The 72,089-nt window shown below is 46.2% G+C and overlaps 2 protein-coding genes across 2 annotated transcripts; both read left to right on the forward strand.

Moving 5' to 3' along the window:
* The first annotated feature begins 19,119 nt into the window (after nt 1-19,119).
* LOC126484701 (uncharacterized) lies at nt 19,120-34,851 on the forward strand. Its single transcript, XM_050108296.1, has 2 exons — nt 19,120-19,245; nt 33,988-34,851. The coding sequence occupies exons 1-2, from the start codon at nt 19,120-19,122 to the stop codon at nt 34,849-34,851; spliced, it is 990 nt and encodes a 329-aa protein (XP_049964253.1).
* Nucleotides 34,852-34,973: 122 nt separating this feature from the next.
* Nucleotides 34,974-36,794, forward strand: LOC126484702 (uncharacterized). The gene has a single exon (XM_050108297.1). The coding sequence runs from the start codon at nt 34,974-34,976 to the stop codon at nt 36,792-36,794; it is 1,821 nt and encodes a 606-aa protein (XP_049964254.1).
* Nucleotides 36,795-72,089: the final 35,295 nt, after the last annotated feature.

The raw sequence follows: 72,089 nt of genomic DNA on the forward strand, positions 1-72,089 counted from the left end.
GAACAGCGTAAAGCTCCGCAGTGTAAACCGAACACTGGTCGGGAAGCCGAAAGTGATTTGGGGTGTCACCAACAATATAGGCACTCCCTACACCTAACGATGTTTTCGAGCCGTCGGTGTAAGTAAATGTGGCTTCCGTCATTTGTGCACATAGAGCAGCAAATGCCCGACAGTAAACAAGTGTAGGGGTACCATCCTTGGGAAATTGACATAGGTCACGGAGCAAGTAGATCTGGGGACGGAGCCAAGGCGGTGCTGTACCCCAAGTTGTCAAGGTTTTAGGAAAGCGGAAGGAAAGAGAATGGAGCAGTTGACGGAAGCGGACTCCCGGGGGTAGTAGGGAGAAGGAGCGGCCTGCATACCCTACATCAAAGGATGCGTCGAAAAAAAAGGTCATGGGCTGGATTAGCAGGCATGGAAGACAGATGGCTAGCATAACGACTCAGAAGGACTGCCCGCCGATTGGACAGCGGAGGTTGAGCAGTCTCAGCATAAAGGCTGTCCACAGGGCTGGTGTAAAAAGCTCCAGACACTAAACGTAATCCACGGTGGTGGATAGAGTCGAGACGCCGAAGAATAGACGGCCGAGCAGAGGAGTAGACTATGCTTCCATAATCCAATTTCGAGCGCACTAAGGTGCGATAGAGGCGGAGAAGGACCACTCGGTCTGCTCCCCAGGAGGTACCATTCAGGACACGGAGTGTGTTAAGGGAACGCAGACAGCGAGCCGAAAGATAGGAAACGTGGGAGGACCAGCACAGTTTTCTGTCAAACATAAGACCCAAGAATTTAGCGGCGTCTGAAAACGGAAGGTTGACAGGACCTAGATGTAAGGAGGGCGGAAGAAACTCCTTACGTCGCCAAAAATTAACACAAACGGTCTTACTGGGAGAGAAACGGAAGCCGGTTTCGATGCTCCACGAGTGGAGGCGATCGAGACATCCTTGAAGACGTCGTTCAAGAAGGGTGGTCCGTTGAGAGCTGTAGTAGATCGCAAAATCGTCCACAAAGAGGGAGCCCGAGACATCAGGAAGGAGACAATCCATAATTGGATTTATGGCGATGGCAAAAAGTACAACACTTAGCACGGAGCCCTGGGGTACCCCGTTTTCTTGGGAGAAAGTACGGGAGAGAGTAGTGTTCACCCGCACTTTAAATGTGCGCTCTGCCATAAATTCGCGAAGAAAAAGGGGCAGCCGACCGCGAAAGCCCCAAGAGAACAGTGTGCGGAGGATGCCTGTCCTCCAACAGGTATTGTATGCTCTCTCCAGATCAGAAAATGTTGCTACTGTTTGGCGTCTCCGGAGAAAATCGTTCATGATGTAAGTGGAGAGAGCAACAAGATGGTCAACTGCAGAACGATGCTTTCGATATCCGCATTGGGCAGGTGTTAAAAGACTGCGGGACTCCAGGCACCAAGCTAAACGGCAATTCACCATACGCTCAAAAAACCTTACACACACTACTCGTGAGAGAAATGGGGCAATAGCTAGAGGGGAGATGTCTGTCCTTTCCAGGTTTTGGAACAGGAACGACGACAGCTTTCCACAATCGTCTAGTAAGATTACTGTCGGTCCAAATTCGATTATAAAGGCGAAGGAGGTAACGTAGACTATGGTATGATAAATGCAGCAACATTTGGATGTGGATACCATCCGGTCCTGGGGCGGAGGAGCGAGAAGATGAGAGTGCATGTTGGAGTTCCCGCATGGAGAGAACAGCATTGTAGGTTTCGCGATTTTGAGAGGAGAAAGCAAGATGTCGCACTTCCGCTGCACGTTTCTTCGGGAGAAACGCTGGCGGGTAATTTGAAGAGCTCAAAATCTCAGCAAAGTGTTGACCCAATGAGTTAGAAATTGCGACGGGGTCCACTAATGTATCATGCGCGACAGTGAGCCCAGAGACCAGGGAGAAACTAGGCGCGCCTGAGAACCATCGAATCCGACTCCAAACTTTCGAGGAGAGGCTGAAGGTGTTACATGAGCTAGTAAAGAAGTCCGAGCTTGCCTTCTTGCTATCGCGGATGACACGACGGCACCGCGCACGAAACTGCTTATAGCGGATACGGTTGGCCAAAGTAGGATGGTGGCGGAAAACGCGGAGAGCAAGCCGCCGCTCACGTATTGCGTCACGGCATGCCGCGTTCCACCAAGGAACAGGGGGGCGCCGGGGCAATTCGGAGGTGCGTGGTATTGAACGATCCGCAGCTATAAGAATAACGTCGGTAATGTGTGTGACCTCATCGTCGACGCTAGGAAAGTGACGGTCATCGAATGTCGCTACAGACGAGAAGTGTCCAATCGGCTTGGCAAACTTCCAGCCTCGCGGGCGCATATAGGGCAGTTGAGACTGCAGTCTAAGGACACATGGAAAGTGGTCACTCGAGTGTGTATCATCAAGGGCGAACCATTCGAAGCGCCGAGTTAGCGGAACAGTACCGACCGCAAGGTCCAAATGAGAGAAATTTGTCGTGGAGGCAGACAGAAATGTAGGGACCCCAATGTTGAGGCAAACTAGATCCGTTTGGTGGAAGACGTCTAGCAATAGTCAGCCACGTGAACAAGGATGTGGAGATCCCCAAAGCGGGTGGTGGGCATTGAAGTCCCCAACCAGCAAATATGGGGGTGGAAGCTGACCAAGAAGATGAAGGAGATCAGCTCGTGCCATTGGTGTGGACGATGGAATGTATACATTACAAAGAGAGAATGTGTATCCGGAAAGGAAAAGACGGACAGCGACTGCTTGGAAGGAAGTGTTTAAGGGGATTGGGTGATGCTTTAGAGTATTATGGAGAAGAATCGTGAGTCCATGTGCTGGAGTGCCTTCAACAGAGGGCAGATCAAATCGGACTGACTGAAAATGTGGGAAAAAGCGGTCGTGCGGACGCTGCTTTGTTTCCTGAAGACAGAACATGACCGGCGAGTAGGATCGTAGGAGGATCGTCAATTCATCCCGATTGGCTCGAATGCCGCGGATATTCCAATGGATAATTGACATAGGGTGGACAGAAAATGGAAGAATGTGACCAAGGTTGCCGTCAACTCAACGACTGCTCAGAGCTTGCGACCGACAGCATGGATCGGCACTCAGCCGAAGGCAGAAGATCCTGATCCACAGGTCGTTCAGGAGCAGCTCCTGCCATCAGCGATCGGCCGGTTGATCGGCAGCCAGCAGTGTGCCTCTGCGACACAGAAGAAAGCCGAGGGCGGTTACCGACAGGTGGTTCTGTAGGGTTTTTTGTGGTTTTAGGGCGCACAACAACAGTCATTAGCGCCCAGACTACGTTAGGAATGCACCGCGAGGCGCAAGTTTAAAACAGCAACTAAAAGGGAAAACACGATAAAAGACAGATTGACAGGCATAGGATTAAAAAAACAGCACAATCAAATGTCCTTAGACTTGTTTGTGAAGTTGATAAAACGAAGAACGCGAGCAGCTGCTCCTGGGTCATCCGCTAAAATGGCATCGAGAGTACATGGCAGGCCAAGATCAAGACGCAGTGTAGTAAAATCCGGACAGGACGTTAAAATGTGGCGGACCGTCAGCAATTGCCCTCATGGGCAGAACGGCGCCGGCGCAGCCGTCAGCAGATGGCGATGGCTGAACTGGCAGTGTCCAATTCGTAACCGGGCCAAAAAGACCTCCTCCCGCTGAGAAGGGCGGGAGGACGACGTCCAAGCCGCGCGAAGAGGTTTCAATGCCGCAAGCTTGTTGCCCGTAAGTGCAGCCCCATCGGCATGCCACAGCGATAAAATGCGCCGACAAATTACCCTGCTACAATCTGATGAAGGGGTACAACAAGAAGCTGTCCGAGGCTGGAGGACCGCAGCCTTGGCCGCGGCATCTGCAGCTTCATTCCCAGGGATACCGACATGGCCAGGAACCCACATATAGCTAACCGGAGAACCGTCGTCCACCAGCTGCTGAAGAGAGCGTTGGATCCGGTGTACGAAAGGGTGAACCGGGTACGGATCACTGAGGCTCTGGATGGCGCTCAGGGAATCGGAGTAGATGACATAAGCAGAATGTCGGTGGCGGCAGATGTAAAGAACAGCCTGGCAGAGGGCAAAGAGCTCAGCTGTGAAGACCGAACAATGGCCATGGAGCCGGTATTTGAAACTTTGTGCCCCGACAATAAAAGAACACCCGACCCCGTCATTGGTCTTAGAGCCATCTGTATAAATGAAGGTCATATTAATGAACTTCGAACGAAGTTCGACAAAACGGGAGCGGTATACCGAACTGGGGGTAACCTCCTTTGGTGAACGCGAACCTGAGCCTGGAGCCAAGGTGGCGTGTGGCTCTCGCCCACTCGAAAGGTTGCAGGGAGTGAAAAATCAAGGTGTTGAAGGAGGCGACGAAAGCTAACTCCAGGGGGTAGCAGGGCAGAGACATACAACCCGTATTGACGGACGAGAGAGTCGTCAAAAAAGGAACGATAAGACGGGTGGTTGGGCATTGACAATAGCCAACAGGCATACCGACAAAGCAGAAAGCAGTATCTCGCGCCGGTAGGTGAGTGGGGACTAGTATAACATGCTCCAATTGCAAGACGTAAACCCCGATGTTGTATGGAGTTGAAACGGCGTAAGATGGACGGCCGTGCAGAGGAGTATACGAAGCTTTGAGCGGACGATCGACCAATATAGGCAAAGGAAGACGGTTCGATCCGCTCCCCACGACATACCACTGGGAACACGGAGGACATTTAGAGAACGGGTACAACGGGCAGACAAATAAGACATGTGGAGACCAGCTAAGTTTCCTGTTAAACGTAAGATCTAAAAATTTTGTTGTCTCCACGAATGGGAGAGCAACGGGACCGAGTCGTAAGGACGGTGGGAGAAACTCTTTGTAGCGCCAGAAGTTAATACAGACCGTCTTCTCGGCAGAAAAACGGAAGCCATTGGCGACATTCCAGGAGTAAAGATGGTCAAGAGAACGCTGAAGACAGCGCTCCAGGACACGTGTACACTGCGTGCAGCATGCGGGAACATGTCCCTCAATCCAGATGCGATTGTAAGTACGAAGAAGGAAACCTTTACCCACAGGAGAAAGGTTCTTCAGCATCTGAATATGAATAGAATCAGTGCCTGGAGCGGAGGACCGTGACCGGGCAAGTGCGTATTCGAGTTCCCGCATGGTGAAAGGGGCATTATAACTTTCACGATTCGAGGGGCGGAAGTTAGGTGGCCTAGCCTCCTCTGCCTGTTTGCGGGGGAGGAAGGCAGGGTGGTAATGAGCGAAGCTCGAAACCTCTGCGAAAAAGCGGCCGAAGGCATTGGAGACATCCTCAGGGGCCACAAGGACGTCATTCGCGACCGTCAAGCCAGAAACTGGTGAGTGGACCTTAGTGCCAGATAGCCGGCGCAGGCTACCACAGACAACAGAAGGAGTAAAACTGTTGAAGGTGCTTGTGAAAGCAGCCCAGCTGGCTTTCTTGCTTTCTTTAACAATACGACGGCACTGCGCACGTAATCGTTTATAAGTGATACAATTCGCCACTGTAGGGTGGCGTTTAAAGGTGCTTAAAGCACGTCGACGAGCACGTAAAGCGTCTCTACATGCTGCGGTCCACCAGGGGACCGGTACGCGACGTGGAGAAGAAGTAGGGTGAGGGATGGAATACTCAGCAGCAGTGAGAATGACTTCCGTGAGGTGTGCGACCTGACGATCGCAGCTTGTGAAGGTTTGATCCTGAAAGGTCGCCCTGGAAGAGAAGAGCCCCCAGTCTGCCTTGGAGATGGTCCAACTAGAGGAGCATGGAGAGGGGGTATGCTGCAGGAGATGGAAAATGCACGGGAAGTGGTCGCTCGAATATGTATCAGAAAGTGCATACCACTCAAACCGGCGTGCAAGTTGGGTAGTACATATAGAGAGGTCTAAATGGGAATAGGTGTGATGTGTCCGAAAGAAAAGTAGGAGCGCCAGTATTGAGGCAGACAAGATTGAGCTGGTTGAAAAGGACTGCTAACAGGGAGCCCCTCGGACAGGATGCCGGAGAGCCCCAAAGGGGATGGTGGGCATTGAAGTCTCCAGTTAACAAAAATGGTGCAGGTAGCTGAGCAATAAGTTGCATCATGTCTGCTCTGGTAACGGCAGACGACGATGGAGTGTAAACGGTACAAATGGAAAGTGTAGAAGTGGGGAGAGTAATTTGGATGGCAACTGCCTGCAGGCCGGTGTGCAATGTGATGGGATCGTAGTATCATCCCGGACCAGCAACATAACCCCCTCCATGAGCCGGAATACCTACCACAGGGGGTAGGTCAAAACGCACAGAGGTGTAGTGTGCCAAGGCAATGTGATCGCATGGACGTAGCTTCGTTTCCTTGAGGGCTACGACGAGCGGACGGTGCAAGCGGAGCAGCAACTTCAAGTCCTCTCGGTTGGAGCGAATGCTGCGAATATTCCAGTAAGTGCCATCGTGAGAAGAAAAGGAAGATGAAAGAAGGGATCACCTCGAAGGCCGCTGAGGGCCTGGCTTCGAGCGAGCACTGCCGCCGTTATCAGTACGCGGACAGTCATCGTCGATTGGTTCTATAGGTTCATCGGCCATCTTGTTAAGATGGCCGGGAGGGGGATCTTCCTCCGCCGGTGGACGGCCAGATGTTCGGCTACCAGCGGTGCGGCCAGGCGAAACGGATGACGGCCTGGGGCGGCAACCGCTGGGTGGCGCAGGAGAAGAAATGCGCCGTGACGGAGAAGGAGAACTGTGCTTCCTATGAGCCTTCTTGGAAGGTCTTTTAGTAGATGTACTGGTCGACGACTGGGAGTTCGAGGTACGTAGGCCGTCTGCACGGAACGGTTCCTTCTTGAAGGCCCGTGCATCTGATTTCTGGGTCTTAGTCTTGGCAGAAGCTGATGAAGGTGCTTGTGTTGGAGAGGTGACGAGAGGATGAGGAGACGTCGACCGCGAGATCTTAGCACTGGCCGAACGGATGACCGTGGTGCCGAAGGTCAGATCGCATGTCTGCGTCGCCACCTCCCTGGTAGTCCGTGGAGAGGCGAGGACAGTATTGTATTTTCACGCTGGGAGCAGCGTGGGCTTCCTACTAGCAAATAGCTTGCGAGCAGCCGAGGTGGACACTTTCTCTTTGACCCGAGTTTCTTGGATACAGAGTTCTTCCATGTAGATGGGACAGTCGCGGGAGGACGCTGAATGGTCACCCTGACAGTTCACACAAAGAGGAGATGGAGGTGGATAGTCACCCTCATGGGCATCCCTGCCACAAGTGACACATTTAGCCCCATTGGAACAAGACTGGCGAGTGTGATTAAAACGCTGACACTGGTAGCAGCGCGTACGTGTCGGGACATAGGGGCGAACAGAAATAACCTCGTAGCCCACTTTGATACGCGACGGCAGCTGTACACTGTCAAGGGTCAAGAAAAGTGTTCGGGTCGGTACAAGGTCATTGTTGACCTTTTTCATGACCCTATGGACAGCCGTCACGCCCTGCTCAGCGAGGAATGATTGAATCTCCTCGTCAGTCAATCCGTCGAGGGAGCTAGTATAGACCACACCACGAGACGAATTCGAAGTTCGGTGAGCCTCCACCCGGACAGGGAATGTGTACCGGAGGGTGGCCCGAAGCAGTTTCTGTGCCTGAAAGGCGCTCTCAGTTTCTAGTAACAAGGTACCGTTACGCAACCTGGTACAAGATTTGACAGATCCGGCTATGGCATCTACGCCCTTCTGGATAACGAAAGGGTTGTGGGCGGAAGTCGAGAGAGAAGAAGAGAAATCCATTGCGGAGGAATCCCCCATGATTGCCAGCGTCTCCGATGGCGCGCTCCTTCCTTGTGGGGACCCTCTCAGAGGGCACTCCCGCCTTAGGTGAATGTTTACACCTCAGGTCACACCTCCCGAGAAACAGACGGAGGGACCAATCGGCATGGTCAGAAGGTATCAGCTCAGGCAATCACCCCTCCCTGGGCCTGGCATTTACCAGGGGGTACGTGCGTGCCTTGCTTGTCTACCCAGGGCGGGGACCGATAAGGTTGTAGGTCCCACCTTTAAATAAAGCGACAGAAACCCCCATCACGAAGAAATCGTAAAACTAGATCAGCCATTCAGGCATTGTCAGCTAACGCTAGGGGTAGCGAGTCAGGAAAGCTAGAAGTCGGTCGCATTGCGGCTAAGTTGGGGCAGTCCAGTAAGAGGTGAACCACAGTCAACGTTGTTCCACAACGACAGAGAGGGGGGTACTCACGACGGAGGAGATAACCGTGAGCTAGCCAAGTATGGCCATTGCAGAACTGGCAAGAGATGACAGAAGCCTTACAAGAGGCCCGTAAGGAGGACCGCCACTTAGTTTCAGAATCCTTTATCGCCCTGAGCTTGTTCCACGAAGAGTGTGCCATTATGCATTCCAAAGTCCCAAAACCTGACGACGTAATGCCGAGCAAACATTTATTTCCGGAATGTCAATAGCAAGGTATGGCCCGTTGGTAGCCAATTTATCCAGTCGATCGTCAAGTTAATTAGCAGTGATCCCAATATGGCCTGTGATCCAAATGAAAACCACTGAGCAGATGAATGCTGTCTGCGTACCAGAGTAGCCACTCGGTCGGCTGCAACAGAGTTTATAGTGCCTCGACTGTGTTTAGCTGCTTATTATCAAGACGGCAAGTGTGGACGAAGTGACGAGTTTGTCAACTACATAACGGCGCGCTCGAAATCCACACTGAGCAGTAAATTCCGATACTCGAACCACCATACCAGCCAGGAATGACTCATACGTCGTTTGGTGATGATCGTGTGCTCAGCCGCCACTTTCGTCATGCTTGGCCTCCCAGGTCCCCAGGTCCGTGCGATTATTGGCTTTCGGGGTTACCTGATGTCCCAAATGTATCGTGATCGACCGACATCTTCGTCCTGGAGGATATATTCGGTTGTCATTCCGTTGGGTGGGTGGAAGGGAACTGATTAGGTTGTTGGTTGGTTCTTCGGTGGTCCCTAGGTCGTGCCGCCACCCGATTATTTAGTGTTCCGCTTTGCTGCCTGTCTCGCCTAAACTTTCGTTAGAGTCACTTCCCGAGGCCGACCCTTGCAACATTTCTTAGTACCGCTGTTCCGCTGTTTATGATTTTCTTTTGTCGCAAGTACTGTGCCAGGCCTTTAGCCGCGTTTGTTTTAAAATCTGCTGCTTTTAGCCGTAATATGTAAATTCCTTTCTGTAAGGTTTCTCTTGAATTCTTAAAATGGCCTTCAGCCGTACTGTGTATATGCTGATCTTAAGGTTTGTCTTTATTTTGAATAATTTTTTGGGGCTTCAGGTGTCAAGGTATTTCAAATTTTCTTAAGATGGTTTTCTGTTGTACTGTGCAAATGCTTGTCATTAAAGGTTCCCTCTTATGTGGAAATAATATTGGGCTTTCAGCCGAGGAATTAATTTAAATTTTCCTTAATACGTCTTTTAGCCGAAATTTGTAAATGCTTGCCTTTTAAGAATTTCCTTTGCAGATCTGAAATAGTATTTGGGCGTTTAGCGGAGTAGATGTTTTAATTTCATTTAAATAAGGCCTTCAGCCGTTTTTCTAAATCCTTGTGTTTTAAAAGAAAGTATTTAATCTTATTGACAAGTTTATTGGGACCTCAGCTGAGAACTGATCCTTGTTGTTTTAAAGAGAAAACTGTGCAATGGTTTTCGTGGAATGAAGTAGTTGTGTAACTAACAGTAACTGATATTGGTCCCTTTCCACAATCTGATCCGCTCTCTCCTGCGGAACCAGATTCCAACTGGTAGCAGCGCGTAGTTACGATCCACCGACTTGTGGGTAATGGGCCCAGCACGCTTCCACGGTGGAAAGTTTGAAGTCTCTGCATTTCTTCCGTTTCGTTCTGTTTAACGTCTGGTTTGCAGAACACTTGTAGCTGCACATCTTCTATCGGGGACTACTCATACCGCTAGTAAACCATGGAAGCTTCTAACGAGGGAGTCTTCATCGGACGTGCGCAGGTTGAATCTTCTGAGAAGGGCTGTGCTGTCTGCGGAGGATAGCCGGAGCATATCGCTTCCAGCGAAAACACTGCCCAGGTCCTTGGAGTTGAGAATCAGAATTCGGAGGAAACGTGAAATTTATGGGCAGTTGTCGGTGGACTCACTCGTTCGTAAGTATAAGGGAAGGCTTTCGAAAGACGATTATAGGGCTGATCTACAGGCTATTAGGCAAGATGAACTTATGAAGACTGGAGAACAAGTCAACGAAGGGCTGCGCTCAGCACTTGAAGTAAGGAAGCAAAAGCTCTCACCGCAAATGTTGAGAACCAGGCCCGAGAATCCTTAACTGCAAAATTGGAGGCTGTATTTGTGACGAAGTGGAGAGTCTAAAAATGGCTGAAGTTTCAAGACGACGTAGCTCTGGCAAACTAAGAACGTATCGAAAAGTTAAGGAAGTGTTCAGAAGAAAAGGCTGTAATTCCACACGAGTTTTTGCTTTTAAACTCCTCTCACATTCAATTGAGTCTCGTTATTTAGTGACTGGCGTTTTTACTTCTGATCGCTTCTGGGCTCCTTCAGTTTATCACTTGCGAGACTGGTCGGTTCCTTCCTTGTGCAGGGGTGGCCTATGGGCCAGTGTTCCCTTTGCATGGTTTGGTTCGAGCCAGTGTCTCCGGGACGTCGTCCGTCCGAAGGGAGTTGGGACGAAGCGCCAGTGAGGTGTGAACAGCCAGTACTCGCCGACCGTCGGCAGCACTTATGTACTGTCCAACTGGGGAGACTCGAGTGCGAACTACCGTTGGTTGGTCGCTCGGTCGGTCGTCTCATCGGACGACGTGTATTTGGTCGCCGTGTGTGTGTGTGTGTGTGTGTGTGTGTGTGTGTGTGTGTGTGTGTGTGTGTGTGTGTGTGAGACTTGTTCCATCTCGTTGTTCCACGGTGATTGGTTTTATGATATTCGGAGTCTTGGTGCAAGTGTTCACGTGGAACTGTGTGTAGCTTCGGTGATTTCCGCTGAGTAGATGAATACTGTCTGCGTACTGGAGTAGCCAGTCGGACGGTTGCGAGAGAGTGGGCCTTGTCTGTGTTTAGATGCCGATTATGACGACGTAGTGCTGCTGCGATCATCGTCCTCGCGCCTATTTTCGGTTATCGTGCCGTTGGATGGGTGGAAGGGAATTGATTGGGTTGTTGGTTGGTTCTTCAGCCGTCCGTAGGTCGTGCTGTCACCCGATTGTTTAGTGATACGTTTGGCTGCCTGTCTCACCTGAACTGTAGTTTTCCTGCCCAGGCCGACCCTGCAACACTTCTGAGCACCCTGTTCTGCTGTTTGTGATTTTTGTCGAATGTACTTTAAGGTACTTCACATATCAGCAACAAACTGAGGACACTTTCTCGATGTAACTGAAAAATATGAATGGCAGGCATTTTTTCGACATTTTAGAAAACCAACTTCTGATGCTGTTACACCCATCGGTTCCATGCATTTCAATATATACAAAACCTCTTTCTTTTACAGCATCGTTAGCAGAATGAATGAAATCCCGTTAGCAAAAGCTGAAATGGAAAAAGAATAGAGCATACTACAAGATATGGCGGTAAAAATGGATACAAAATTGAGATTATTGATAAGATACATAGTGAAGTTCTCAAAAAGAAGTCCAGTTTACTGCACGAAATTACTCTCTCCCTGAATGAAAGCAGTAAAAAGATAGTCTAGCATGGAATTCTTAGGTCTCTCTTACAGAGTCGCGCAAACGTTCCGTAAAAACAATACAGATTTAGGCTTTACCAGTAGAAACACATTAGCAAACACGCTCACTCATTCTGTAGAAAAACACGACCCCCTTCTGAGATCTTGGGCCTACAAAATTAGTTATTGTGGCTGTGACGGAATGTATGTTGGTCAGACTGGTAGAACATTTAAAGAAATGTTCAGTGAACATACAGCTTTGCATACTATGAAGCACTCCACCTTTAAAGAACATTTGCGAAGAAGGTAATATAAGTTCACAAATATTCATGACAATATAGAAATACTACATATTGTCGAAAAAGGAGGTGCGATGGATATTCTTTAAGAGTTGGAAATTTACATCCATGCAGAACGACAGTATAAAAATATGTTGAATGAACAAACAGAATCTAAAAATATTTTGTTCGAAAAATTTTCACTACCTACTACTCCGGTATCAGGAACATTAGTAGTCACCTGGAGACTGACTCCCCGTACCTTGATTTGTAATGTGTCGTCCTCACTGGAGTTCCACTAGAAACGACTGCACTATTATCGATTCTTACCAGCAACGCTTCCTATAACCTTTGACTCTGTGGTTTAATCTTTGGCCACACATCGATGTTTGCAAACCACCCTAGTCTGTGTCGCCTGGCCACCAAGAGCTGTTGCATAGCGGCATGTCGAGCATAAAACGCTTTGTGCTTATGTCTTCTAGTAAATATCATTAGCCCCACTGTTTTGTATTTTAGATTTGATTCGCGGATCCAGTTATATGGCTTTTTCCACGTATAGCGATTTTACTAAAATGACGTGTCGTGATATTTTACTGTAACACCCAAATTACGATTCTTATTGACTATGGATCATAATATTGTAGTAATTTATTAGTGAAGGTGCTTGTAAGGTTATGGATAGCGCGAGAGATTCTGGTGTACAAATATCTCACCCGATACAAAAAAATTTTAGGCAGTGATTCTTTATACAGCTTTTTCATAATTTTCACTGTGTCCAATTAATTCAGACACCTCTTTGGCATATTGGGCGGCAGGGTTACGCAATAATTTCATTTCGTATGTCAACCTCTTCCTACTTGGATCTGTGTAGATGTGTGTTAAGTTTTTAATATCACGGCAACTCCTGATGTGGATGTAAGTGACAGGATGGACAATATTTAGTAGTTTAGACTAAGGTTGTAGACAGACAGACATCGACACTTAAGTTAGGGGGGGGTCGTTATCTGAAGTTCAGATATTTTATATTTTTAGTTTCGACTCTTATATGTTGAGTGTGCGCTTGGTTCGCATCAGATCTGTATGATTTGAACTTAATCCAACCACTGTTCCCATCGAATTTCTTGGCCTCTGATACATTTGAGGCCAGTCAGTCTTTACACCTAATGGTAGCTAGCAGATGGCCGGACCTGCTCCTGGACTGATACCGAACAGCAACAGAAGAAAACCAAGTGACAAGCAAGACGACAAGCCGAGGAGAGAAGGAAACGGATACACTATTCTTCACAGAAGCAGTAACAGCAGACTGTTTAACCTGCATCGAACGTGCATGGAATGGACGTATGCAACGTGTTAGTAGCGCGGCATTCATGATGGACCACTTCAAGATGACATCGTGTGTGTTTGCCGAAATACCGTGGAGTAAATACGAAATGATTCGGTCGGACACGCGAGAATTCTGTAAATTAAATTTTCTGATTGGGAAAGGTAAACGTTGTTGTTGTTGTTGTCTTCAGTCCTGAGACTGGTTTGATGCAGCTCTCCATGCTACTCTATCCTGTGCAAGCTTTTTCATCTCCCAGTACCTACTGCAACCTACATCCTTCTGAATCTGCTTTGTGTATTCATCTCTTGGTCTCCCTCTACGATTTTTACCCTCCATACTGCCCTCCAATACTAAATTGGTGATCCCTTGATGCCTCAGAACATGTCCTACCAACCGATCCCTTCTTCTGGTCAAGTTGTGCCACAAACTTCTCTTCTCCCCAATCCTATTCAATACTTCCTCATTAGTTATGTGATCTACCCATCTAATCTTCAGCATTCTTCTGTAGCACCACATTTCGAAAGCTTCTATTCTCTTCTTGTCCAAACTATTTATCGTCCATGTTTCACTTCCATACATGGCTACACTCCATACGAATACTTTCAGAAATGACTTCCTGACACTTAAATCAATACTGGATGTTAACAAATTTCTCTTCTTCAGAAACGCTTTCCTTGCCATTGCCAGCCTACATTTTATATCCTCTCTACTTCGACCATTATCAGTTATTTTGCTCCCCAAATAGCAAAACTCCTTTACTACTTTAAGTGTCTCATTTCCTAATCTAATTCCCTCAGCATCACCCGACTTAGACTACATTCCATTATCCTTGTTTTGCTTTTGTTGATGTTCATCTTATATCCTCCTTTCAAGACACTGCCCATTCCATTCAACTGCTCTTCCAAGACCTTTGCTGTCTCTGACAGAATTACAATGTCATCAGCGAACCTCAAAGTTTTTGTTTCTTCTCCATGAATTTTAATACCTACTCCGAATTTTTCTTTTGTTTCCTTTACTGCTTAATATACAGATTGAACAACATCGGGAGAGGCTACAACCCTGTCTTACTCCCTTCCCAACCACTGCTTCCCTTTCATGTCCCTCGACTCTTGTAACTGCCATCTGGTTTCTGTACAAATTGTAAATAGCCTTTCGCTCCCTGTATTTTACCCCTGCCACCTTTAGAATTTGAGAGAGAGTATTGCAGTCAACATTGTCAAAAGCTTTCTCTAAGTCTACAAATGCTAGAAACGTAGGTTTGCCTTTCCTTAATCTTTCTTCTAAGATAAGTCGTAAGGTCAGTATTGCCTCACGTGTTCCAGTGTTTCTACGGAATCCAAACTGATCTCCCCGAGGTTGGCTTCTACTAGTTTTTCCATTCGTCTGTAAAGAATTCGTGTTAGTATTTTGCAGCTGTGACTTATTAAGCTGATAGTTCGGTAATTTTCACATCTGTCAACACCTGCTTTCTTTGGGATTGGAATAATTATATTCTTCTTGAAGTCTGAGGGTATTTCGCCTGTTTCATACATCTTGCTCACCAGATGGTAGAGTTTTGTCAGGACTGGCTCTCCCACGGCCGTCAGTAGTTCCAATGGAATATTGTCTACTCTGGGGGCCTTGTTTCGACTCAGGTCCTTCAGTGCTCTGTCAAACTCTTCACGCAGTATCATATCTCCCATTTCATCTTCATCTACATCCTCTTCTATTTCCATAATATTGTCCTCAAGTACATCGCCCTTGTATAGACCCTCTATATACTCCTTCCACCTTTCTGCTTTCCCTTCTTTGCTTAGAACTGGGTTTCCATCTGAGGTCTTGATATTCATACAAGTCGTTCTCTTATCTCCAAAGGTCTCTTTAATTTTCCTGTAGGCGGTATCTATCTTACCCCTAGTGAGATAGGCCTCTACATACTTACATTTGTCCTCTAGCCATCCCTGCTTAGCCATTTTGCACTTCCTGTCGATCTCATTTTTGAGACGTTTGTGTTCCTTTTTGCCTGTTTCATTTACTGCATTTTTATATTTTCTCCTTTCATCAATTAAATTCAATATTTCTTCTGTTACCCAAGGATTTCTACTAGCCCTCGTCTTTTTACCTACTTGATCCTCTGCTGCCTTCACTACTTCATCCCTCAAAGCTACCCATTCTTCTTCTACTGTATGTATTTCCCCCATTCCTGTCAATTGCTCCCTTATGCTCTCCCTGAATCTCTGTACAACCTCTGGTTCTTTTAGTTTATCCAGGTCCCATCTCCTTAAATTCCCACCTTTTTGCAGTTTCTTCAGTTTTAATCTACAAGTCATAACCAATAGATTGTGGTCAGAGTCCACATCTGCCCCTGGAAATGTCTTACAATTTAAAACCTGGTTCCTAAATCTCTGTCTTACCATTATATAATCTATCTGATACCTTTTAGTATCTCCAGGGTTCTTCCATGTATACAACCTTCTTTCATGATTCTTAAACCAGGTGTTAGCTATGATTAAGTTGTGCTCTGTGCAAGATTCTATCAGGCGGCTTCCTCTTTCATTTCTTAGCCCCAATCCATATTCACCTACTACGTTTCCTTCTCTCCCTTTTCCTACACTCGAATTCCAGTCACCCATGACTATTAAATTTTCGTCTCCCTTCACTATCTGAATAATTTCTTTTATTTCATCATACATTTCTTCAGTTTCTTCGTCATCTGCAGAGCTAGTTGGCATATAAACTTGTGCTACTGTAGTAGGTGTGGGCTTCGTATCTATCATGGCCACAATAATGCGTTCACTATGCTGTTTGTAGTAGCTTACCCGCATTCCTATTTTCCTATTCATTATTAAACCTACTCCTGCATTACCCCTATTTGATTTTGTGTTTATAACCCTGTAGTCACCTGACCAGAAGTCTTGTTCCTCCTGCCACCGAACTTCACTAATTCCCACTATATCGAACTTCAACCTATCCATTTCCCTTTTTAAATTTTCTAACCTACCTGCCCGATTAAGGGATCTGACATTCCACGCTCCGATCCGTAGAACGCCAGTTTTCTTTCTCCTGATAACGACATCCTCTTGAGTAGTCCCCGCCCGGAGATCCGAATGGGGGACGATTTTACCTCCGGAATATTTTACCCAAGAGGACGCCATCATCATGTAATCATACAGTAAAGCTGCATGCCCTCGGGAAAAATTACGGCTGTAGTTTCCCCTTGCTTTCAGCCGTTCGCAGTACCAGCAGAGCAAGGCCGTTTTGGTTATTGTTACAAGGCCAGATCAGTCAATCATCCAGACTGTTGCCCTTGCAACTACTGAAAAGGCTGCTGCCCCTCTTCAGGAACCACACGTTTGTCTGGCCTCTCAACAGATACCCCTCCGTTGTGGTTGCACCTACGGTACGGCTATCTGTATCGCTGAGGCACGCAAGTCTCCCCACCAACGGCAAGGTCCATGGTTCATGGGGGGAGGTAAACGATAAGGCTATTAATAAAATTCAGTTAGCTACTAACCGACGCGTTACATACTACTCTTAACCACTTGTTCATTTTCGAAACAGCATTTCAGAGATTATTTCTTAAACTGGGAAATACTTACGAGAGGTTATTAATCATTTACATTTTACTTGTTTAGCATCCGACCCGAGCGGACCGCTGCTCTGTGCTTGTGGCGCAGCTGCAGGAGGATAGCTCTAGAGTGGTCGACAATAAGTTAAGGGGAGATTGCCGATCGTGAACATCTGACACTCAAGGGCTCAGCGGATTCGACTCCACGACTGTAACTTCCACTACTCTTGTTAGGTTTACCGGCGGTACTCGTCCGTCCTTCGTTAGGGACTTCGAAGGCAATACCAGTGACCCAATACATCTGTCACTCCCACGTGCTGCAGGCCTTCTTTCTTCCTCCAGCGCTTCCTTTGATCACCGCCCATTGCACTCTGCACTAACAGGTCGTAAGGCACATTTTAGATCTTTTTCTTTTCAGAAGATAAAAATAAGGCGAATCCCTCTGAAGTTAAAATTCTTTGCTGAAGGGAGACGTCGGATGCCCCAGCCTAACCCAACCAACTACCTGCAGTATGGCTGCAGGCCAAGCAGCGGAGATGACAGCTGAACGCTCCAATGTGTCCGTACACACACACACACACACACACACACACACACACACACACACACACACACACACACACAGAAGTACTCTAGACATTCCACGGCTGCTCCGGTACTCCAAGAGCCGGAGCTGACAGGACACGCACCACGAAACAGGAGTTCGACTGTGGTAGCAAGTCGGACCACACCACCGATACCGCACATTATGCAGAAACCAATCGTGTCATTAGCAGGCTTCCTACCGCTCGTTGTAATCAACTAGGGAGAGCGTCTCCTGAACCAGGAGTTTAGCGAAACGCATAACCCCACAACGTATTACTGAATTCTTACCGGGGACCACACCGTACTCTACTGCCAAACGAAACATGCTACAAGGATCTACTGAACTTTCCGGAAGACAAGGATGTAGAGCCGTTCACATACATAACTGTATTCCAAAAATCCATACCTGATGAAGGGGGTACATGCTCGAACCCTGATAGACAGTATCCAAAGTATCCAATGAACTGATTGCCGTAGTCTTAGAAAGCGTTTGCGTAAATCGAGTAAGTTCGTTCGGCACGATTAGACATTCACACTACATGGTGAGCTGCTCGACACGTCCAAATCAAGCGACGTGCTGAACATTAATTTATTTCTTTATGTGGTCGTGAATGTTGACACCTACAACAAGCCACACATCACCGAACAATGTCGTAACTGCCAGCGTTTTGTGCATGCGGGTATTTAATGCGATCTTTCTTCCCACTCCCAGAAATGCACTAGTGGTCACAGAAAAGTGCACCCCCCTAACAGCACCACGCAAGTGCATCAACTTTGCTGCTCTGGAATATCCTTTGCTGGAGTGGTTGTTGGCATCACCAGCAACGCAGGGCAGGTGAAGGAACCTCAGAGCTGTGCACACATACAGCAAACCCCCAGCAACACACACACACACAGCCAACTCAGAGGACAACACACCCGCTTCAGTTACAATGCAGGACAAATAATGACATGATACTACCCGCCCCCTCCAAAAGGAACCATTGATTGCAGCCCACCACAAGCAACAGAAAATGCACCCACACAGCATGTCAACCAGAGATGAGGTGAAGGAAGAGAAACAACTAGCACAGCGCGAACAACTACACAAGGAGGACAGAGAAAGGACACCACTAAGCAGGTACGTAACTGACACCTATCCAATGACCCACAGTTCACAGCCAACACCCACACACCACAGAACACACAGGCGCCACCAAAACTACTCCAAAAACAGCTGACTCACAAACCAGACCAAACTCAACACCATCACAAGCACCACTGGCTGTGACTACCACCGATAATCGACCGGCGAACACTTCCTACATTATTCTGAAGAATGGAAACATTCCCCATACTCAAGGCCACCAAAATAGTCATGAAGATTATGGGCTTTGTCTCAACTCTTTACGCAGTTCGTGATGGGCTCGCTCAACTGGACTACATACAAATCTAGTGCGAATGTGGAAGGCAGTACATCGGACAAGCATATATATCACAGCAATGTATGGAGCGCATCATAAACGTGCGCTTGGGACAAATAACCTAGTCCGTGGTAGCAGAGCATAGCGTTAACGAGTGGCACACCAACTTTGAAATAACGAAGATGATATGCTGTGCCAACGGATTCTGAGACTCTTCAAAGAGGTAGTGGAAATACGTTTCCAGAACAATCTTGTCAATTGGGATAGCGGATTTTAACTTAGCGCACCGTGGGATTCCGCAATTAACGTTCCGTTCAGAAGGTGGCGGCGTCTGCGGACAGAATGGACAGCAACGAGCACTCTACGCCCGCATTGGAGCCGCACCGTGATCCCCACCACCGGCAGCGCCGCTCGTCCCTTTTACCCAGGAGCGTTATTGGGCCGCCTGCAGAAGAGGACAGCGGTCAAGTAACTATACAGATACACTCCTGGAAATGGAGAAAAGAACACATTGACACCGGTGTGTCAGACCCACCATACTTGCTCCGGACACTGCGAGAGGGCTGTACAAGCAATGATCACACGCACGGCACAGCGGACACACCAGGAACCGCCGTGTTGGCCGTCGAATGGCGCTAGCTGCGTAGCATTTGTGCACCGCCGCCGTCAGTGTCAGCCAGTTTGCCGTGGCATACGGAGCTCCATCGCAGTCTTTAACACTGGTAGCATGCCGTGACAGCGTGGACGTGAACCGTATGTGCAGTTGACATACTTTGAGCGAGGGCGTATAGTGGGCATGCGGGAGGCCGGGTGGACGTACCGCCGAATTGCTCAACACGTGGGGCGTGAGGTCTCCACAGTACATCGATGTTGTCGCCAGTGGTCGGCGGAAGGTGCACGTGCCCGTCGACCTGGGACCGGACCGCAGCGACGCACGGATGCACGCCAAGACCGTAGGATCCTACGCAGTGCCGTAGGGGACCGCACCGCCACTTCCCAGCAAATTAGGGACACTGTTGCTCCTGGGGTATCGGCGAGGACCATTCGCAACCGTCTCCATGAAGCTGGGCTACGGTCCCGCACACCGTTACGCCGTCTTCCGCTCACGCCCCAACATCGTGCAGCCCGCCTCCAGTGGTGTCGCGACAGGCGTGAATGGAGGGACGAATGGAGACGTGTCGTCTTCAGCGATGAGAGTCGCTTCTGCCTTGGTGCCAATGATGGTCGTATGCGTGTTTGGCGCCGTGCAGGTGAGCGCCACAATCAGGACTGCATACGACCGAGGCACACAGGGCCAACACCCGGCATCATGGTGTGGGGAGCGATCTCCTACACTGGCCGTACACCACTGGTGATCGTCGAGGGGACACTGAATAGTGCACGGTACGTCCAAACCGTCATCGAACCCATCGTTCTACCATTCCTAGACCGGCAAGGCAACTTGGTGTTCCAACAGGACAATGCACGTCCGCATGTATCCCGTGCCACCCAACGTGCTCTAGAAGGTTTAAGTCAACTACCCTGGCCAGCAAGATCTCCGGATCTGTCCCCCATTGAGCATGTTTGGGACTGGATGAAGCGTCGTCTCACGCGGTCTGCACGTCCAGCACGAACGCTGGTCCAACTGAGGCGCCAGGTGGAAATGGCATGGCAAGCCGTTCCACAGGACTACATCCAGCATCTCTACGATCGTCTCCATGGGAGAATAGCAGCCTGCATTGCTGCGAAAGGTGGATATACACTGTACTAGTGCCGACATTGTGCATGCTCTGTTGCCTGTGTCTATGTGCCTGTGGTTCTGTCAGTGTGATCATGTGATGTATCTGACCCCAGGAATGTGTCAAAGTTTGCCCTTCCTGGGACAATGAACTCACGGTGTTCTTATTTCAATTTCCAGGAGTGTATGTGCAGCACAGTATCAGTCACAGTCGCTCGGTGACAGTCGTACTGTGCAGTGATCGCGTGCGGAGCTGCAGCAGCGCATACGATACTACACCGAGCCATAGGGACCTGCTTGCCGGTTACGTCTCGAGGGTGCGTAAAGCTTTGAAACTTACGCATACCAAGGACGCAGGAGTGGCCAACTGAGTTTTTGTTAAAACACAGTTTGGCGCTCAGCATCATCTGAGGGCAAAGCAACTTCAGGAAGTATTAAGAGCAGCATTGTCGTGCTTTTTGCCGCTGCGGAAATGTCTTGTGCAGGTGATGCCTTGGGGTCGAAGCGGTCTTCCGCTGTCGACGAAAGGCGCGTCTTGTTGCCGCGGGCCGCGTCTCCGGCCGTTTCGAGCGCCCCAGCTGCCGCAGAGCCATGCTCTGCCCTCCCCGAAGGTTAGGGAAAATTTGGGCCAGGACCTCGCAGCCGGCCGCGGAACCGCAGAGAAGGTTTCCGCCGCCGCCGATCAGACCTCCGCGTCCACTAGGAAAATAGGGCCAGCAATGCAGCCGGGCCACCTAACGGTGTCAACGATGGCTGTAACTGGCACCACCTTGGCAGCAGCCCCACTTCCCGCTCCGGACATGGCGAGAAACACAACAATGCAGTTATACACAACACACCGACAACGAAATATATAGTCAGTACTTGCAATCCTGCCCCTCCTAACCTCGTCCTAACTCCGCTCCTGCTTGCCAACGCCACCGGCACACTTCCCGAATACATTACGTCCATGAAGAATGGCAAGCAGATGCCCCGTCTGCCGACCAAAATCCTCCCCAAACCCACCCCCTCGTCTCAGACTTCCACCCGCTCCAAATACCTTAAATCCCCCCCACTCAAGCCCACCACATCCAACCAGCGGCGTGTAAGGAAGGACAGGAAGGAGAAGCACTCCAAGGGGAAGAAGAAATCCACCACCCCCACCCCAACCACTTCCACACCCCAACCACTTCCACACCCTCTGAGGAGCCAGCGCCCCCGACAGCACCTGTCGTCGCACTGGGAGGGGACCAGGAAACACCGGCACTTGAAGGGAACCGCGAAACCGGGCAGGACTCCGATGGTTTCGTGCTGGCGAGGAAAACGTTTCGCCAGCCGAAGCTTCCGCCAGCCCGGGGAGTGGAACCCACCCCGAACAGATTTCAGGCGGTTGCTGATGAGCCAGAGACAACAGAAAACACAACACAAACACAGAACCAAGTCGCCCACCACCTCCCCCCGATTGCCGCAGAGTTCCCTCAAAACTATGAGGAGCTCTTCGAGTTGCTCAAGACAGAAATCGGGGGAGGCAGCTTCCAGGCAAAACCCGCCGGTGGAGACAAAATAAAAGTCACATTAAACACACTCGAACACTACAACAGTCAAAACACTATTCAACACAGAAAACATACCTCACTACACATTCCCCACATCAAAAACACGAAACAGAAACATAGTAATAAGAGACGAGTGTCCCCCCAGGCGATCAAAACAGACTTGACTGCGCAGGGGTACGTCGTCAAGGCGGTCCAGCAGATGGGCAACATCAATAGCAAGTGGCCACTATACCAGGCCACACTCCCAGACATCCCCCAGAACAAAAGGGAGATAAAGATGGTTCTGGCTGTGCCTGTCACCACTGAACCACTGCGCCGCAAGAACAAGACGGCGCAGTGCTTCAGGTGTTAGGGCCTGAATCACATCGCCGCCTACTGCACCATGCCAGTAAGGTGCAGGAAGTGCACTGAGGCCCATGACACAAGAACATGTACACTACTACACACGAACCCACAAATAAGGTGCGCGCTGTGTGGCAAAAACCACACAGCAGGTTACCAAGGTTGTGAGGTCCACAAACGACACACACAACAGGCAAAGGGTGCAAAGGCCACCCCCCCCCCCCCACACACACACACAAGCAAAACACCATTAACCCACCTAGACACACAACAAAACAAAACACACACGGACAAGGTCTGGGTTAAACCAAGGCCGGACACACCGAGGGCGACTTATGCGGAAGCGGTTTCTCCTCCGAGGAACCATGAAAGCGTGGCCCAATCATCACAACACCAGACACTATCACGAGAACACCGGGAAATACACAGCAACAACCACCAGGTCCACCATGACGGAGGAAGCTCTAGGGAACTCGACACACACACTCCCCCCCCCATGGATCAGTTGTTAGGCGTAATGGTGCAGACCATGAACCTCGCCATGGAAATGATGAAGGAATTCAGGGAAGCCCAGAAGCAGAACACACAGATCCTCGTCGCCCTTCAGGCAACAGTCCAGCAGTCGCTCCCCTCTGCGACTTCCTCAGTAGTATCAAAACCCCAGCATGAATAGACGACCGAATATTCAAGGCCTGACAATGTGCGTCTTCAACGCAGACGGCATTGTTAATCAAAAGGTCGAGTTCAGAGAACTCATGAAGGAGTTCTCCATGGACATATGCATGATGGGGGAAACCCACCTAAAACCGGGAATAAAAGCGACAGTTCAACTACGTTACCTACCGTAAAGACAGGCCAACCCAAGGTGGAGGAGTGGCCATATATGTAAAAAGAGGGATCCCACCACCAGGTATTCATACCAGCTACCAACAAAATCGAAGCAGTGGCGGTGGAAGTAATCACTGCCACTGGACCCCTAACTATTGTTGCAGTCTACCGACCCCCACATGACCAGATAGATGAGGGAGACATAGCTGCTCTAGGGCAAATTGAAGGCTAACTCATAATAGGGGGAGACTTCAATGCCAAACATCACGATTGGAATTCTAGAGTAACCTCCAGAGCAGGTGCCAAACTGCAACAGCTAGCGCACACCCACCACTTCGAAACATGGGGTCCAGTCGAGCCCACACATTTTCCAAAAAATGGAGGCAGGTCCGACGTGATAGATACAGCTCTCACTAGGAGGATCGCAGGGTTTGTGGCCGCAAGGACAATCAACAGAATGTCCTCCGACCACAACCCAGTGATTCTGGAGGTCGATGTGGGAGAATGGGTAGCACTCCCGCGGTACCAGACGTCTTACAAACTTACAGACTGGGAGCGATACCAAGAAACTGTCGCCTCTGATATCGCTCGCGCTCCGCCACCTACTGCTGAAACAGTAGAACAAGCGCTACAAGACCTAACAGGCACCATCTTGCAGGCAGCGGAAGAAGCCACCCCTCCACAAAGGGATAGCTCACCGCCGCAAATACAGCTCCCGGAACACTTGCTAGCTCAAATTCGACATAAGAACAGAGTGGCAAGAGAGTGGAAGATCACCAGAAATCAGGCCACCAGGAGGCTGCTCAATCGTCTATAGAGAGAACTGAAGGTAGCGCTCAATGAGCACAGAAACCAGCAATGGCAAAACCGCCTCACAGCTCTCAAAGTAGACGATCATACACTATGGCAAGCGACCAAACAGTTAACAAAAGGACGCGCTAGGATGCCGCCACTGCATGGTGAGCAGGGACTGGTCTACAGCCATGCTTGAAAGGCCAACGCCCTCGCCGACTCCTTCGAGAAGCAGTTCCAAGCGGCAGAACCCCAGAATGAAGAGCATGAAGAGGTAGTCAGTCGTCAACTGACTGTCTTCCTCAATGCCGAGGGGGACCCAGAGGACGAACCCATACTTTTTGCCCCTGAGGACGTGGCAAGAGTAATCAGGTCCCTCCCTACAAAAAAAGGCACCAGGGCACGATAGTGTCACTAATCAGTTAGTCAAAAATCTCCCACCCACAGCAATCACACACCTTGCGAACGTCCTCAACGAGATTACTCGATCCCGTGTTTTCCCAGCTTGCTGGAAACATGCGGAAGTGGTCGTGATACGCAAACCAGGGAGAGACCCTCTATTCCCGCAGCACCACAGGCCGATTAGCCTCTTGCCAACTCTCGGCAAGATCTATGAGCACCTCCTGCTAAGACCCATACAAGAACATATTACCAGAGAGCAAATTCTGCCGGATTTCCAATTTGGCTTCCGACAGAACCACTCTGCCCCACAACAGGTCATGAGATTGGTTGAAGCAGCCACAGAGGGCATCAACCACAAAGGCTACTGTGGGATAGTGCTACTAGACGTAGCCAAAGCCTTTGATTCAGTATGGCATAGAGGGCTACTCTACAAGTTGTACACACAAGGGTTTCCCAGGAGCATAGTTCAGCTGATCAAGAGCTATCTCACGAATAGGACTTTCTCCGTCAAAGTAAAAACTGCCACCTCCACCAGAAGGCGTTTTCGTGCTGGGGTGCCACAGGGATCGGTCCTGGGGCCCGTATTGTACAGTTTGTACACTGCGGACACTCCAACGGCCCCCCTGGTGCACACCGCACAGTACGCTGACGATACAGCCTTCTACACGAGAAACGCGAACAAGGACCTGGTCATCCATAGGCTACAAAAGGTTTTAGATGACACGAAAACTTGGGCCCGTCGCTGGCGCATCACCATCAACTCTGAGAAGACGCAGGCAATGCTGATTACCCGCGGGCTCGGAAGGCGCGAACCTCATCAACGTCCCCCCTCCACCTTCACCTACATGGAACCCAACTCCCCTGGCGCAGAACCGCCAAGTACCTTGGCGTAACCTTGGACTCTCGTCTGATGTGGAAACCCCACAGGCGATGTCCACAGGAAGGCCTGCGCCAGAATGTCCATCCTATATCCTATCCTGAACACAACCAGCTCCCTTCCCTGCCCAGTAGCAGGAAATGTGTACCAGGCCCTGATCCTGCCAGTAATGGAGTATGCGTGCCCTGTCTGGGGATACGCGGCAAAGCAGCACCTGGACAAACTCCAGAGGCTGCAGAACCGCGCCCTCAGAAGGGCAGTGCACGTACCTCTTGGATTCCCTACAGACGACTTGCACGCCACAGCCGAAATCCCACTCCTGAGAGAGCGTTTCCAGGATCTGGCAAGGGCTTTCTATGAGGGTTCTTCCAGATCCGGAAACGCACTCATCCACTCCCTAGGTCGGTATGACATGTCCCGCGATAAGAACAAGCGCCCTATGACGATCTTCGACGACTAAGTCGAAGAGAAAATCCCAACACCCAATCCATCATCCTGTTCCTTCCCATATAACAACAAACTTCTCGCCTACCTCAGGCAAGTACCAGACACACTCACAACAATCATCACAAATCACAGACACCATAAACTATAGGAAAATCACACACACGTTCACAGGGGAGTAAAAGCCGAAAGGCTACAGACTACCCCTCACACTTCCCCAGAGAGGGGAAAGCAACAGATGAGAGCAGCAGTATCAGTCACTCGCTGAGTGGCAGTCAAGGGTTGAGCATCGCTCCTCTAACCAGCGCACTGTCAACCATAGGCCCCCCACTTGTACGGGTGACACCAGGGGTATCTTCGTCTTTTCTTTTATAAAAAAGCATCGGCGGGAACCCAGTTGAGGTCTGCAGTAAGGAATTACGGCGGGCAGGATATTGTTTGGCAACGCCCGACAGCAGAATTGTCGTGTTTCTTCTTCGAATTGCGGGATGTCGAGCTCCAGTGGTGCCTTGGGGTCGAAGCGGACCGCTGTCGAAAAGAGGCGCGTCTTTTTGCTGCCGCGTGCCGCGTCTCCGGCCATTTCGAGCACTTCGGCTGCCGCAGAGCTAGGCTCTGCCGCCCCCCCCCCCAAAGGTTAGAGAAAATGTGGGCCAGGACCTGGAAGCCAGCCACGGAACCGCCGTTCAGACCTCCGCGTCCACCAGGAAAATAGGTCCATCAATGCAGCCGGGCCACCTAACAGTGTCAACTATGGCTGTAACTGGCACCCCCTTGGCAGCAGCCGCTCCCAACATGGCGAGAAAGACACCGAATAACGCAGTAATACACAAAACGCCGACAACAAAATACATCGTCAGTACTTGCCGTCCCGCCCCTCCTCCCATGGTCCTAACCCCGCTCCTGCTTGTCAACGCCCAAAACAAACACTCAGATTTCATTGAGTCCCTCAGTAAAGGCAAGCAGAAGCCCTGTCTGCCGATCGAAAGCGTCCCAAAACCCACCGCCTCAACGCAGCCCTCAACCTGATCCAAATTTCTACAATCCCCCCACGCAAATCCACTTCCTCGAAACAGCGGCGTGCAAGGAAATACCGGAAGGATAGGCACTCCAAGTCGAAGAGTAAGGACACGTCCACCACCCCTACGCCAACCACTCCCACACCATCTGAGGAGCCTGCGCCCCCGACAGCACCTGTTGTTGCCCTGGGAGGGGAAACCATCGTCCTGGACGGGAACTGCATAACCGGACAGGACTCGGAGGGTTTCGTGCTGGCGAGGAAAACCTTTCGCCAGCGAAGACTTACAGCAGCCAGGGGAGTAGAACCCACCCCAAACAGATTTCAGGCGGTGGCTGATGAGACAAAACAGAAAACACCACAACAGAATCACAAACACAAACAAGTCACCCACCACCTTCCCCCCCCGATTGTCCCCGAGTTTTCTGAGAACTATGAAGAGCTCTTGGAGCTGCTGAAAGCGGAAATTGGGGGACGCAGCTTCCAGGCAAAACCTGCCGGTGGAGACAAAATCATAGTACACACACTAGAAAACTACACCACAATCAAGACACTATCGATAACAAAAACATACCTTTCTATACGTTCCCCGAAACAAAAGCACGAAACAAAAACTTTGTAATAAGAGATCTCCCAAGACGAGTGTCCCTCTAGGCAATCAAAACAGACTTGACTGCCCAGGGCTACGTCGTCAAAGTGGTCCAGCAGATGTGCAACGTAAACAGCAAGTGGCCACTATATCAGGTCACACTCCCTGATATCCCCAAAGCAAAAGGGAGATGAAAACGTTCCTGGCTGTGCCTGTCACCTCTGAACCAATGCGCCGTAAAAACAAGATTGTGCAGTGCTTCAGGTGTCAGGGCCTAAATCACATCGCCGGCTACTGCACCATGCCAATCAGATGCAGAAAGTGCGCCGAAGCCCACGACACAAAGACATTCACACTATAACACACAGACCCACAAGCAAGGTGTGTGCTTTGTGGCAAAAACCACACAGCGGGTTACTAAGGTTGTGAGGTTCATAATCGACACATACTGCAGGAGAAAAGCCTACACACACACACACACACACACACACACACACACACACACACACACACACACACACACACACACACACACACAGTCATACAAGATAACATGAAAACACGCACGGACAAGGCCTGGGTAAAACCAAGGCTGGACACACCAAGGGCAACCTATGCGGAAGTGGTTTCTCCTCCGAGGAGCCATGAAAGCGTGGCCCAAACACAACAACACCAGACAGCATCACAAGAACACTGGGAAACACACAGCAACAACGACCAGGTCCACCATGACAAAGGTCTAGGGAACCCCCTTCCCTCCCCACGGTGGATCAGTTAGGCGTAATGGTGCAGACCATGAACCTCGCCATGGAAACGATGAAGGAATTCAGGGAAGCCCAGAAGCAGAAAACACAGATCATCGTTGCCCTTCAGGCAGCAGTCCAGCAATGGCTCTCCTCTGACTTCCTCAGTAGTTTCAAAACCCCATCATGAATAGATGACCAAATATCCAAGGCCTGATAATGTGCATCTTTAACGGAGATTTTTTTTTGTGGTTTTAGGGCGCACAACTTCAATGGTCATTAGCGCCCTGACTATGTTAAGAATGCACCACGAGGCACAAGTTTAAAACGACAACTAAAGGGGAAAACACGATAAAAGACAGACTGACAGGCATAGGATTAAAAAACAGTATCATCAAATATCCTTAGAGAGGTTTGTGAAATTGATAAAACGAAGAACACGAGCAGCTGCCCGTGGGTCATCCGCTAAAATGACATCTAAAGTACACGGCAGGTTAAGATCTTGACGCAGTGTGTTAAAATCCGGACAGGACATTAAAATGTGGCGGACCGTCAGCAATTGCCCACATGTGCAGAACGGCGCCGGCGCAGCCGTCAGCAGATGGCGATGGCTGAACCGGCAGTGTCCAATGCGTAACCGGGCCAAAACGACCTCCTCCAGCCGAGAAGGGCGGGAGGAGGACGTCCAAGCCACGGGAAGAGGTTTCAAGGCCCGAAGCTTGTTGTCTGTAAGTGCAGCCCAATCGTCATGCCACAGCGATAAAATGCGCCGACAAATGACCCTGCTACAGTCTGATGAAGGGACACAACAAGAAGCTGTCCGAGGCTGGAGGACCGCAGCCTTGGCCGCGGCATCTGCAGCTTCGTTCCCAAGGATACCGAAATGGCCAGGGACCCACATAAAGCTAACCGGAGAACCGACGTCCACCAGCTGCTGAAGAGAGCGTTGGATCCGGTGCACGAAAGGGTGAACCGGATACGAATCACTGAGGCTCTGGATGGCGCTCAGGGAATCGGAGCAGATGACATAAGCAGGATGTCGGTGGCGGCAGATGTAAAGAACAGCCTGGTAGAGGGCAAAGAGCTCAGCTGTGAAGACCGAACAATGGCCATGGAGCCGGTATTTGAAACTTTGTGCCCCGACAATAAAGGAACACCCGACCCCGTCATTGGTCTTAGAGCCATCTGTATAAATGAAGGTCATATTGATGAACTTTGAACGAAGTTCAACAAAACGGGAGTGGTAGACCGAACCGGGGGTAACCTCTTTTGGGAGCGAGCTGAGGTCAAGGTGAACTAGGACCTGAGCCTGGAGCCAAGGTGGCGTGTGGCTCTCGCCCACTCGAAAGGTTGCAGGGAGTGAAAAATTAAGGTGTTGAAGGAGGCGACGAAAGCGGACTCCAGGGGGTAGCAGGGCAGAGACATACAACCCGTATTGACGGTCGAGAGAGTCGTCAAAAAAGGAACGATAAGACGGGTGGTCGGGCATTGACAGTAGCCGACAGGCATACCGACAAAGCAGTATATCGCGCCGGTAGGTGAGTGGCAATTCGCCAGCGTCAGCATGAAGACTCTCTACGGGACTAGTATAAAACGCTCCAATCGCAAGTCGTAAACCTCGATGTTGTATGGAGTTGAGGCGGCGTAAGATGGATGGCCGTGCAGAGGACTATACGAAGCTCCCATAATCCAGCTTGGAGCGGACGATCGACCGATATAGACGAAGCAGGATGGTCCGATCTGCTCCCCACAACATACCACTTGGAACACGGAGGACATTTAGAGAACGGGTACAACGGGAAGACAAATAAGACATGTGGAGACCAGCTAAGTTTCCTGCCAAACGTAAGATCTAAAAATTTTGTTGTCTCCACGAATGGGAGAGCAACGGAACCGAGTCGTAAGGACGGTGGGAGAAACACTTTGTAGCGCCAGAAGTTAATACAGACCGTCTTCTCGGCAGAAAAACGGAAGCCATTGGCGACACTCCAGGAGTAAAGACGGTCAAGAGAACGCTGAAGACAGCGCTCCAGGACACGTGTACACTGCGCGCTACAATAGATGGTAAAATCGTCCACGAAAAGGGAGCCTGAGACATCAGCTGGGAGGCACTCCATTATTGGATTGATCGCGATGGCGAAGAGAGCGACGCTCAAAACTGAGCCCTGTGGCACCCCATTCTCCTGGCGAAAGGTGTCTGACAGGACAGAACCCACATGTACCCTGAACTGTCAATCCATTAAAAAGGAACGCATAAAAAGAGGGAGGCGACCGCGAAGGCCCCATGTATGCATGGTGCGGAGAATGCCCGCCCTCCAACAGGTGTCGTAAGCCTTCTCCAAATCAAAGAACACAGCCGCGGTCGGGCGCTTCCGGAAGAAGTTATTCATAATGAAGGTCGACAAGGTAACCAGATGGTCAACAGCAGAGCGGCGCCTACTAAATCCACATTGTACATTGGTAAGTAGGCGTCGAGACTCTAGCAGCCAAACCAATCGAGAGTTAACCATTCGCTCCATCACTTTACAGACACAGCTGGTAAGCGAGATGGGTCGATAACTGGAAGGCAAGTGCTTGTCCTTCCCCGGCTTTTGAATCGGGACTACAATAGACTCGCGCCAGCATGCGGGAACATGTCCCTCAATCCAGATGCGATTGTAAGTACGAGGAAGAAAACCTTTACCCGCAGGAGAAAGGTTCTTCAGCATCTGAATATGAACAGAATCAGGCCCTGGAGCGGAGGACCGTGATCGGCCAAGTGCGTTTTCTAGTTCCCGCATGGTGAATGGGGCATAATAACTTTCACGATTCGAGGAGCGGAAGTTAGGTGGCCTAGCCTCCTCTGCCTGTTTGCGGGGGAGGAAGGCAGGGTGGTAATGAGCGGAGCGCGAAACCTCGGCGAAAAAGCGGCCGAAGGCATTGGAGACATCCTCAGGGGCCACAAGGACGTCATTCACGACCCTCAAGCCAGAAACTGGTGAGTGGACCTTAGTGCCAGATAGCCGGCGCAGGCTACCCCAGACAACAGAAGAAGGAGTAAAACTGTTGAAGGTGCTTGTGAAAGCAGCCCAGCTGGCTTTCTTGCTTTCTTTAATAATACGACGACACTGCGCACGTAATCGTTTATAATTGATACAATTCGCCACTGTAGGGTGGCGTTTAACGGTGCGTAAAGCACGTCGACGAGCACATAAAGCGTCTACATGCTGCAGTCCACCAGGGGACCGGTACGCGACGTGGAGAAGAAGTAGGGTGAGGGATGGAATATTCAGCAGCAGCGAGAATGACTTCCGTGAGGTGTGCGACCTGACAATCGCAGCTGGTGAAGGTTTGATCCTGAAAGGTCGCCCTGGAAGAGAAGAGCCCCCAGTCTGCCTTGGAGATGGTCCAACTAGTTGAGCAAGGAGAGGGGGTATGCTGCAGGAGATGGATAACACACGGGAAGTGGTCGCTCGAATATGTATCAGAAAGTGCATACCACTCAAACCGGCGTGCAAGTTGGGGAGTACATATAGAGAGGTCTAAATGGGAATAGGTGTGAGATGTGTCCGAAAGAAAAGTAGGGGCGCCAGTATTGAGGCAGACAAGATTGAGCTGGTTGAAAAGGTCTGCTAACAGGGAGCCCCTCGGGCAGGATGCTGGAGAGCCCCAAAGGGGATGGTGGGCATTGAAGTCTCCAGTTAACAAAAATGGGGCAGGTAGCTGAGCAATAAGCTGCATCATGTCTGCCCTGGTAACGGCAGATGACGATGGAGTGTAGACTGTACAAATGGAAAATGTAAAAGTGGGGAGAGTAATGCGGATGGCAACTGCCTGCAGGCTGGTGTGCAATGTGATGGGAACGTAGTAAATATCATACCGGACCAGCAACATAACCCCTCCATGAGCCGGAATACCTACCACAGGGGGTAGGTCAAAACGCACAGAGGTGTAGTGTGCCAAGGCAATTTGATCGCATGGGCGTAGCTTCGTTTCCTGGAGGGCTACGACGAGCGGACGGTGCAAGCGGAGCAGTAACTTCAAGTCCTCTCGGTTGGAGCGAATGCTGCTAATATTCCAGTGAATAAGTGCCATCGTAAGAAGAAAAGGAAGATGAAAGAAGGGGTCACCTCGAAGGCCGCTGAGGGCCTGGCTTCGAGAGAGCACTGCCGCCGTTATCAGTAGGCGGACAGTCATCGTCGATTGGTTCTGTAGGTTCATCGGCCATCTTGTTAAGATGGCCGGGAGGTGGAGCTTCCTCCGCCGGTGGACGGCCAGATGTTCGGCTACCAGCGGTGCGGCCAGGCGAAACGGATGACGGCCTGGGGCGGCAACCGCTGGGTGGCGCAGGAGAAGAAATGCGCCGTGGCGGAGAAGAACTGTGCTTCCTATGAGCCTTCTTGGAAGGTCTTTTAGTAGAAGTACTGGTCGACGACTGGGAGTTAGAGGTACGTAGGCCGTCTGCACGGGACGGTTCCTTCTTGAAGGCCCGTGCATCTGATTTCTGGGTCTTCGTCTTGGCAGAAGCTGATGAAGGGGCTGGTGTCTGTGGGATGACGGGAGGAAGAGGAGACGTCGACCGCGCGATCTTAGCACTGGCCGAACGGATGACCGTGGTGCCGAAGGTCAGATTGCATGTCTGCGTCGCCACCTCCCTGGTAGTCAGAGGAGAGGCGAGAACAGTATTGTATTTTCACGCTGGGAGCAGCGTGGGCTTCCTACTAGCAAATAGCTTGCGAGCAGCCGAGGTGGACACTTTCTCTTTGACCCGAATTTCTTGGATACAGAGTTCTTCCATGTAGATGGGACAGTCGCGGGAGGACGCTGCATGGTCACCCTGACAGTTCACACAAAGAGGAGACGGAGGTGGACAGTCACCCTCATGGGCATCCCTGCCACAAGTGACACATTTAGCCGCATTGGAACAAGACTGGCGAGTGTGATTAAAACGCTGACACTGGTAGCTGCGCGTACGTGTCGGGACATAGGGGCGAACAGAAATAACCTCGTAGCCCGCTTTGATACACGACGGCAGCTGAACACTGTCAAAGGTCAAGGAAAGTGTCCGGGTCAGTACAAGGTCATTGTTGACCTTTTTCATGACCCTATGGACAGCCGTCACGCCTTGCTCAGCGAGGAAATAAACTCCTCGTCAGTCAATCCGTCGAGGGAGCTAGTATAGGCTACACCACGAGACGAATTCAAAGTTCAGTGAGCCTCCACCCGGACAGGGAACGTGTACAGGAGTGTGGCCCGAAGCAGTTTTTGTGCCTGAAAGGCGCTCTCAGTTTCTAGTAACAAGGTACCATTACGCAACCTGGTACACGACTTGACAGATCCGGCTATGGCATCTACGCCCTTCTGGATAACTAAAGGGTTGACAGAGGAAAAATCCTTTCCGTCCTCAGATCGAGAAACTACGAGGAATTGTGGGGCAGGCGGTAGTACTTTTGTCACTGGTGGCTGGTCATGCTTCCGTTTGTGGGCAGAAGTCGAGAGAGAAGAAGAGAAATCCATTGCGGAGGAATCCCCCATGATTGCCAGCGTCTCCGATGGCGCGCTCCTTCCTTGTGCGGACCCTCTCAGAGGGCACTCCCGCCTTAGGTGAATGTTTACACCTCAGGTCACACCTCCCGAGAAACAGACGGAGGGACCAATCGGCATGGTCAGAACGTATCAGCTCAGGCAATCACCCCTCCCTGGGCTTGGCCTTTACCAGGGGGTACCTGCGTGGCTTACATGTCTACCCAGGGCGGGGAATTACGCGTTACCCTGTCACCGGCTACGCGTGCGAACGCGTGGGTCGGCCTTCAGGCGCGCACAGGGAGGAAGGAAGAAGATGAAAAAGAAGAGAGAGAGGGAGATAGAGGACAGACTGTCTCAGACACTGAGGCGGAGACCAGAGGAGGCAAGGAGAAGGAGGCAAGGAGAAGGAGGCAAGGAGAAGGAGGCAAGGAGAAGAAGGCAAGGAGAAGAAGGCAAGGAGAAGAAGGCAAGGAGAAGAAGGCAAGGAGAAGAAGGCAAGGAGAAGAAGGCAAGGAGAAGAAGGCAAGGAGAAGAAGGCAAGGAGAAGAAGGCAAGGAGAAGAAGGCAAGGAGAAGAAGGCAAGGAGAAGAAGGCAAGGAGAAGAAGGCAAGGAGAAGAAGGCAAGGAGAAGAAGGCAAGGAGAAGAAGGCAAGGAGAAGAAGGCAAGGAGAAGAAGGCAAGGAGAAGAAGGCAAGGAGAAGAAGGCAAGGAGAAGAAGGCAAGGAGAAGAAGGCAAGGAGAAGAAGGCAAGGAGAAGAAGGCAAGGAGAAGAAGGCAAGGAGAAGAAGGCAAGGAGAAGAAGGCAAGGAGAAGAAGGCAAGGAGAAGAAGGCAAGGAGAAGAAGGCAAGGAGAAGAAGGCAAGGAGAAGAAGGCAAGGAGAAGAAGGCAAGGAGAAGAAGGCAAGGAGAAGAAGGCAAGGAGAAGAAGGCAAGGAGAAGAAGGCAAGGAGAAGAAGGCAAGGAGAAGAAGGCAAGGAGAAGAAGGCAAGGAGAAGAAGGCAAGGAGAAGAAGGCAAGGAGAAGAAGGCAAGGAGAAGAAGGCAAGGAGAAGAAGGCAAGGAGAAGAAGGCAAGGAGAAGAAGGCAAGGAGAAGAAGGCAAGGAGAAGAAGGCAAGGAGAAGAAGGCAAGGAGAAGAAGGCAAGGAGAAGAAGGCAAGGAGAAGAAGGCAATGAGAAGAAGGCAATGAGAAGAAGGCAAGGAGAAGAAGGCAAGGAGAAGAAGGCAAGGAGAAGAAGGCAAGGAGAAGAAGGCAAGGAGAAGAAGGCAAGGAGAAGAAGGCAATGAGAAGAAGGCAAGGAGAAGAAGGCAATGAGAAGAAGGCAATGAGAAGAAGGCAATGAGAAGAAGGCAATGAGAAGAAGGCAATGAGAAGAAGGCAATGAGAAGAAGGCAATGAGAAGAAGGCAATGAGAAGAAGGCAAGGAGAAGAAGGCAATGAGAAGAAGGCAAGGAGAAGAAGGCAAGGAGAAGAAGACAATGAGAAGGCAAGGAGAAGAAGGCAAGGAGAAGAAGGCAAGGAGAAGAAGGCAAGGAGAAGAAGGCAAGGAGAAGAAGGCAAGGAGAAGAAGGCAAGGAGAAGAAGGCAAGGAGAAGAAGGCAAGGAGAAGAAGGCAAGGAGAAGAAGGCAAGGAGAAGAAGGCAAGGAGAAGAAGGCAAGGAGAAGAAGGCAAGGAGAAGAAGGCAAGGAGAAGAAGGCAAGGAGAAGAAGGCAAGGAGAAGAAGGCAAGGAGAAGAAGGCAAGGAGAAGAAGGCAAGGAGAAGAAGGCAAGGAGAAGAAGGCAAGGAGAAGAAGGCAAGGAGAAGAAGGCAAGGAGAAGAAGGCAAGGAGAAGAAGGCAAGGAGAAGAAGGCAAGGAGAAGAAGGCAAGGAGAAGAAGGCAAGGAGAAGAAGGCAAGGAGAAGAAGGCAAGGAGAAGAAGGCAAGGAGAAGAAGGCAAGGAGAAGAAGGCAAGGAGAAGAAGGCAAGGAGAAGAAGGCAAGGAGAAGAAGGCAAGGAGAAGAAGGCAAGGAGAAGAAGGCAAGGAGAAGAAGGCAAGGAGAAGAAGGCAAGGAGAAGAAGGCAAGGAGAAGAAGGCAAGGAGAAGAAGGCAAGGAGAAGAAGGCAAGGAGAAGAAGGCAAGGAGAAGAAGGCAAGGAGAAGAAGGCAAGGAGAAGAAGGCAAGGAGAAGAAGGCAAGGAGAAGAAGGCAAGGAGAAGAAGGCAAGGAGAAGAAGGCAAGGAGAAGAAGGCAAGGAGAAGAAGGCAAGGAGAAGAAGGCAAGGAGAAGAAGGCAAGGAGAAGAAGGCAAGGAGAAGAAGGCAAGGAGAAGAAGGCAAGGAGAAGAAGGCAAGGAGAAGAAGGCAAGGAGAAGAAGGCAAGGAGAAGAAGGCAAGGAGAAGAAGGCAAGGAGAAGAAGGCAAGGAGAAGAAGGCAAGGAGAAGAAGGCAAGGAGAAGAAGGCAAGGAGAAGAAGGCAAGGAGAAGAAGGCAAGGAGAAGAAGGCAAGGAGAAGAAGGCAAGGAGAAGAAGGCAAGGAGAAGAAGGCAAGGAGAAGAAGGCAAGGAGAAGAAGGCAAGGAGAAGAAGGCAAGGAGAAGAAGGCAAGGAGAAGAAGGCAAGGAGAAGAAGGCAAGGAGAAGAAGGCAAGGAGAAGAAGGCAAGGAGAAGAAGGCAAGGAGAAGAAGGCAAGGAGAAGAAGGCAAGGAGAAGAAGGCAAGGAGAAGAAGGCAAGGAGAAGAAGGCAAGGAGAAGAAGGCAAGGAGAAGAAGGCAAGGAGAAGAAGGCAAGGAGAAGAAGGCAAGGAGAAGAAGGCAAGGAGAAGAAGGCAAGGAGAAGAAGGCAAGGAGAAGAAGGCAAGGAGAAGAAGGCAAGGAGAAGAAGGCAAGGAGAAGAAGGCAAGGAGAAGAAGGCAAGGAGAAGAAGGCAAGGAGAAGAAGGCAAGGAGAAGAAGGCAAGGAGAAGAAGGCAAGGAGAAGAAGGCAAGGAGAAGAAGGCAAGGAGAAGAAGGCAAGGAGAAGAAGGCAAGGAGAAGAAGGCAAGGAGAAGAAGGCAAGGAGAAGAAGGCAAGGAGAAGAAGGCAAGGAGAAGAAGGCAAGGAGAAGAAGGCAAGGAGAAGAAGGCAAGGAGAAGAAGGCAAGGAGAAGAAGGCAAGGAGAAGAAGGCAAGGAGAAGAAGGCAAGGAGAAGAAGGCAAGGAGAAGAAGGCAAGGAGAAGAAGGCAAGGAGAAGAAGGCAATGAGAAGAAGGCAATGAGAAGAAGGCAATGAGAAGGCAAGGAGAAGAAGGCAATGAGAAGGCAAGGAGAAGAAGGCAATGAGAAGGCAAGGAGAAGAAGGCAATGAGAAGGCAAGGAGAAGAAGACAATGAGAAGGCAAGGAGAAGAAGACAATGAGAAGGCAAGGAGAAGAAGACAATGAGAAGGCAAGGAGAAGAAGACAATGAGAAGGCAAGGAGAAGAAGGCAATGAGAAGGCAAGGAGAAGAAGACAAGGGAAAGAGTAAGGAAGACAGTGAGGTGGAGAAGAGCAAAGAAAGGAACCAACCAAAGGAAGGAAGAAACGAGAAGTGAAAAAGCAAAATGACCGCAAATAGAGGTCGCGGAACCGTCCGTCTCCGGACGCAGGCGCTAACTACCCCCTTGAGGGGGAGGGACTCCTTTTAGTCGCCTCTTACGACAGGCAGGAATACCTCGGGCCTATTCTAATCCCCGGACCCGCACGGGTGCTGCCCAACCTGGACAGTACTGGGCTGCCATACAAACAGCACTCACCACACTGTTCCCACCCCTTCATCGACCAAGTGCCACACCCAGCCCCCATCGCAAACAAGACACTAACACAGATCCTGTTCTGGAAGGCAGACGGTATCAACAAAAGGGCGGAAATTGCCGCGCTCATGGAGCTTAAGTGTATATTTATCGTACTACTGAGCAAAACTAAGCTCGAACCACACAACCACCTAAACTTCACCAGCTACTGCGTCTATCGTACCGACCAACCGGACGGCTCTGGCCACAGTGGAACGGCCATCATCATACACAGACATAGGACACACAAACATTGCGCTCCCTGAAGAAAAACTAGAGGCAACAGCCGTCATTGTCATGTTTAACGGAGCCTACACTACACTAGTATACCAAAAGCCCTACAAACATCAAAAGATGCGACATCAGCACAATACTCAGCGTATCACCGCGCGTAATCGCCGCTGGAGATCCTAACGCAAAACAACCTGACTAGAACTCACGTATACGTAACTCCAACGGCAAGAAACTATATGAACATGCACTAAGACGAAACTACATTACACTAGCGCCGACCGAACCGACGCACATTCCCCGGAGGGGGTCACAGGCCGGACGTGTTAGAAATGGTCCTCAAGGGCACAGCAACGACACTCAACGCTGACGTTGAAAACGGTCTGCCCTCAAATCATCAACCCGTTATACTTTACATTGAAGAAACACTGCAGCACATGGATTAACGCGGGATGTTAGACTACAGACGCGCGAACTGGACTTTGCTCAAGTAAACGCTTGACAGTCGCATCCCACCCACCCACGCGGTTGACGAGACAGCTCAAATCGAGGCCGTTGAAACCCTCACCAGCGTCGTCCAAGACGCAATAACCGACACCATACCAATCCGCACACCACAACAACACAGTACTGCCCTGCCCCAGGGGATCCTGGACCTTATTTCAATGAGTAACCCCCTCAGGAGACACTGGCAGCGCACCAGGCGCCAGCAATTCGAACAGCACATGAAAAGGCTCCGGGGAATAATCCGGGACAAAATACAAACACTTAAAACACAACAGTGGAACCAGAAACTAAGGGCTGGACACCACGCAACCTGGCGCGTGGCAGATAGCCCAACACTTTCACCAAGGAGAAACTTTACACAGCCACGCTACAAGGCCCAACGGATCAGCATATTCTGCGGAAGAAAAATCGGAATTGATGGCCCTCACATTCGCAGCGTGATTTACCCCGAACCTGGATCCCTCAGACCCAGCGTTCACACTTGCGACCGACCAGGAGGTTACACGCATCTTGGCCCAACCAGCGCGCAACGTCATCCGTCAGGCTAGCACAGCTGAAGTCAAATGGGCCATCATGCATACCACCGCTACGAGGGCCCATGATCACGATGGCATTCAAAACCGTGTCCTCCAGTTCACGGGTAAAGCAGTAGAATACCTCACACATATCACGAATGCCATACTTAAACACCAACACTTCCCCGCCTTTGGAAGACGGCTCAGTTGCTCAGCAAGATCGTTGAGAAGGTAATACTAAAACGACTCACTAGGCACTGCATCACCAACGACACCCTGAGACCGGAGCAATTCGGTTTCAGGAATCACCACTCAACAACTCCTCGTCGTTTAATACATAACATACGGATACAACACAAAGCAACTGGGGCGGTGTTCCTGGACATCGAAAAGGTCTTCGATCGTCTATGGCACAACGGCCTCATACGCAAACTCAGCGGCGCAAGGTTCACCGACGGGCTCGTACGTCTCTTACACTCGTATCTCACGGACAGGTGTTTCAACAACGACGTGCAGGGCAGACAATCGACACGACATGGTATCCAGGCAGGAGTACCCCAAGGAAGCATCCTAGGGCCCTTACTGTTTAACCTCTACATTAAGACCTCCCAGCTACACAACACGACGGTGGCAATCTACGCGGATGACACTGCCATCCTCGCGAAAGATTAGAAGCCGTCTAACATTATCTCACGATATGGCCGCCGAGTAAGTGACGCCAGAAACCATTTCCAGAAAGTTAAGTGATTTAGACAGGAATATAATTTAGTTTAACGCCGACAACAAATTAAATACGTGCATTAGTGTATCGTTTAGTCTTGCCATTAAAGGTTTGACTTTTCTTTGCGTATTTTTTCAGAAAACACGAAAAGATCGTAACTTCGCGAAGTCGCGCTTAGGCTTAAATTTTGTAAACGTGTTTGTTTCTTGTTTCACGGTAATTTAACTAGTTTCTCGGTAAGAAATAAGTAAACTACCGTAAATAGCGTATAACGTCATTGTTTTAATACAGATATCAGAAAAACAGCGGAATTTTAAATCAGAAACTTGCTTATATACATTTGTGAATAGGCTTAATTCTTGTAACGTCTTTTTTGATTTTCGGTAATTTAATTGCTTTATTCTAGCTAAAGTATTTTTGCCATGAGTGAGAAGTGCCTGACTTGCCGTAGAATTGTTAGTTCCGGGGTTTGGTGTGATGGATGTAGTAGATTTTTTCACTGGGGGGACTGCAGTGGCGTGGGTGTTGGGAAAGTGGATCAGGCTCATCAGTGGTTATGTAGGATTTGCAGCAGAGATAGGAAGATAGTGGAACAGGAGGGGAAAATTGCTGCCCTTCAGGCTGAGCTAGATCAGGCTAGGGAAGATCTGGACAGGTTAAGGAGGGAGAAGGGCAAAGAGAGGTGGGAAGTGGCAACAGGTAGCAGAAGGAACAAGCCTAGAACTAAGTCTGATAGTTTTGTGGTGGATGTCAAAAATAAGTTTGACCTGTTGCTTCAGTTAGAAACTGATGAGCCTCAAGCAGAGGTAGGTGTAGACAGGACAACAAACTTTCAATAGGAAATTGAAAAAGAATGTAGGAAAGTCATCGAAAAGGAAGAAAGTTTTGTTGTTAGGCAGTTCTCATGCCGGAGGTGTAGGCCAACTTCTGCAGGAGGAATTAGGACCAGAATACCAGGTCACAAATTTTTTCAAACCAAGTGCTAGTCTGGATCAGGTGACAGAGGATTTAGGTTCACTCTGTAAAGGATTTGCCAGGGAAGACACCGTGGTTATTGTGGGAAGGCCAGGGAACAGCATCGACAGAGATCCTGGGTACAGTATAGAGTGTGACCTGGTAAAGATTGCGTCGGCATCGAGACACACCAATGTTGAATTTGTATCTGTCCTGAGACGCCATGACCGGCCTCATTTGAACTCTTCTGTTGGGAGAGTTAATTTGGAGTTGGAACAGCTGCTTGGGTCGGGTGCGGGAGCTCATATTGGTGGGGTTCCTGTTGATTATCTCAGTAGGTGGGACTATACCAGGCACAGCCTACATCTCAACAGGAAAGGGAAGGGGAAACTGGCTGGGGTAATAGCAGGAAATTTAAGGAGGGAGGCACTGCCATGAATGGTAAAATACCAGTGGTTACAGGTGTTCGAGCAGCACCTATTTTAGGATAGGTAAGACAGAAAGATGTCAAGTTCTACGAGAGGTCAGGATTGAAACAAATCTTAAGTTTAGGAAAGAAATTAAACAGCACAATTCTAGCACATTTGATCACCAATCACAGCAATCAATTATAAATTTTCACCAATCACCAGAAATTTTATCTCCACCAAGTTGTATCTCAGTCTTAGGTAATTGCATTGATGAATTAAAGTCACCCAACCCAGTTGACATAATCTGCCTCTCTGAACACCATGTGACCACTGGTATAGGAACTAGGCCTAAGCACAATGAGAAACTCAGACAGGAGAGTACTGCAAATGTTAGAATAAGGAAAGGTTCTCATAAAAGTATAATTAAAAATAATGTAAGTATATTTCATCAAAACATTGGGAGTTTAAAGAATAAAGTAGATGAGCTTCTGGTTTGTTTAGAAGATTTTGAAGCTGAGAATGAAATAGATATACTATGCCTGTCTGAGCATCACATTGTTACTGATATGTATAAGGTAAATGTAAGTGGATATAAGCTCTCTGCACATGTAATGAGGGAAAATATGGAGAAAGGAGGAGTTGCCACATATGTCAAAAGTTATCATTGTGCAAAAAGTATAGAAACAAAAAAGTTTTGTGTAGAGAAACATATAGAAGCATGTGCCTGTGAGCTTAAATAAAATAAAGGCACATTTATAATTTTAACTGTATATAGGTCCCCATCAGGAAATTTTCATCTATTTCTGAAAAATTTGGACTCCTTGTTGTGCTATCTGTCAGACAGGGGGAAGCAAATTATTATTTGTGGGGACTTCAATGTAAATTCTCTGAAAGAGGGTAATAGGAAAAATGACCTTTAAGTATTACTCAGTTCTTTCAATTTGACACCCGTTATTGATTTTCCTACTCGGGTGGTAAAGGATAGCAGCTCACTGACATAACTTCTTTATAGACCAAGATAAGTTTAACAAGATAAATGCTCAGCCTGTTGAGAATGATCTTTCTGATCATGGTGCACAGCTAGTTACAATATATGACATAGCTCCATTCAGCAATACTAAACAGTCCTCCAAAGTAGTACGTTCAGTCAACGATTTAACAATTGCAAATTTCAGGGAAAGCCTACAGTAGTTAGACTGGGATGAGGTGTACTGTGAACCTGATGCCAATTTAAAATATAATTTATTTCATGACATTTTTGTAAATGCATTTGAAAACTGCTTCCCCAAGAAAATAGTTAAATATACTCGTAAGAAACCTTGTAACAAACCATGGCTTACTAAGGGTATAAAAATATCTTGTAACCGGAAAAGGGAAATGTATCTGACAGCAAGAAATAGTAGTGACCCAGAAACTATCAAAAATTATAAAAACTACTGTGTTATATTAAGGAAAGTTATTAAAAAATCCAGGAGTATGTATCATGTCTGAAATCAGCAACTCTGATAATAAAATTAAAACAATTTGGAATATTATTAGAAGAGAAACAGGTCAACCAAGAGCAGAGGAAGACAGTATTACCATCAAATTGAATGAAAACTTTACGAACAAAAAGTCAGAAGTTGAAAATATTTTTAATAATCATTTTCTATATGTTGTGGATATAGTAGTATCCAGGTGTTCATTAGAAGACGCTAGGCTGTTAATGGAAGAGGTCATACCTATGCGATTTGATACAATTGAAATCTCACCCACTTCTCCCTCTGAAATTAGGAAAATAATAAACTTGCTTAAAAGTTAAAAACTCACATGGAATTGATGGCATTTCCAGCAAAATACTAAAAGCTTGTTCTCAACAGATAAGTAAGATTCTCAGCCACCTGTGTAATAGCTCTCTGGAACAGAGCATTTTCCCTGATAGACTGAAATATGCTTTTGTTATACCTTTGCATAAAAAGGGGGATAGATCTGATATCAACAATTACCGTCCAATCTCCCTTCTAACAGCTTTATCCAACATTTTTGAGAAAGTAATGTATTCAAGAGTAGCTTCACATATCTGTAAAAATGAAGTACTAACAAAATGTCAGTTTGGTTTCCAGAAAGGTTTTTCAACAGAAAATGCCATATATGCTTTCACCAGTCAAATTTTGAATGATCTGAATAACCAAACACCACCCATTGGGATTTTTTGTGATCTCTCAAAGGCTTTTTATTGTGTAAATCATGAAATTCTGCTAGGCAAGCACAAGTATTGTGGCATGAGTGGGACAGTGCACAAATGGTTTAATTCGTACCTAACTGGAAGAGTGCAGAAAGTTGAAATAAGTAGTTCTCGTAACATGCAAAGATCAGCACATTCCTCAAACTGGGGAACTATCAAGAATGGGGTTCCACAAGGGTCAGTCTTGGGTCCTTTGTTGTTCTTATATATTAATGACTTGCCATTCTATATTCATGAAGAGGCAAAGTTAGTTCTCTTTGCTGATAATACAAGTATAGTAATCACACCTGACAAGAATTAACTGATGAAATTGTCAATACTGTCTTTCAGAAAATTACGAAGTGGTTCCTTGTAAACGGACTCTCACTGAATTTTGATAAGACGCAGTACATACAGTTCCGTACAGGGAATGATATGACGCCATTAATAAATATAGACCTTAATCAGAAGCATATAGCTAAGGTAGAATATTCCAAATTTTTAGGTGTGTCCATTGATGAGAGATTAAATTGGAAGAAACATATTGATGATCTGCTTAAACGTTTGAGTTCAGCTACTTATGCAATAAGGGTCATTGCAAATTTTGGTGATAAACATCTTAGTAAATTAGCTTACTACGCCTATTTTCACTCATTGCTTTCATATGGCATCATATTTTGGAGGAATTCATCACTGAGGAATAAAGTATTTATTGCACAGAAGTGTGTAATCAGAATAATAGCTGGAGTCCACCCAAGATCATCCTGCAGACATTTATTTAATGATCTAGGGATATTCACAGTAGCTTCTCAGTATATATACTCTTATGAAATTTCTTATTAACAACCAAACCCAATTCAAAAGTAATAGCAGTGTGCATAACTACAATACTAGGAGAAAGGATGATCTTCACTATTCAAGATTAAATCTAACTTTGGCACAGAAAAGGGTGAATTATACTGGCACTAAAGTCTTTGGTCACTTACCAAATAGTATCAAAAGTCTGACATAACCAACAAGTATTTAAGAAGAAATTAAAAGAATTTCTGAATGACAACTCCTACTCCATAGAGGAATTTTTAGATATAAATTAAGAAAAAAAGAAAAAATATTTAAAAAATAAAAAAATAAAAAATTAAGAAAAACAAAAAACACAAAAAATAAAGTTGTTATATTAACTTAAGTATGTTGTTAAATTAACCTAATTATGTCATGTATTAGAAAATTCGACTCGTTCCACGTCATTACGAAATATCGTATTCATGATCCATGGAACTAGTATTAATCTAATCTAATCAAACAGACTGCATTCAGAGCAGCAGAGCCTTGACTGGTGAAATGGCGTTTTAGAGTAAACGTCGACTAGTGCGACGCCGTTCTGTTCACTAGAAGACCGAAACTACTGCACAAACATCAGCACTGCAACCAGTAACACTACATGCCCGACCAGTACGTTTCCGCGAGAAGGTCTAATACCTCGGTGTCTAGCTGGATCGGAAACTACTCTGGGGGACCACATTCGTGACCAACAAAGGAAACGTGAGGCTCGAACTACTCTACCGTATGTTTAACATGCGTAGCACACTGAATAGGAGGGTGTCCAGGTCCATGTACATGACACTTATTCGACCCCTGATGTACGCAGCCCCTGTCTGGGGATACGCTGCGCCCACACGTCTGCAGCTGATACAGAACAGCGTACTCAGAATCATAAGCTACGCTCCGCACTACACAGGCACCGCGGATCTTCACCGGGAATATCGGCTAAATACCATCTTGTAGGTATTCCAAAAACTCTCCACACGACTGTACAGAAAAGAGACACTCGCGTAACCCGTTTATCGTTTCTCTGCGTAACTACGACCACAACCATAGATGTAAACATAATAGATCGAAGACACTATTAGCAAGAAACTAAACGTCTATGGTCCATAGCACGCTAACGCGACTGTAATGGCGAGCCCCTGCAACACAGCTACTACTGGTAACCCACAGATGCTTGACCCGCCGAAAAACACGCAATCGCAGGGAAACCGTACTGTACACAGCACGCAAACCAGCCACACACACCCTACACTGAGCTGATCTACGACCGATCTCCCACTAATGTATGACGATCCTGAATTGTTACAGGGACGCAGCAGCTGCAGCAAGCCCTACGACGAGCTCCAGCAACGACAAAGGTAACGACGCACGATACCTCGCACTAACATAACCACACCTTGCATGCACTGTCGCAGCTAGCAAGCCGCTACTGCACTTACTACCCATCCTACTGTCGCAGAGGTTTTTTTTCCCTTGGCGCTTGCCTTGGCACTTTTTCCCCTCTGCCCTTACAAACCGCTACCCTTCGATCGCCTTCGTCCACTTTGTCTCCTGATGGACCATTTCAAAGAGTAATCCTACCCAGACGCATGGATAACATCACAGCCCGCATCCTGTGACTCACGATTCGAAAACTAACACGTTATACGGAGGTGACAGTAGCACTCTTGGTTTGGTCACCGCTTTGGTGTGGGCGTGGTGGGGCCCCACGGTCGCGGCTCAGTGCTAATGCAGGTTGAGGACTAGCAGCCTGGATAGAAGCGTTAACTAATCTCTTGCTTGTACTATGTAACACCGACTTGGGAATTGTTATACTGCAGAGACTGCTTGCAACATCCGTGTACCAAAATGTTAAGCATTGTAGTTTTCATTTGTAAAAAAATTAACACGATTTGTTTGAATGTTGTCTAGCGATTGGAGAAAGCAGGTTTCCTAGACACCCCATATTTGACGACTCAGCTGGATTTAACAAAACCAGCTGAGGAAAAAGGAACAGCATAAAATGGGACTCTATGGAAAACTGTACCAGTGGATTCTACTGCAGGTTAGTAATATTTCTACTCTGTGTAGAGTTTTAGTTTGTAAAATTACAATTAAGATATAATACAGATCTGGTGTAACAAATAGTAGTAATAACTTAGCATGCTACAGTAGAACGAAATAGGATGTCATACAGGAACAGATGAACTATAATCAGTACACTACACTTACAAATAATCATTTTCCGTTTCTTCAGGTCGCCTGCGAAGTCTTATCACTTTGCAGGACAGCCCAGGGCCGCCATCAAGTGTTAAAAGGAAAATTCAGAGTGGGGAACTTTTTTTGTTTGGTGGCTAGTTTTAAGTGCTTCCATGATGCGCCACATCAAGCACTGCACTGAAGCTGAGGTTCGTCCTCGGGCTCCAGACGATTCCTGGACAGTAGAGTTTGAAGAAGTTGATGCTTTCCTCACCGTAATGAATGCAAGAGGAGCGCAGAAGCCTGCAGTCAATAGTATGGGGTACTCCGTTATTCAGAAACTATGGGACGAAATAGTTACCGAAATAATGAAGTATGTGACGTTTGACATCAAAGCCACTGGAGCTTAACGCCTCAAAAATGGAAAACATGCTCTCGTCTCGCATTTGGAATGCTTTCATAGAAAACCGGTGTGTCATGTTGTAAAGCATAACCTTACCCCACAACTGAACAGATTTTGCCGTCTAAACTAAGATGCCCATTCGCACAATATACTGCAAGCAAGCCAGACAGGTTTGGTATAGAATTCTCGTCACTTTTGTTTGTAGTAAATACATACTGAATGTATTCTGTGATATTATTGGACTTCAGACATTTTGCATATGAGAAAAGGACAGCCATCGAGCTGTAGTTTGTAATGATACTAAGCACGACAACGCGGGAGTAAAGAAACGATATCTGTTTATAATGTGCGCCTATACCAAGACGCGCGGCCAGCGTTGAAAAGGTACTTTTAAACACTATGACTCGCTGGGCGTAGATATTTAAAATCATTGCCGCAGCGCTTGATAGCAAGAAGCTGCGAAACATAAGAAAGAACAATTCATCATTTGTTAGGAAAATTCTAGAGTCTTTATAGTTAGTTGTACTTCTGGTCGCCGATATGTTAACATGTACTTGATTACCTTTGATGTTTGGTCGCCGACTTGTTAAGACGTGTTGTGTAGCACCGCTACAAGTTATATTTCATTTAGTGTGATAAACCACGTTATCATCAAGAAAGAAAACGCTTTTGTAAATCTTGTGACGATAAAAAAATACTTACGTGCACGCCAGGACATTTAATTTTTACAAAATATCGCACATACAAAAACAGCGATTGTTGGACTGTCCCATGCATGAGAAAAACAAAAATGTAAGTTTTGTATCCATTGCAAATTTGTTAATGTTTATAGTTTAACGCCTTTGCTCTTTGAGAATACATTGATGCTTCACTGTACAGAAAATCTATGCTTATTCTTTTCTTTAAATTAACCACAAATAATGTTTATGTTTAAATGAACTTTGTTACAGGTTCGCTCTTTATCGCGGTGTCTCGATTGTATTTGGGGGACCATTAATGTGTTCAGTTTCCGATCTGACAACTTTCTTACAAAATTTCACTGTTTTGCATTTTTATTCAAATAGGTCCCTTAGGTAATTTCATTGAAGAGTGAGTGCGTGAAAGCAATCCGGGTTAAGAGGTCATTTGAGAAACTATTTTCACGCAATCAATCTGTACGTCTCCTAAACACAATCGAGAACCGACGCATCGTCGATCATTCATTAATTTTTCTCTCTTTCCAAGTCGCACAAAAAAAACGGCCAAGGAGAACTGCCGTGAGTACGCAATCTAGTGTTAAAAGGTTGCATTCTTTATCTTGTCGGCAAACATTGCCATAAATTATCATCATCAATGTTATATTTGGTTAAATACGAAAAGCGAAAACCTTTTAACGCTAGACGTGGCGCCCGAACAGGGACATGACTAAAAGACTTATTCTTTTTATTTCCATGCTACCATCGGGAGAAAATTGGAAGCCAAAACCAGTGATAAAAAAGGACGCATATGCAGAAAATCGCAGTAAGAATCCACAACAGCAATAAATACCAGCGCGCGAGACAACTAACGTGAGTACGATTTTTCATTACGTTTGAAGCTTTGCGTACCGAACATTCAGTCGGCTTGTGACATTCACACACTACGCTTTTTTTCCTTTTCCTCAAGCAATTTAATTTCCAAATTTCTGTTTCCTTTTGCTATTAGATCCGCCTCTATCTCACCATTTCGCTTACAATAGTTAGGAATAGTTAGCAAGAATTTCCGTTGTGCATTTTAGTGAATCACGATGGCCGCTTTCTGTGCCAGTTACATTGCTCTATAAGTGTTTTTCATTTATTTTATCACTCCCGTTGCCATATTGGCATTTTCGTTTGTCAGGGTTTCAATTGTTTATAACGCGCAAGCAATATCTGAGAAATCAGGACGCGAAATCCTTGGCGCACCTGACAAGTGAAAATCATAATTTAAAAAAATTATCTTTTCTAGCTCGTGCAGTGCAACTACTTTAAAGTTACGATGGCTGATGAGCAACCAAGGCAACTTAGACCGCGCGCGGGTGTAAACAAACCTGAATCTCGTAGTGAGGGAACAACTGACGACGAAGCAACACGTGAGCTGTCGGCGCCACAGACCGCGTCGCAGTCACGTGAATGCTCGCTGTCAGATATACTAAAATTGTTTGCTGATCTGAAAACCAGTTTTGAAGCAAACATGGGTAATCTTGGAACGCAAATCAGTTAGTTAAACCAAAGAAACAATATTGAAACGCAAATCAGTCCGTTAGCAAATCAACGTGACAGCAGGTTCAACAGTTTAGAATTAAGGATAGAGGACACTCAAGTGCGAATGAACAATATAAATTCTGTTATTACCTACATCCAAGCACAAATCAAAAATTCGAATGACACCATGGAAGAAAAAATTAAAGCCACTACCACTGCTTACGCAAGCGAGCTAAACGCAAGCGTACATGCAAAAATTGATAGTGTTCTTTCGATGGTGGAATCCGCCGAGACCAATATTGGTAGCAAGTTCACAGATATGCAGGCCCAAATAGATGTGTGTAAATCAACTGCGAGTGACTCTTTGAAACATTACAGTGATGTTTTAAAGAGAGTAAGCCAATTGACAAAAAGTGTCAACCACGTTGGCGAGCGAGTTGAAGACCTTGCTCAGCAAATATCCGATGTCAGTATTGACAAAAAGATCGCAGATGTCAACACCGGTGTAAGCAATACACTTAATAGGGAATTTGAAGAGTGGATGCAATCCCAAGAACAGTACATTGTCAGCAAGGTACACGCTGAACTGAAGGGTACGGTTAAATCTGCTACAGCAGAAATCTTAACCGCTCCCGGTACTTCTGGTGACACTAACCAGTGAATTAGGTGAAATCAGACGAGCATTTAGCCACGATCTTCCGGAATGGAAGCGTCAGCTAAGCAATGACTTAGATCAACTGAAACGACAAGTTACGGAATTGCAAGGTGACAATCGAAGTGAGTATTCGCTACCGACAGAACACGATAATCGTCAATATCCCGAGTGTCAGGTACAGTTCTCACCAACAGTAAATAACACGCGTGACGAAACTTCCACGTCACGTAGTCATGCCGATCAACTAACACTCGTTGAACTAATGCGCGACGAGAGTGTGCTAAAACAGAGTTTTTCAGCCTTTTATACCTGAAAAACGAAATATACATCCAATGGTATTTCTAAAATCATTCACAGGCGCTTTTCCAGAATCATGAAACGACAAGCAGCGGATACAGTTCATCTTAGGCTATGTACACGGTGAAGGATCAATTTGGGGTACAGAAATTATAGACAAATGTCACTTTTTTTGAATAAATTCTGGAGTTCAGGTATACAACAAAGACTCCGAAAGGAGGTTTACAACGCCGAACCTTTCAACACCAAAGGAAGAGGTTTGAGACGTTATTTTGAAAAATATCTACGTAAAATTCAGTATTGGGACACGCCCATTTCAACCAAAGATGTAATCATGATCTTAAAGTCAAAACTTCCTGTGTCAATAAGAGAAAAACTAGTTAGTGTGAGTGAAGAAGACCTAGAAGCCTTCCTTTCTGTTCTTGACAATTTGGATATGATCTATGAGGATGTGCGTGCGAGCGCGCGGAATAATTATAGTAATGGACCGCCCGCTCCGCAGCAGCACATAAATTGCGTCAATGGAATGTCGTACCAACATAACACGGGACAACCAAACGCTCAGCCTTACGGCAATCATAACAGTTTCAACCGCCGTAATGGAAAACAATAACAAATATCCACACCAGAGTAGATACAATCCGATTTATCAAAACACACATCAACAATACGGTAATTCACCGATAAATCACAACGGTAATTACCAGTACCAGAACAAAAAGACGAATAATGGAAATCGTCATAAGGGAATGAATTGGAACAATTATAACAGACCACAACAGTACAGTCAGGGGAGCCACTTCACTCCCTCTCACCAAATGAATTTTGCGCAGCCGAAAAATGTGTCATTTTCTCACCAACCCAACCAGCAGTTCAGGAACAATGGTCAGGACAATTCGTCGGATGCTTTTCCTGACACCGCCGGTCATAATAGCCAAGGAAATCCGACTATTTTTTACACACAGGCGAACCAAGCACCAAACGCAATGTCAAATAACACGCAATCAAGAGATGCACAAGTCGTATGGGATACGAACGCAAATTTTCGACCTGATGTCACAAAATACTAAAGTAAAAATAACTGACATTTCCGCTCAACCCCAGTCGAAAAACCATTAGCAGCTTCTTTAGGCCTCCACGGGGAAGCTGCGGAACCAGTGGGGGGCAATTTCATTAAAAGATATCAACATAATTAGATACGAAGACGACAGAGACTTACAGGACGAACTATTAGACGAAAGACAAGTCAAGACAAGCTCTCATATCTTTAACCACTCATGCCAACCTTAGAAAAAAAAAGGCGCATGACAAACATCAGCAAAGTCTTATCGTATTGTATAAATGACCAAGTGCTATTAAAGATCCACTTCAAACCATCTTTGATTCATCATAAAAATCGCAAGTGGCAGCACTTGTATGAAGGACCATATATTATACACTCCTGGAAATTGAAATAAGAACACCATGAATTCATTGCCCCAGGAAGGAGAAACTTTATTGACACATTCCTGGGGTCAGATACATCACATGATCACACTGACAGAACCACAAGCACATAGACACAGGCAACAGAGCATGCACAATGTCGGCACTAGTACAGTGTATATCCACCTTTCGCAGCAATGCAGGCTGCTATTCTCCCATGGAGACGATCGTAGAGATGCTGGATGTAGTCCTGTGGAACGGCTTGCCATGCCATTTCCACCTGGCGCCTCAGTTGGACCAGCGTTCGTGCTGGACGTTCTCACCGCGTGAGACGACGCTTCATCCAGTCCCAAACATGCTCAATGGGGGACAGATCCGGAGATCTTGCTGGCCAGGGTAGTTGACTTACACCTTCTAGAGCACGTTGGGTGGCACGGGATACATGCGGACGTGCATTGTCCTGTTGGAACAGCAAGTTCCCTTGCCGGTCTAGGAATGGTAGAACGATGGGTTCGATGACGGTTTGGATGTACCGTGCACTATTCAGTGTCCCCTCGACGATCACCAGCGGTGTACGGCCAGTGTAGGAGATCGCTCCCCACACCATGATGCCGGGTGTTAGCCCTGTGTGCCTCGGTCGTATGCAGTCCCGATTGTGGCGCTCACCTGCACGGCGCCAAACACGCATACGACCATCATTGGCACCAAGGCAGAAGCGACTCTCATCGCTGAAGACGACACGTCTCCATTCGTCCCTCCATTCACGCCTGTCGCGACACCACTGGAGGCGGGCTGCACGATGTTGGGGCGTGAGCGGAAGACGGCCTAACGGTGTGCGGGACCGTAGCCCAGCTTCATGGAGACGGTTGCGAATGGTCCTCGCCGATACCCCAGGAGCAACAGTGTCCCTAATTTGCTGGGAAGTGGCGGTGCGGTCCCCTACGGCACTGCGTAGGATCCTACGGTCTTGGCGTGCATCCGTGCGTCGCTGCGGTCCGGTCCCAGGTCGACGGGCACGTGCACCTTCCGCCGACCACTGGCGACAACATCGATGTACTGTGGAGACCTCACGCCCCACGTGTTGAGCAATTCGGCGGTACGTCCACCCGGCCTCCCGCATGCCCACTATACGCCCTCGCTCAAAGTCCGTCAACTGCACATACGGTTCACGTCCACGCTGTCGCGGCATGCTACCAGTGTTAAAGACTGCGATGGAGCTCCGTATGCCACGGAAAACTGGCTGACACTGACGGCGGCGGTGCACAAATGCTGCGCAGCTAGCGCCATTCGACGGCCAACACCGCGGTTCCTGGTGTGTCCGCTGTGCCGTGCGTGTGATCGTTGCTTGTACAGCCCTCTCGCAGTGTCCGGAACAAGTATGGTGGGTCTGACACACCGGTGTCAATGTGTTCTTTTTTCCATTTCCAGGAGTGTATTAAGAAAGCCGCACATTGGTTGCTATCTATTAGCTGACTCTGTATCTGGACGAATAAAAGGATTGTTTCATCACGCAGACTTGAAGAAATACAGAGTCAACCATTGAAAATATCTGTTAAGTTAAGCTGCTAAAATAAAATACACACACACTAGAAGTTATACTATGTGTGAAGTACCAACGTATGTAAGAGTAATGCGCAGGACTAACACCCTGTTGACCTGCCACAACAAGATAAGTAATTTATATGAGCACCTTAAGTAAAACCCATTTATTGTAGGAGAGCAAGATTTGCCTTAGATGTAAGTTAGTTTTAAGTTAATTGAGCCATGAACGGCCACAGCCGAAAGAGCTGACAAATATTATAGTAGGGACGTGCTAAGTGCCACCTGCTATCACTAGTTTTAAGTATAGCAAAGCTCTCTCCTCTTGAATGAAATAAATTAAAATTATCATTCAGACCAGAATGATTGCTCGTAGGTAAAAAAATAAATAAAAAATGATTAAGGTCGCTTACTCTAATGAGGTAAATGTTATGCTATGCATAAGGAGTGTGTGACTACAAATTTTATGAGACCACCTATGAAACGCAGCAGGCAAAAAGCAGCAGCTTAGCATGTAAGAATCAAGTAAGTCAGTAACGATCCAGGTAGCAGGAAATAAATGCGCAACTCTATTTTATTATAATACGGAGAAAACCGTATACGCAAATAAATTTACGGCACAGTGCAGCTGAAATACAACGATTATTAATAAATAAATTAATTTCGTACCTGAAATATCTATTTCAGGTCCTCGAGATACGACGATTTTTTTTTAGAAAACCCAATTTTACGATACATGGAACAGAAGATAGTTAACGAACACAGTTCACTGCTAATGCATGGTTTAAGTAATTTTAGATATGTATAGAAAATTGTTTAGAGAGCTGGATCAGACGACACAAACTACTGTATCGATTTAATTATACTATTTGTCATGAAAAACGAAGGTGATAATTTATGTTAAGCTCATCATCTCATACGTCATTAACACTGTATTCAAATCTCTTCACTCCATAAGTCTTTTGTGTTTTCTTCTAACCAGTATCCTTACCATCCTACCTTATCCAGTAGAGAATTTTACGAGCTGGTTGCATGATTGATACATACAGGCTATACGAATGGATAGTCGTGACACATTGGTTGTCGACGGGCTATGCTTATTCTCCGCAAATTGCGAGTTCAATTAAGATTTGTTATGTGCAATTGCACGACAGGGAACACAAAGCTTCCCAATTTCCCTAATGGTAGTTTGAACACGAACTGTTCATCACGTAAACGAAGCCACATTGACTATGTCTTCAAACTAACGACGCAATAGAGAGAAAATAAAAGAGCTGAACTTGAGAAAAGAGTAACTATTCTAAAAAGAAAAGAACAAGATTTCGAACAAAGTGTAAACCTGAAGTGCCTAGGAAGCACAAACTACGAACAAGAGAGACGCTTTTCGTCAGGCCTTGTAGTCAGAGACTAAATATTTCTTTGTAAATAATTTTTAGACATGATATATATACTAAATGTTAACTGTACCTTGTAGTAATAATGCAGTCAGTAGTAAATGGACACGTATATGCTGCTGCGTGTGAACCGACTATAGACAAGTAATTAATGGACACGTATAAAAGTGGTGCGTGTGAACCTTAACATGACGACCAAATAAATGTGAACACGAATTAATAATAACGTGTGAACTGAAAAGGTGATAACTCCAAGGACACGTGTGAAATACCGCGTGTGAAGTAAAGTTATAAGTACTTGTACCACGAAACCGTGATGTAGAAAGCCGAAGAGGGAAAGTGAATAAGTGTTGTACTTACCACAAACTGCACTGTACGCCTTTCCACGGACACATTCTTCGAAACAGCTGCGGAAGTCGCCGCATCTGGCTGCTTCCGTAATCCAGAGTCGATGAAAAACTGTAAAAACTCACACCACGGCTAATAGACACCAAACGCTCTGCTTCTCGCAGAATACTGCTGCTAGCGTTGTCGAACTGTCAAGTTATTATCACGTGATTGTGACCAACGGACGTAACACTGTGTACGCTGAGCGCTCAACAATCAATTTTTCTTTACACAACGAGCGCGGATGCCAAATGTGTTTGAAATGCATTCAAAATAAAACATGATAAAGCAACGAATTAAGCACTCATGTCCCTTGTGAAATTATAAAGACACTAATCGGAAGAGTCTTAAGCTCAAATTTGACAACTGCTACCGAATTTACTGACCAGGTCGAGTATTGACGAAAACGTGTCGAACCAAATAAAACCAGAAAAATAGATAAATATGAGAACTAAGCGTTCCTAAGAGAATGAGACCCTATGTACATAAACAATTGTTATCCTTACCTAATCCAATTTTCTTTTAGACTAAGTTATTAGTAAGTAAGCACATTCTAATACAGATTTTTTTCTGTATTTTTCATGTACGAAAACATAAATGGAAGCACGGAAATGTGTCAAGTGAAATAGAGACCGCCACCATACGGCTCAACACGTTGCAGAACCAATCTTCCAGTTCCTGACCCACGACGTATTTCCAACGCAACGTCACACCCCGAGAACTATTCCAACTTCCGCAGTGAAAGTGATGCCCTACTTTTCCTCCACTGTGAAAGTGTAATCAATTTCCCCACTCAAGTGCAGTGCTATCATTTATACCCGAAGTTCTACCACTCCCAGTGCAACTCATACCTACCCAAGTGTAGTGAAACATTTTTTGCAGGCCATGAAAGCCACAAATAAATTAAGTGCTACGTATTTACTGCAAGAAATCTTCGACGAAACAACGACAAAAATTTTCCTGTAATATGTCATTGTAAAACAAGAATGTCAATTTTTGTAACATTTTTTCCACGAGTGCACACAGCACCCAGACTTCCTGCGAAGTCAAGTAATTTATTTCTTTGTTATTTTTGAATATTTATTATGCCATGTGTAATGTATCTATGTATTTGTATCTTTATCTTAATTTCTTTTACCGAGAAATGAACATTTGTTATCCTTGTACAATACATTAGAAACGGCACAGTTCAATTGTCATGTAGTTACCCTATGGACAAGTTACTATTAATTTCAGTCGTACAAATATACTTACCTGATACTCTGTATGTTAACCACTTTGCCTGATTTAGTGTGTAAAATCTATTGTCAAGAGTTTTTGCAGGTTCACGAAAGCAATATCACGACTACGCGTGAGTCGCGATGATCCTGACGGAGTCATCGCTCCTCACGCGGGAAGCAATGTGATATTATTGGATTTCAGACATTTTGCATATGAGAAAAGGACAGCCATCGAGCTGTAGTTTGTAATGATACTAAGCACGACAACGCGGGAGTAAAGAAACGATATCTGTTTATAATGTGCGCCTATACCAAGACGCGCGGCCAGCGTTTAAAAGGTACTTTTAAACACTATGACTCGCTGGGCGTAGATATTTAAAATCATTGCCGCAGCGCTTGATAGCAAGAAGCTGCGAAACATAAGAAAGAACAATTCATCATTTGTTAGGAAAATTCTAGAGTCTTTATAGTTAGTTGTACTTCTGGTCGCCGATATGTTAACATGTACTTGATTACCTTTGATGTTTGGTCGCCGACTTGTTAAGACGTGTTGTGTAGCACCGCTACAAGTTATATTTCATTTAGTGTGATAAACCACGTTATCATCAAGAAAGAAAACGCTTTTGTAAATCTTGTGACGATAAAAAAATACTTACGTGCACGCCAGGACATTTAATTTTTACAAAATATCGCACATACAAAAACAGCGATTGTTGGACTGTCCCATGCATGAGAAAAACAAAAATGTAAGTTTTGTATCCATTGCAAATTTGTTAATGTTTATAGTTTAACGCCTTTGCTCTTTGAGAATACATTGATGCTTCACTGTACAGAAAATCTATGCTTATTCTTTTCTTTAAATTAACCACAAATAATGTTTATGTTTAAATGAACTTTGTTACAGGTTCGCTCTTTATCGCGGTGTCTCGATTGTATTTGGGGGACCATTAATGTGTTCAGTTTCCGATCTGACAACTTTCTTACAAAATTTCACTGTTTTGCATTTTTATTCAAATAGGTCCCTTAGGTAATTTCATTGAAGAGTGATTGCGTGAAAGCAATCCGGGTTAAGAGGTCATTTGAGAAACTATTTTCACGCAATCAATCTGTACGTCTCCTAAACACAATCGAGAACCGACGCATCGTCGATCATTCATTAATTTTTCTCTCTTTCCAAGTCGCACAAAAAAAAACGGCCAAGGAGAACTGCCGTTAGTACGCAATGTAGTGTTGAAAGGTTGCATTCTTTATCTTGTCGGCAAACATTGCCATAAATTATCATCGTCAATGTTATATTTGGTTAAATACGAAAAGCGAAAAACCTTTTAACGCTAGAATTCCCAAACACTGGCGTTGATCCCTTCTACCAGTTGACCAAGACGTAGGTAAAAATGTTCTTCGACTTACGGAACCATAGTTAGGCGAAAGTTTGAATGTCACTACTGATTAGCACTTTTTCATCGTCGCTGCTTTGAAACTAGTCTTAATATAGATGTGTTTCTAATGTTCCTAATTTTTAAGGTATGCATTTTAGGGCACGTGTTTATTGGATTTTTGGATTTTTTATTGTTTTGGTCTGCACTAACACTTCTCAAAATATGGAAAGGAAAGAGCTTGCAATGGAAGGAATTTCACAGTATCCAAGATCGAGAATTGCAATAGCTCTTAATGTATGAGTTTTAGAGTCCATGTTTACTTTCATGTTTCGAATGATGATTCCTGTCATATCCCTGAATATTGACCACTTCTGAAACACTATTTTATTCATAAGCTCAACCAAAACTATTTTTATGTTGCATTCTGTTATCCATCAATCTAACCATACAGAAACACAAGCTAACCTTATAACCAATAAAAAAGCATGGAGCCACTTTGGCTCTGGTAGTCCATCCTCAGGCTCGACAAATTTCGTAATTTCCTAGACGCCAGACTCCACTTGAACGGAGGCTGCGTTTTTCAATTTTGTATTTCTTGCATCATTAGTGAGCTTCATTTCTATTTCTAGTAGCATGTAGAGGAGCTAAACATATCCCATCACTTCTGTTCAGATGTCGGTCTCCTCGGTTGTACTTTTACATCGCCATAGCATGAACAATCTTCCACGGTTCCCATGCATACTTTTCATGAATTTCTACTTCAAAACTTACGGTGTCATTCTTTACAGTAATACCATCTCACACTAATATTTGACGCTCCATGCAACATTTCCGATTCTTTATTCATACTATCAGAAGCAGTATTTTATACTGTTTTCTCTCTGTAATCCATAAACTTAACGCCTGCTTCCTTTGGAAGTCAGCAGATATTGCATAGAAATCGCTTCACAGTGTAACCTCAGCGCGCTATACAATCAAACCCTAGCTTCCTGTAGTTTACTAAAAAGCGGGAAGATACCTACCGAAGTCGCGGGTAGCAATGCTCTTAGTACTATCTTCATTTCCAGTAAATTACGCAAACACAGAAGCTCGTGCATAGTTGCTCTGTTCAAAATGTATGCGCATATGCACAAAAAAGGCATCTTGTGGATGCGCTTTGTACTTATATTTACATACTTCCTCTTTGGGTAACACTAGTACTTTTTCCAGAACTGCAGAGAAGTATGGATCAACCTCATCTTTTTCTTCCATTTCTGGATAAATGTTCTCAAGCTTACGTATAACTTTCTGGCTGTAGTCTGAAGTACACATTTCCATCGACTACAATGATTCCGCTGATCAGGTATCAGCTTAGTAAAATGTTTTTTAACTTCAGTGGTTAGCCTATCGTCAACTTATGATTTTATTTTCTGCACGGTGGTACTTCCATATTACTGACTGGCACTTCCGTTATAGCACGCAACAGTGAAGTATGCCGTCCGTGCTAACAAATACGCAACAGGGAAGGTGAATCCTTCGAACAGGAAACCCGTTCAGGTACATGCGCGTTAGCAAAAAAATTTAAGGGTAACTTCGAAGAAACAGGAATTCCATTAATATTATTGGCGACAAATGTAGGTTGAGCAACTGAAGTATGTTAGCATTTAGAATGACTGAAATTAGCTCTGAACTCAATTTACGTCATCTTGTTCGTTGTAAGGTAAACACTCCCACCGAAATTACTACAATACTGAAGAGTTGCGCTGAAGAACCTGTACGTTCGAATATTTCCAACGACGTTTTATCTTCGTTCTGATAGCACGAACAGAAATTAGTGAACATCGAAGCACTACATGACACTAAAATGAAGTCATGAAAATTTCTTATGCTGAAACACAAGTTGTTGAAGTGACCTAATGAAAAACAGCGCAACTGTACGTAAAGAAGGCCTTCCTAGCATTTTCAACAAATAGATCAGTTTTACGAAAACACACACTGTCAGTAGCTTTCATTATAAACATTTCATCAAACATATGTAAGTATCTGATTCAGCTCTTCAAGTTAATACACAATTTAACATGAACGAGAAGCTCAGACAAAATTGGCGCAGCACTGTAGTTAAAATTTAGCAGTGGAATATATTTACATTTTCAGTTTAAGTACGAAAGTGTGCGTAACATGACAACGTACTCCGAGAATTGTCGACACCTAATATACGTTTTCTGAATTTACAGATTCACTTTTTATAATTGAAAACAGTTAAGTTCGTTGAAATATAGCGCTAACGTAATCTTGAGGCTACGCTACAGGTCACTGTGTTACCACTTCCTTTATTTGGCATTAACATTCGCTGGCTTCGCCAACGACACCGAATTATCACCTTTCAGCCTAACAAACTTCGATCTATGCTACAGATCAATCTCACCACAACCACGATTTCACGGAAGGTAAGGTTTGAGAGGGGGGGGGGGGGGGGAAGCAGCAATACCACACACTGCTCTTTATACGTGCCCATGATTTGAAAGAAAATATGTCACCGAAACCACAAACTTCGCCTACGGTACAAACGCAACATGGTGGTCTCGCTAAAGGGTAAACAAATGAGAACTAAAACCTCTCAAGGGATGGTGGGCGGATCACGCACCACCTCCATATCGCATGGCTGGTGGACACTTTCTGTGCTTCTCCTAAACCGGAACTGAATCAAATTCGTAAGGATTGTCGTTCACGTCTTGTGTGGGTCTTACTCTGCGGTCAGTATTTTCACTCATTTGAAAATTAGATAACGAAACACGCACAACAGGAGTAAAGCTCAGCGCACAAAACTTTTGGTCAAGCCTAATGTGATGTTACTTAAGTTCGCGCTGGGAGTATCGTGGACGAGATAATAGAGGTCTTTATTGTTACCTAAAACAACCCGAGTTCACTCCTACTCCTTTCTTCCCTTGCACCTCCCTTCCCAACCAAAACTGTCGCACTCCAGTTGCCACGTAGCCATTTGTACAAGTTTAAATAGTCTCCATGCAATTACCAGACACCTTTCGTGCCCGACATATCAATGCCAACTGCTGTTCATCGTTTTCTACCACATTTGACTATACATAGCTACAGCGATGCTTAAGTTGACTCAGCAGTTGGTGCACAAACCAATAACCCAAAGCATTGTACTTACGGAGTTCACTTTTGTTCGAATAAATATTGTTTAATGTCGCTACCGAAGTTTTCCGAATACGTTGGTAAAAATTATCTTAGGGAATACGAAGTGATCCATGGTACACTAAAAGCACGACTTGGTCATAGCCTGGCCGTAAACAGTTCAGTACTACTTACATCAGATATACAAGTTAACGCAACGTTTTAACGACTGCTCCAATACTAGGCTTACCATATTCTACAGCTACAACCCAGGACATATGTCTAAATACTTTAATAAGTTTAACAAAACTAACTCTAGTCAGTTCATTTTTCACCTAAGAGTTCCGGAAAGTCGTTTTAAATTACATCAAAATTAACGACTTTGTATTCTTGTTCCACGTTAGCAAACAACGAGAACACGAATATAGAAAGCGATAAAAGTGCAGACTAATTACTTCACCCACGGAAACAACGAACTGCTCCTGCTTTGTTGCTTAATGACCTACAGCAAGTGGGAGTTGTGACAAACGGTTTCGTCGGCGGTCAGGACTTGCTGCAAGGTCGGCTAAAACAAAGTGTACCTATCTGTAGAGCTAGGTGAGGCTGTTCCAAGTACCATGTAGCTAAAATTTGCCAATACTTATTTTCGTTTAATAAGTTGCAAAATAGTGAGAACTGTGTTCACGCTGTACATCAGAAAAACTACGGGGGTAAGCAACGTACTGTGCCACGAATTAAACGGTAGAATAGCGTAAATTAACCACACTCACTTGTTCGATTCTAAGTGTTTTCTGGCTTGCGTGGAATTTTCTGGCCATTTCCTGCTTTCAGCATATTTCGATTGACATCCTCATAAGGTTTCAGTTAGCAAAATATTCTCAAACTCTTGTGGTTATGTATCACCAATTACGATTTTATTTTCTACCTGATAATACAGCATTGGCAATTTTCTTTATTGGCACGTAAGACGTACCACCTACATCACCTCTGCTACAGTTTCTTTTAATTCGAACGCTAAGATATACGCAGCAGTGAATGAATCTCTCCATTCGTACAGAAAACCTGATACCAATAGCTGCGCGCTTACGGAAAATTATAATCTTAACATTCCGGTAACATTACGGGAACATTACGGGAACGAAAATTTCGGTCAACCAACAAAGATTTCAGCACGTGAAATGTCACGTACCTCCGAACTATAATCAAGTTACCTATTTCAGTATGAGGTAAACGTTCACACCAACATTAAATGTTGATGTATTTACGGCGAGTAACTTACGTTTTAATATTTGCAAAGACATTTTGATTTTGACGGAACGAGAGTAGTTAACGTCCAAGCAGTGTATGAAACAACTAGCATGAAGCCAAAGTTCAAGCTGCTGTCAAGGATATGTTTCTTTTCAACCGAAGAAAAACCTGCCTGCATGGAAGCACGACACGAACCCTCACAATTTTGTTTCACGAAAAATCCAAGAAATGGTTGTAAGCATCTTTTATTGCGAATACTTCGTAAAAACAAAGCTACATTATTCAGTTCTTTCAAGAAACTTCCATGCCGTACTAACATCTTTCTAGTTAGAACAATGAGCACACATCGAAGCGGCGTGGCACCTGGAGAAAATTTAGCAGCGGACCCCATTTTCATTTTCAGTAGTTTGTGTGCTCTAAGTGTGCGTAACACGCATTAGGATACTCTATCACCAATATTACATGTTTCCTGAGTGTACGTTGTTTTCCTTTTTATGATGAAACGTGCATCGAAACATGGCGTGGAACATTAGGCTCCACTAAAGATCAGTCTCAGCAACCTCCTTCTGCTTTATCTCAGCACATTATCCTTTAAACCTAACCTGGGCTTCGATCTGAGCTGCAGATCGATCTTTCCACTAACAATTTTAAGGGAAGGAGAGAATCACTTTTGCAGTTCATACATTCCCAAAATTTCAAAGGGAACAGTTGTTACTGAAACCACAAATTCCCCTGTTGTAAAGACTCCACAAAATGGTCATCTGCTGTCGCGAGCGTAAAGAATTTAGACCACCTTGGCAGGGGAGGAGGGGGGGGGGGGTGAAAGGTGGTTGGTTTCAGATACACCACACCCCCCGTCCGTATTTCAGAGAGCTGGCTGCCTTGACCGTGTTCTGTACCTAGGGATCACCGAACTTTTGCGTTGGAGTTAAACCGTCGTAAACGCAAAAACTTTGCAAAATTCGCCCTTTTCTAGCTGCGGATTTCTTGAACGAGCCCTTCGTGTACCAAGAAAGTTTGACAATTTAACGTTACTTTTGAAGCAGACGGTTTTAGTGTGCGCTGTATTTTGACATTAGGGGGAGTGACTACAAATGGAGATTAAACATTTTTAACATCAACTCAAACCATCTACAGAAGTAAACAAGACAGTGTAAGGATTGGTTTAAGATGGAAGATAAATGGAAAGTTACGCTGAGCACCTGATAATTACATGATATTCCTGCAAGTGGACAGTGAAAGCAATTTTATGTTAACTCGCAGTCGCAATGAAAAACCACTGTTCTTGTGCCTCTAACGACATTCATTAACATAGCGCTACGTGGTTACATAGCCCATATCATTCGTGGAAGAATCTGAGAACTTCCATTTTTTCATTTCAGTTTACTCCCGCTAGTACTTTGTATGCTAAATGTAGAATATTGATGTTCTTAACCTCGTCATGCGTAATACATGGCTGGGAAAGACGCAACACCGTTCCCATTTTAGTAAGAACCAGGGAAATACGGAAGCGTCCGATCCCACCCGTCTGCTTTGACCCATGACGTCACAAATATGGCGGAAACAAACATTTTCCACAAGAAGCCTAATGACACTAACGGGACAAGCGCGGGAAATGGGTGTTTTGGGTGGGGGGGCAAACTAAATATAAACAAATTTAGACGCCTTGCGTAGCTACAACGTGTAAGTGAAGACAGCCATGCATTAATACCCACCCACCTCCCCAGGGGTCGTGACCCCTGCAACCCATAGAAGATAAAGATGCTTCAGTAGCTGATTAGTGTTATCTTTAAAAAAAAAATCTCACGGGATAGAACGAACAGATCAAAGATAAATATAATAAACTAAAACAGAAACTCGAGGAAACATAATTAAAATAAGTAATAAGTGTTTTTAAATTTTAAAAAATCTTACGAGATAGAACGAACAGATCAGAAAAGTAAATAAAATAAGATAAAACGGAATTGGAGACAGCCACACTTAAACCAAACTCCGCGCCGTCATGACGTCACATACGACACCCTTACGTCACGGGTCAAAGCCGACGCGTTGGATCGGACGCTTCTGTAGACCCTTGGGAAACTAACGATATAGTGAGACTGTAATAAAACAATTTTTCCACTAAACATGCAGCGAAACCCACACACCCTTCATAACTATCAGAACAACGTACACGATCAATTGTTTGGCAAACGCACTAAACGTAGCCAATTGTTTGATAATGTATCTAAGAGAGAGGGGGGGGGTCACGCAACCGTTGTTCAAGCCCACCCCGCCTTAAACTGACACGTTGTGGTCGCCAGATAATAGCTTTTCGAACAAGTTCTCAACGTATTTCGCACCATTAGTTACTAGCATTTACGGGACACACTTCGCGCCTGACATGTAACACCAATTGCGGTTCAACTTTGAAGCGAGTCTTCTACGCATTAAAAATTCTTCCACACTTAATACGGAGTGCAACTACGATGCTAAGATCCCTCAACAGTTACTGCACAAACCGCTAGAAAAAAATGAACTAACGTTTCTTCAAAAAGATTTTTGTTCACCTACTAAATATATGGACGTAACTTACATTTCATCATTTTTCCGAATACATACGTAAGAATGCTGTAAGGATATAGTTAAAGTTATCCAAAGTTCGATTTACAAAGTACATCAATATCACGACTTAGCTTTTTCGTAGTCTGTCAAACAGTCAATATTTAGTAACGGCTGCGCTGTGTAGAACATCAGCAAAGCATACTCCGTACTTACCAAGGACTGCAACGTCAACCAGTAAACAGCAATGAGATACACACCCAGAACATTCCGCTCGTAGGATACAGGCAACAGCTGTCTTCATAGCTGTTATCGTCTTCATTCCATTACAAATCTTCGACGTGGCACTAAATAAAAAGTAACTGCATCTAACGCCCGAACTCTCCGTCCACGATACAACGTACGCGTACATCACCGTAAGCTCTGACGCTACGACTTGCCCCAGAGCAAAAGACAGTGGTAAGCCACGCGCCTAAATCGCAGCAGTCAGCGCTAGACGAGTTAATGGGGCGCAACAGTATGGGCAAATACCGCGTGAATCGACTCTAGCACCGTCCGTACCAGCAATCGACAAGGAATCACTTCTCGATATCAGACAATTCTCGCACTCTATATGTCGGAAGCGAACTCTCAGGGCAGGCTTCCCACTCACGATTGCCCCATCGGATTTACATTTTAATACGAAAAGCCTTGGTTTCTGGGACTGCGCAGTGTATTCAGTTTTTGGCTGTGGTGTTCGGTGCATCAATTCGTTAGCGTGTGATAAATAGTTTCAGTTAACATCCGAAGGAAATTTAATCAACCCGATATTCCGCTTACGTAAGGAAGAAAGCAGTGTAGTGTCTGGCGTTATGCATCTGTCCTTACTGCCGGGTAAAAATGAGAGAAATATTTAAATCAATAAAAAAAAATGCAATGCGTGAGTATGAGTTTTTCCCGAAGTGCGATGGTACGATATGGTTCGTAAGCTTACACACATCTACAGAAAATTTAATCAACGCGATAGTCCACAAACGTAAGGAAGAAGGCAGTGTAGTGTCTGCTGTAATTCATCTGTTCTTACTGGCGGGTAAAAGTGAGAGAAATATTTAAATTAATAAAAAAATGCCATGCATGAGTATGAATTTATCCCGAAATGCGATGGTACGATATGGTTTGTTACCTTACACACATTTACATATATATATATAATTAATCCTTTTATCATACAGAACAATTACTATTTTTATACCTTTAGGTCATCGCTGTTGTATTCTTTTGATATATCAGACTTTGGTGGTTAAGGAGTACTATTACCGTTTGAACGCTCCTTGACCGGAAAGTACTATTGTGACTTCTACATCTACATTTATACTCCGCAAGCCACCCAACGGTGTGTGGCGGAGGGCACTCTACGTGCCACGGTCATTACCTCCCTTTTCTGTTCCAGTCGCGTATGGTTCGCGGGAAGAACGATTGTCTGAAAGCCTCCGTACGCGCTCGAATCTCTCTAATTTTACATTCGTGATCTCCCCGGGAGGTATAAGTAGGGGGAAGCAATATATTCGATACCTCATCCAGAAACGCACCCTCTCGAAACCTGGACAGCAAGCTACACCGCGATGCAGAGCGCCTCTCTTGCAGAGTCTGCCACTTGAGTTTGCTAAACATCTCCGTAACGCTATCACGGTTACCAAATAACCCTGTGACGAAACGCGCCGCTCTTCTTTGGATCTTCTCTGTCTCCTCCGTCAACCCGATCTGGTACGGATCCCACACTAATGAGCAATACTCAAGTATAGGTCGAACTAAGACGGGAGCATTCGATCGGACCTCGCGAAACCACATCTGAAGGTTCGACTTGCGGAGAATAATCTACTTAAACGACACGACGCGTAAGCAATCCGTCGCTCTGACTTCAAATAATGTGAGCACTATTTCCTGATACATCTTCCTGATAAACGTAAAATCATTAAACAAATTCAATATGGCAATAATAACAGTTTCGCTGCAATAACTGCAGACGCCGATATTTATGAGAACGATAATCTTATTATTCCACAAACAAGATTTAAGACAGGGATTTCGACAACACACCTTTTAGTACATCGAATGTCAAAACTGAAGTGAATCATAAACAAAGAAAGTCGCCGTTTGTAGACCACTTTTTTCGTTAGAAAAATGAACGTAGTTTTTCCTATAGATGTTTCCTTTTCACGTTTCAACATACTATCTTTGAATTTTTCATTAACATCCGTTAGTTAATCACTAACATTATACACGTTACTCTTGACAAGAGTTTCTACTATTTCAAGGTTTCATCGAAAAAAAGAATCAAATGTCTTGTTACAATGTACGCTTTCCCGTATAACTTCACGTGGTTGTTCCACACTCCATATTTTCACATTATGACCGTTCAACTCTCCATTTAAATTGAATGTTGCCTCGCCACTAAACACTAAGCGTGGAAAAGCACTATGGTGGTTGTGGTAAGTCCCTATGGGACCAAACTGCTGACGTCATCGGTCCCTAGGCTTACACACTACTTAATCTAACTTACAGTAACTTACGCTAAGGACAAAACACACCCATGCACGAGGGAGGACTCGAACTTCCGACGGGGGAAGCCGCGCAAACCGTGGCAAGGCGCCCCAGACCACGCGGCGAAGAAAACTGTCATCCTAGATCTTGCCTAGAGCGAAATTACAAAACTCCACACGTTGTTGTTTGTCACCTTCACTAAGAGTATGCAGTAGCTCAATTTTGTATGGTTTCAAGAGTAAACGTCGACGCAACACACCCCAGACGGACATCGAGGGCATGTTGAGCTGTCGAGCTGCACGGCGAACGAATTTCTGTGGCTCCTTGTGAAACTACGGCGGATGCATTCTACGTCTGTGTCAAGACACTTGGGGACGGCCCCTGCGATTTGGCTTTACACAACCTGTTTCTCAGAATTGTTCATGCCATCGTCTAATGCTCTGTGCTGTAGAAAGATCCACACTATGCCTAGAACGAAAGTAACGCTGAACGGTTATTACTCACCGAAGTGTGAGAAGGGGGAGGGGGGGGGGGGGGAGGAGCCGACGAAGGACGTGGACTCATACGAGGGGGGTGGGGGCTGGGCAGACGCGAGAGGGAGTGGGGAAAACGTAGAACACAGAACGCTTTCTGTTGTCCCGACAGCATTGTTAGTAAAACTGAAGCGGGCCCACACTGTTGCTACCTAGCGGGAACCATGTAGAACTCCAGAGTTTGCATTTTCCAACAGCACGTTGGTCACGCACATATCTCAAATTACATAATATTTATGACTTTTTTAAAATTGGATGATTCTTTTTGATACGCTCTGTACGATCGTTCACTGAGGAGCATTTTGTAGTTTCATGGTAAGCCAAAAGTCCCCTTACATGCAATTTAAAAATACTGATGATATTTTATCTGTTCATCATTTTCCTCTGTTAATTTCTTCACTGCATTTTTAGTACTGCTGCAGGGCTATATACATAAAAAGCTTACAGTATAACTCTAGTTATACAGCACAGGCTGTAAGTTTTCCCGCCATTCTCGTTTTGTTCGTTTTGTTTCGTCGCAAGCTTTTTCTCTCTGAACTAATTGTTTTCCTGATATTAAAAATTTTATATGGATAAGGTTTCTCACATTTTGCGCTATTGAACCACTGTCAAAAGGTTCAACATTGATTTTCGTATTGAGTTATATTGAGTTATGTGGAAGTTATATCCAGTTCATGCTCACGCAAAACTGTTGGATAATGCAAAACATGTAATTATTCAGTTTGTTTCAGATTAATTACTCGTTGGAGCGTGAGGAGCTGAGGAAGAGAAAGAATGAGAGGAGGAATGTTCTTTTTATCCTAGAATGCTGACATCTCAGGCTAGAACACGTTTCTTACGCATCATGAGATTTGGTATGAATTACACACGGAAGTTATAAGGACTAGTGAAAGCGCGTTGTAGAGACGTTCAGATTAATGCCTGCAGTCCTGAGGTACATAGATGTGCACATCTAGTCTTTGCTGTGCACTCATAACATTAGACATTTGTTCTGATCTGACTTGTGCCGCAATCATTCGTATGACTAACGTTGCACTGTAACAGTCGTACATCTCATATCCGTCCGCGTGCTTAGCTGGGTGATAACGTTCTTGCTTCCCATGCTCTGGGCCCGGCTTCGATTCCCGGCCGGTTTGGAGATTTTCTCCTCTCGTGGACTGGATGTCGGGTTGTTTTCATCATCATTTCAGCCTCATCATCGGCCACAAGTCGCCCAATGTGGCGAGGACTGAAATAAGACTGGCACTTGCCTGCCGAACCCGACTGGGACATCCCGGCCAACTATGCCATACGATCATTTCCTTTCATTTTCATTTTTACCTCAGATCTCAGTACGTAGAAATGACTCTTGCAGTGACTGCACTGCAAAGACCTCATATACATACATGCGTACCTCGGGACTGAAGATGACTTATGCAACTATGTTGCTTATTTCTCAGTTGACGCCGAGCGAGGTGGCGCAGTGGTTAGCACACTGGACTCGCATTCGGGAGGACGACGGTTCAATCCCGTCTCCGGCCATCCTGATTTAGGCTTTCCGTGATTTCCCTAAATCGCTTCAGGCAAATGCCGGGATGGTTCCTTCGAAAGGGCACGGCCGATTTCCTTCCCCATCCTCCCCTCACCCGAGCTTGCGCTCCGTCTCTAATGACCTCGTTGTCGACGGGACGTTAAACACTAATCTCCTCCTCCTCCTCCTCTCAGTTGACACATGTTAAGAGAACAAGACTTCGCCGCGGTACTACAGTGTCACAACTGTTCAAAAATGGCTCTGAGCACTATGGGACTTAACAGCTATGGTCAGCAGTCCCCTAGAACTTAGAACTACTTAAACCTAACTAACCTAAAGACATCACACAACACCCAGTCATCACGAGGCAGAGAATGTCACAACTGTTACATCGCTGACGTTGGCAGCACTCGAGAATAGAACACAAAGTCCTCATGAAGTATATCCATTTCTGTCGATACACAACTAAGAGAACTCAGTGGCTACCGCCAACTAATCTGCAACGAACTGTAGCTGTCTTTACCCCAAAATATTATCGCCTGCAGTGAAACCTACAGAAACGGCGCTAGGCTGGGATGTGTTTTGTTTCGGAGAAAAGAATTTTGATTGCTGTAAAGAAGTGTTTCCATTCATGTTTTACGTGTGATATGACGTAAAATGTTATGACTCGCATTCCCTGACAGACGTTTCATTGCACTTTCTGACATATTTATTAGTGGTATAAAACGCAAAGGCAACACTTTCTTAAAGCAATCATAATGTTTGTCTAAAATCATAAAAAAACTAACCACGTACCGATTAGCTCTGCTGAGGGGTACGGTACCCAATATTTTGGATAGCACTAGGTTGGCAATACCGCCGATAAATTAAGCATAACTCAGCGGTAGTTGGAATGTTTGCATTCGCTGTTTCTTTTTCAGCATATGAAGAATAATTTTTGTTTTTATTTTGCGTAGGATTCATAGTTAATGATTTATCTTCATTGCCGCGAAAACTTCATTAAACGCCCGTGTTCTACAATTAGGCCCCTTCACACAGAACCATTTAGGCCCGTTGCACACAGGTCGGGTTTTGCCGCAGCAGTCAGTTTAGCGTCTCTGCCGTCCCAGCAGTAGTGAGCACTGCAGTTAGTTACAGCTTCCACATTAAGCTGAAAAAAGACCGGCCGGCAAATTTGCCGTCGGCTGACACCGCCCAAGTAGCGGCGCGTGTGTCAAATGCGCGTTTACACACACGTGGCGATTTTTCTACCGTAGAGAGCTGTTTAGTTCAGTGGGAGCTGAGTGTTCGTGACTGCACACAGTAGGGCCGGGAACACACTTGGCGTTTTTGTACGACCGGACTTTTTACCGTCGCCGCTCTAACATTATTGTAGCGTTTACACACAGGGCGGTAATGTTCTAAACACCGACGTCACATCAATCGGTCACTGACCACCGTGCAACAAGTGTCTATTTAATTGTCGCTTAATCATATTATAAATAGTGTTGTGTACAACTTCTTGCATTACTATTATACCGGCTGATTATAATTAAATTTCCCCTATTTAATACGTTATAACACTGAAACTAATTACCGTACGAATGCTAAACATGGTAGCATTAATTTCAAGGACTTGGGGAAGAGAAATAATACACAATCAATTCAATTAAAACACTTTTAATGTGCTGCTACGGCGCATCATACCATTAAATACCGGTATCATCACTGCTGCAAAAGAGACTCAAGTGGCGCCCATCAGTGTCCAGAAGAGTGTGAAAGCGCAGGACTGCATTCTGCAGCCGGCCGGCGTGGCCGAGCGGTTCTAGGTGCTACAGTCTGGAACCGCGTGACCGCTACGGTCGCAGGTTCGAATCCTGCCTCGGGCATGGATGTGTGTGATGTTCTTAGGTTAGTTAGGTTTAAGTAGTTCTAAGTTCTAGGGGACTGATGACCTCAGAAGTTAAGTCCCATAATGCTCAGAGCCATTTTTTTTTTTTTTTTTTTGCATTCTGCACAGCAGACCGAAGAATGTCCGTAGACATACTGGCTAACTCTCTTGATATGCTGCGCTTCAGATCAGCACATGTGTGACTGTTCCCCTGGTAAACCCTGTCTTTCAAGTAGCCCCATAACCAGAAATCACAAGAAGTGAGATCAGATGATCGTGCTGGACAAGCATTTGCGAAAGATCGGCTGATAATTTGAGCGTTTCCAAATGTGTTTCGGAGAAGCAGGTGAACTTCAGGAGCGATGTGAGATGGGGCCCCATTCTGCATGAAAACTGTTGAGTTCAATTCCTCTCTCACCTCTAGAGCTGGTATGACATGCTGGCGGAGCATATCGCAGTAGCGCTGGCCGCTCATACTGCACGTCTTTGGTCTTTGAGCGCCAACATGTTCAAAAAAGATCAGGCCAATGATGAAACAAGCTGTGAACCGTCAGAGATAAATGGGCTTCGTCTGTCCATAGGATTCGTCAACTTCAGACCTTGCGAGAAAGTCAATAGCGAAATCACCATATCGTTGTGCATCCTGTGGTGTAAGCTGCTGTGCGATATGGGTCCTGTAAGGATACCATTTGAGAGCGGTTTGAAGCACCTTCCGTACACTGGTGAAAGCTCCATCCCCATGTCTTCTTAAATTAATTGAATGATCTCAGATTAGTCAGTTCTTCATTCTCCTTTTCATTAGTCGACGTAGTAACAATAAACTCAGATTTATGTTCATTTCAAATAAATTGTACGTATAAAAGCAATGAATGATTTACATAACGCATTAAAATCGGCGACGGTCAAATGACCCGGCCGAAAATATTCGCTGCGAGTGAAACCGTTTGTTGCATACGAGATCTGTTAAAAAAATTGCGGAACTTCATACACAAAATTTTTATACTCTTACCTTCTACTTGTTTTGCGTGGCCGTCTTTGAAATACTCTTCTCCATAATTGATACACCGCTCTGAATGCTGTTTCCACTACAGGAAGCAGTCCTCGTACGCCTCCGGATCGCGAGAAGTGTCGTCTGCAAATTTTCTTTTATCTCGTCGATCGTTGCAAATCTTCCTCCTTTCAAAGGGGTTTTCAAGTTTGGAAATAAAAAAAAAAAGTCCCGGATGACCTCCTCCTGTTGGTTGGTGGCCGTAGCCGCGAAGACATTGAACCGAAAATAGAGACAGCATTAGACAAACTCATACAGTGGTGCCACACGACTAAAATGACGATATCGCCCAGTAAATCCACCTACCTATTACTAAAAGGACATCTTATTAGAAATCCGACTGTCAGAATAGATGGTTCACTAGTTCTCCGACGACGTGAGACACGCTACTTGGGAGTTATCATTGATGAGAGGTGGAGTTTCGGAAAACACATTGATACTGTCACCCAGAGAGCCCTCCAGATATTAAATAACCTAATTTCAATAGGCCATAAAAGATTCCATCTTCCTCCACAACTAATTAGACTCTATCACAACAGTATCCTAACCTCAGTTGTGGGCTATGGCTCGGGACTCTGGGCGCACAGGCTCACGAGGGTTGGGCCCGCCATGGCAGTGAGAAGGTTCCAGAGAAGCGTGGTATTAAGAGCTGTGGGAGCCTATAGAACATCTCCAGGGGGGGCCTATTAGTCATAATGGGGCTCTGCCCTCTGGACATAAAGATAAGAGAACAGGCGGCTTGGTATTGGGTCAAGAAGGGAAATTATGAGAAGATTGCGGATATTATGGGTATTAGGGTGGGGGATAAAAGAGTGATAAGGAAAAGAGGGGAGGAGCTCTGGCGGGAGACTTGGGAGGTAGAAGAGGCTGAACGAAGAATCTTCCAGTTTCTACCTGATGTGAGGGAACGACTTGGAC

The sequence above is a fragment of the Schistocerca serialis genome, chromosome 6, assembly GCF_023864345.2.
Source record: "Schistocerca serialis cubense isolate TAMUIC-IGC-003099 chromosome 6, iqSchSeri2.2, whole genome shotgun sequence".
In the NCBI taxonomy this organism is placed as follows: Eukaryota; Metazoa; Arthropoda; class Insecta; order Orthoptera; family Acrididae; genus Schistocerca; species Schistocerca serialis.

What these genes read in the sequence shown, in the direction of transcription:
- LOC126484701 (XM_050108296.1), top strand. Translation starts at nt 19,120, where the DNA reads ATGGACAGCAACGAGCACTCTACGCCCGCATTGGAGCCGCACCGTGAT. An exon ending in CAGAAGAGGACAGCGGTCAA is followed by an intron (nt 19,246 to 33,987) that starts GTAACTATACAG and finishes GGCAAGGAGAAG; the next exon opens with GAGGCAAGGAGAAGAAGGCA.
- LOC126484702 (XM_050108297.1), top strand. Translation starts at nt 34,974, where the DNA reads ATGAGAAGAAGGCAAGGAGAAGAAGGCAATGAGAAGAAGGCAAGGAGA.